Source organism: Bidens hawaiensis, unplaced genomic scaffold (genome assembly GCF_021521415.1).
Source record: "Bidens hawaiensis isolate Kalapana, Puna unplaced genomic scaffold, B.hawaiensis_p1.1 tig00040072_1, whole genome shotgun sequence".
NCBI classification, from domain to species: Eukaryota; Viridiplantae; Streptophyta; class Magnoliopsida; order Asterales; family Asteraceae; genus Bidens; species Bidens hawaiensis.
The window spans coordinates 42,834-114,922 of NW_027505643.1; the positions used below are offsets into that span (position 1 = coordinate 42,834).

General features: G+C 36.0%; 4 protein-coding genes, 1 non-coding gene and 2 pseudogenes across 5 annotated transcripts; 4 read left to right on the forward strand and 3 right to left on the reverse strand.

Moving 5' to 3' along the window:
* Window positions 1-12,701: 12,701 nt before the first annotated feature.
* On the reverse strand, window positions 12,702-13,912 carry LOC143614465 (uncharacterized). The gene has a single exon (XM_077087898.1). It carries the CDS (start codon window positions 13,910-13,912, stop codon window positions 12,746-12,748), a length of 1,167 nt encoding a protein of 388 aa, XP_076944013.1. The 3' UTR covers window positions 12,702-12,745.
* Window positions 13,913-20,786: 6,874 nt separating this feature from the next.
* On the reverse strand, window positions 20,787-21,548 carry LOC143614466 (uncharacterized). Its single transcript, XM_077087899.1, has 2 exons — window positions 21,246-21,548; window positions 20,787-21,137 (listed from the first exon to the last, which is right to left on the reverse strand). The coding sequence occupies exons 1-2, from the start codon at window positions 21,546-21,548 to the stop codon at window positions 20,787-20,789; spliced, it is 654 nt and encodes a 217-aa protein (XP_076944014.1).
* A 1,106-nt stretch (window positions 21,549-22,654) lies between these two features.
* On the reverse strand, window positions 22,655-30,139 carry LOC143614472 (ubiquitin-activating enzyme E1 1-like). The gene is made up of 5 exons (XM_077087903.1): window positions 29,800-30,139; window positions 28,217-28,434; window positions 23,987-25,650; window positions 23,469-23,901; window positions 22,655-23,388 (listed from the first exon to the last, which is right to left on the reverse strand). The coding sequence occupies exons 1-5, from the start codon at window positions 30,122-30,124 to the stop codon at window positions 22,792-22,794; spliced, it is 3,237 nt and encodes a 1,078-aa protein (XP_076944018.1). The 5' UTR covers window positions 30,125-30,139; the 3' UTR covers window positions 22,655-22,791.
* A 3,412-nt stretch (window positions 30,140-33,551) lies between these two features.
* On the forward strand, window positions 33,552-33,633 carry TRNAS-AGA (transfer RNA serine (anticodon AGA)). The gene has a single exon. It is a non-coding gene; the product is annotated as a tRNA-Ser (tRNA).
* A 418-nt stretch (window positions 33,634-34,051) lies between these two features.
* LOC143614464 (uncharacterized) lies at window positions 34,052-41,276 on the forward strand. The gene is made up of 22 exons (XM_077087897.1): window positions 34,052-34,134; window positions 34,295-34,338; window positions 34,430-34,493; window positions 34,581-34,695; window positions 34,802-34,869; window positions 34,958-35,055; window positions 35,147-35,318; window positions 35,389-35,611; window positions 35,684-35,810; window positions 35,890-35,999; window positions 36,072-36,164; window positions 37,305-37,430; window positions 37,514-37,647; window positions 37,727-37,822; window positions 37,926-37,999; window positions 38,140-38,248; window positions 38,333-38,404; window positions 38,568-38,607; window positions 38,693-38,940; window positions 39,027-39,204; window positions 39,279-39,490; window positions 40,868-41,276. Exons 1-22 carry the CDS (start codon window positions 34,075-34,077, stop codon window positions 41,165-41,167), a joined length of 2,763 nt encoding a protein of 920 aa, XP_076944012.1. The 5' UTR covers window positions 34,052-34,074; the 3' UTR covers window positions 41,168-41,276.
* Window positions 41,277-43,802: 2,526 nt separating this feature from the next.
* LOC143614467 (protein LIGHT-DEPENDENT SHORT HYPOCOTYLS 5 pseudogene) lies at window positions 43,803-44,487 on the forward strand (annotated as a pseudogene).
* A 9,678-nt stretch (window positions 44,488-54,165) lies between these two features.
* On the forward strand, window positions 54,166-56,517 carry LOC143614470 (prefoldin subunit 2 pseudogene; annotated as a pseudogene).
* Window positions 56,518-72,089: the final 15,572 nt, after the last annotated feature.

Genomic DNA, 72,089 nt, shown 5'->3' on the forward strand with positions numbered 1-72,089 from the left:
TTGTGTCAATATTGAATTGAGGATGAAAACAAATTATTTGTGCAAGTAGCATCTATGTGTTTGCTTTCATGCAAGAAGACAGGCATCAGGTTGCAAGGTGAGGTGAAGATGCTACAATGTGTAGTTCATGGATTGCTTTGTGGGAAATAGACATGTCAAAGGTTTGGACCGTCCGATTAGATAAAGACCAATGGTTGCGCACGTGTTCACCTATCAAGAGGGTGCAAAGTGGGGCCCACTCTAATATTTTCTGAATATTTTGAAATTGGATTTGATACTAGGAAACTTCCTCTGCGATTCACGTAGGGTCTACTGGGACTCGAACATGTATGAAATGTATGAAAGCTAGAGGTAGTGCGGTTCACATGTTGAGGCACGCCATCTCCACTTTGGTGGGATGGTAAAGGCTTAGGCCTTTGGGTGAGAGGTCCAGGGTTCGATCCCTGGCAATGACGGTTTATTGTAAATAGTAGGAGGCAAGCTTAAACATTCAAAAAAAAAAACATGTTGAGGCACGAATTCAGTCGCTATAGATTCGGTTTGTTACAAGTTCCAACGCATAAATAAACATTTCAAAATTATTAAAGACATTTGATGAAATCTTACTTAAATAGTACTGTAGACGTAAATTGTTGTTGCCACGTAAAATTAGTTAAAAGACATTCGGGTTCTAACACTACGCCTGTTGTATTTATTTTTTCTTCTCACGACCTCAAGATCTATCAAATAATATTTTGCTACGTAATTGTCACGTCACATCATCATAGACAAACGGAGTTAACGATATATTACACTGAAATTGTTATCGGCAATAATATTGAAAGTTGGGGTTACTGCTAGTGTTGATACTTAAAGATCGATTCACCGGATTGCAAGGTGATAATACATTAATGCTATATATGTGTAGTCCATATATGGATTCATGTGTGAGATTTATCATAAGTTGCAGTAGATAAAGTCAGAGAGAGTCAATATGTATGGAGTAAAGTATTATAAGGAAACATGTAATGTAACAAGTTTTTAATCATTAGTTAATATGATGTATCCAACTTTAAATGTGTACATATAATAATAACCAAATGAAATTTATGGCAAATACGATGATCATATAAAACTGGCTGTTAATAACTAAATATTAGTTGGGAAAACTGAAACATCCATGAACATAAAACCACCAGCAAGACAAGTAATAGATCTAACAATGTTGTCTATTGCAGTATTGCCTATTTACCTCATACAAGTATAGAGCATCTGAACATGAACTCGTGCCCGTGTGTTCTTCATAATTCAAGCTCCTACACATTACCTAGACTCCGAATCCCCGTTACTCTTTCTTAGCCTCATGAGGTGAGGAGCTAGAATGAGGAAGACAAGGAAGACCGAGAATACAAGAATAACGACAAACGCCATGATTTCACCGTCAGTAGCATAGCTCCGCCGATCGTGGACAACGTTACCGGAATAAACCGGAGTGATCACGGGTGCTGCTAGGACTTCATCAGCAGTACTAGTACCCATATTCTAAGTTATCATTCATAACTTCTTCACACCTCTATGCTCTTTTATTTTATTTCTTGATGTAGTGATTGTGAATAAATGTTATGGTCCTATATTTGTCTTTTTTGGGCCCCAAAAGACTCTTTTTTGCGTGTGAATACTGAATTGAGGATAGAAACAAATTGGCTAGTGCAAGTAGCATGCATGTGTTTGTTTTCATGCTAGAAGACAGACATAAGGTTGCAAATTGTAGTTCATTGATTGGTTTACAGAAAATAGACATGTCAAAGGTTTTAGACCGTCCGATTAGATTGTGGTGTGAGGTTTAGAGATAAAGGTCTCCCCCAAACGTTTGGATTAGATAAAGACCAGTGATTGCATATGCGTTCAACTACCAAGAGGGTGCAAACTGGGCCACATGCTCTAATGTTATTGAAAGACGAGCGGTTTTTAATTCAAAGATACCCCAACGAATTTACGTTCTTTAATGTTTGAGATATGTTAGTTGGTTTTTATGAAAAATTAAGATCATTTCTTGTCTTCCAAATGCAAGAACTAGCGGTAAAAATGATCCCATAAAGGACCTTGCTCTTTCGGTGGTCCAAAGTGCTCATTCATGGATTTTGAGCAAATCTATGATCGAGAGCGTAAATGGGGGTAAACGACACCAATTGCAAATACCTTGCCATATCAACGAAGTGAAAGGGCAAGACAAGATAAGGTGATAGCTCGATTTCTCGTAATATCCGCAAAGGTTACAAACAACCGAGTCCACTTAATATTTCATTTGGATAATGCCATAAGAGTCGATATTATATCCATTTCCGCCTTCCAAGCATGAATATTGATTTTTTTTAGGAACCCAACTATTCCACTTCAAAAAGAGCGAGACGGGAAAAACTAAAACATTAGATAACAATTTTTTCATGAGGCAAACGAAAAATCCGGAAGAGTCGTTGGACCAGACCCACGATCTGGTTATTTCTAATAGCTACCTATTGTAACAAAATAAGGCACTCTGCTAGCTCTCTAGATTCTCCTTATCTTTTCCATCTTCATTTCCAAACTTTTATAAGATTGCCCAAATTGATATACAAATAAGCGAATTGATTTCCCAATTTAGCCACGCTGTTTCATGTGCCCGACTGCTTTTAGAAACTGGGAAGAATTGGTCAAAATTGAAACGAGGAGTGTAAGGACAAATAACTTTTTCCAAAGTGCATCGGGTTCATTTTTATATCTCCACCACCACTTGGTTAGAAGAACTATGTTTGCGTCTTTAAGAGCCCAAACCGCATGGCAATGCCTCATTGGGAGTCGTGATCTTATCCTAACTTACCCAACACATCTTTTTATCTGCATCGCCACCCTTAAAGAAGTTGCTTCTCACTTCCAATTGATCAATGATGTTTGCAAGGAGCTTTAAAAAGAGAGAAAACAATATGTAGGTAGCGTCTCCATTACTGATTTCAAAAGAGTTAATCTTCCTGCCAAAAGGACCGAAGCCTTACAAACCGAGAGCCTCTTATCAAAGGCCTTGCGGATAGAGCTCCGGTTACCAATTTTGTTAATACCGGCTCCTACAATAAGACTATGATAAGAGCATTGAAGATGAATGGGTTACATCTAATCAAATCTACTAAATGGATAGATACTAGGAAATATATTCCACATCTTATGACGGATTTATGTAACCCTAAGGCTATAAATATAAATGGTAAAATTTCTTTAACTTTTTTCTTGTTATTTTTTTATCACTTTCATTTTGTAAATTTAACAAAAAAAAAAAATATTAATTAATTCATCAACTTATTTATTTTATTATTATTATTTTCTAATTTTCTACTGAAGATATGTATTTTTTCGTATTTGAATAAGTTAGTTTATTCTTGCAGCTCCTCTATATTTATGTGAGGGGAATCTCTAAATTTTTTAGAGGAGTTGTAAGTGGTTGTGAGTAGAGCATAGAGAAAATTTTTAAATATTAGTAAATTTTAAGAAACACTGTTCATCCTCTATTTATTATTTAATATATTGGAAGTGATTGTTAGTGGATGAGAGAAAAAATATAATTATAAAGATGTAAAAAAATAGAATTATTTAGTTATATATACAAAAAAGATGTAGTATTTTTTAGTATAATTATAAAGATAGAGATTATAAAGATAGAGATGTATCAGTTGTTGTGAGATTATGTAGTAGTTATTTAATTTATGAACTTAAATTCAAGATAAGAAAAGAGATATGTTAGTACCATATATAGTAGGCAATGAATTAATGCCATTAAATTTAGTCAATGATGATAATTTTTTTTAATTTACTTATTATTTTAATTAAAATATATTGATTAATGGGAAATGTTATAATACAAAGGGAGACAAAAATGAGAAGTGTGAATGATTTGTGGTCACACAAAAAACACTTAACAAAATTCAAAAAAATAATAAAAAAATCATAACTCAAAATATAAATAAAAACAAAAAAATTTAGAAAGCCAAAATGTTTTTCCCGGCATTCCTGTTCCAAAAAGAACGACGAAAAGACACAATATTGAGAAAAAAAAGACACAATGCCGAAAATGAACAAACAACACAGTGATAAATAAAAAAGACACAATAGGTCACAAATTTGTATAAAATGCCGAACAAAATATAACACAATGTTGAGTAATACAACACAATATCAAGAAAAAAGACACAATGTCAAGGAAAAAAAAACATAATCAATGACGAAAATAAACAAAAAACACAATGATAAATAAAAAATACAATGATGTTTTTTCCTCAATGTTGTGTCTTTTTCGAGGTTTTTTTTAGAGCGAGGAAGACGGTAGATCCTTTTTGCGTTTTACATTTTTCGTGTTTTTATTAAATTTTGAGTTGTGAATTTTTTATTAATTTTTCATTATTTTTATTTTATTTTTTGCTACAAATCATTCTAATCCTTCTCATTTTTGTCACATTTTATAAAATAGCTTGCCCATTGATTAATTATAGGCTTATGCAGTTGTATTACACATTTTCAAAAGTTAATTTTTTTAATCTTAAAAATAGTATCATGTACACCATATGCATTACGAGATCGTGGTTATTAAGTATTAAATGTTAATTGTTAGACAAAAAATAATGATAAATATATTGATTAATTATCAACTTATGTAAATTGTATTACACATTTTCAATAGTTAATCTTTTGAATCTTAAAAATAGTATCATCTACACCAAATGTATTACGAGATTATGATTATTAAGTATTAAATGCTAATTATTAGACAAAAAATAATTGAGTATAAAAACAATTACATTAATGCACGATTACCAATGAAAAAAAAGAAAAGAATTAGTAATTTTTTTATTGAAATATTAAGAAAATCATATATTTTCCTTTTTTGATTTTTTTAACAACCAACAAAATATTATTAAAATTCTAGCAAAGAGTTAGAAACCAACAAAAAAATACTTATGAGCGCGAGCAATTACAACCCACGCCCAACCACCCAAGTGCAGAAACAAAACCACCAAATACGAAAAAAGCACCAACCTCTGGACGCGAGCAATTACAATGCACAACCACCCAAATACGAAAACAAAACAATAAACTATTACAACCGAAAAGAGCACCAATATTCCTTTTTTGAGTTCAAATCAATAGTTTAAGTATATGTGCAGTGCATTTTATATATTCGTTTATTTTTTTTTCATATTGTTATTAGTTTGTTAAAATTCATACTTTATTAAAATGCTTAAGTGTCTTTTTAACGGCTAAAAATTCTTATAAATAATTAAATATTTGTGTAAACTTAGTCAAACACATTGATTCTTAACCTTATGCATTAATGGCATTTGCCCTTATAAATACGAAGCAACAAAACATACTCTTAGCATTAGAAAAAACGTAGTCAAAGAAATGTCAAGCTCAAACAAGTTTACTGGTGATGGTAACAAGAAAAGTCACATGGTTGGTGAACGATTGTTACCACTCACTCAAGTCAGCAATGCTCAAGCACCGCCTAGGGGCCCTAAAAGCATGAGCACTGCTGCACTTAATGCAACTATAGAACATGAAATAAGAATGGGTACGCTAGATCCGAATATGGATAAGAAACAAATGAGACGGTTAGAAAATCTAAACAAATGTTACTTTTACACGTTTAATGATGTTTTTACGTACGTAATTAAAATGTTTGTTGTGTTAGGATTATCTCAAACCGCTATGCTGCAAAGAAGTCTCATGACAAGAAGCTCAACAGAGTGGCCGGGTTAGAGAACAGTCACAAAGAGTTGGAGGTGCTTTCCTTGTTTATTTGTTAGTTTTATTACTTTATAAATTGTGTGCGCGTTAATTTAAAATTTTTATTTAAAGTTCTTTTTGCAAAACTAGTCGTTGTATTTGACACTCATATCTCTTTTAAGTTTTGCTTTTAACTTTTGTTGTAGGGTATCGTAGCTAACCTTCGGCCATGGATTGAACATGAACAAGATGTTCTATCGCATCTAGAGCTTGAGAAAGAAATGTTGGTTCAACAACTGCAAATTACTACTGACATAAGCAATCTGCGAGTATGTGTGTCATTTTAAAGCTACTTAATGTTTTTAGAAGATTTATTAAAACTATTAAGTTGTTTGTTTATTAATTTTTGTAGCTGAAATTTCTAGTAAGACATTGGAGAGAGATTGGTTGAAGGAACTACACATAATGCAAATGCAAGCAGCCGCTGCCAACCCCGCCCAGCCGCCGCCACCACCATCACCGTACAACTAAGATGTTGAACCTTCTAGACTTGGGCATACATGGTTTATGAATAAGATCTGATAATGATAATAAAGTATTTGTTGGTTTTAATGGATATTAATTAGTTTCAGGATTGGTGTCATGTGCGAATCTACGTATACCGTTAAAAAAGCTTATATAGTACATGATACTCTTTTATACACGAATATTCGTTAACTATTTAGGAAACATGACACGAGTTAAAATTTACGGACCCGTAACGTCACTTACTTGTATCGCTCCAAAATAGCCTAATCTCGTCATTAAATATTTGCGACCGTAAGAAAACTGAAGTGGCAAATCGTGCCCTGAATCATATAAATACACATATTTTCAAAGAGACACATTTCTTATCTATACTATATATGATATATAAGTTATGGGCAAATTAAAACATCTTTTTTTTTAAGTAATTTACAACTTATAATGCAGAATGCACATATTATATAGCATGTAAGAGAATGACAGACTTGTCCATTAAAAAATATGTCTATAAATAGTTACAATATTACCCCCTCAACTTTACTCAATTTTTGTAAATTTAAGAAATAGTTACAACTTTGGACCTTCATCTTTACCAATTTATTTTTTTTTTAAATTTAATTGTTAACCAACTTCCCACCAACGATTTTCCAGCGGCCGTAACTTTTTCATATGTTAATATTTTTTTAAGAAAATTACACCACAAAAAATGAGCATTTTATTGTCTTTAATTTGGGTATGGTATTGCTATAGTTTGTTCCGATTAAAATTAGGATGTTACGTATGGGTGTTTACAATTCGGTTTTAACAGTTTCTAAGTTAAGCAATAAGTCAAACTGTCGGTTCATATTTTTTCATTGAAAATTGAATCGTTACTAATGGTTTGGTTTCACACATTGAGCTTCAATAATAAGTTTACTGACCGGCCCCCGATTTTATATGACCAATCTTCAGTATAAAGCATAAGCCAAACCGTTTGCTATGGTTTGAACATTCTGAAACCAGCTGACCAAAAGTGATAATTGGTTTAAAAGTTTTTTAAGGTTTCAAACGAACCTTGAACATCCGTAATTTTTACATGATTACTAGAATTTTCGTTCCCCGCCGCATCGCACGACCATCCGTCTATACTATATATAATGTAGCTTTTATGTGCAAATTAAGACACTAGGTTTTTAAGTAATTTATAGTATTCAAAGCCTTATGTACACCCTATAAAGCTTGTAGCATAGGGGCAAAGTTGTCCACTACAAAATATGTTTTACGTAAATTCAATTTGTTAGAAAATAGTTACAAAATTTGCACTTAAACTTTACTAACCTTTTGTAAATTTAAGAAATTGTTACAACTTTAACCTCTCATCTTTACTCATGTATTTGCCAGGTTTATATATTTTCTTATTTTTCTTCTATATCTCTAAATATATTACTTTTAAGGAAAAAACAGAGCTTATCGATGCATCGTACTTTTTTGTCGACATTTTCATATAAAATTTATTCAATACCGAGGTACGGTTTATAATGTACAAGTCACTAAAGCATTAATGAACATGTCAAATATGTAATTATAAATCAATAAAATGTTTAAACACATAAATATGCAGTAATGTACAACCCATGTTCTGTTTTAGTTTATAAATCCTGAAATTACAAATTCAGTCCTCCATTTATACAACTCACATTACGAAAACAAAGCAATAAAATCAACTCAAATTAATGTTGTACGAATTTGTAACGGCTTCATAAAAAGTATAAAGGCCAAACTTCAACCGTGGGCATAACCGTTAGCAACGGGTTTTCGTCGAAAACCGAAAACGACCGGCCAAAAATTAATGAAAAAATCAACCGTGAAATCAAGCCATTGACCAACTTGAATGGTTTTGCGGTTTTAAATCAAACAACAAACACCCATAAACTTATTACATGATTACTAGGGTATGTGTTTCCCGCTGCATCGCGCGGACACCCGCCTAGTAGACTAGATAGCGTATATATGTTATTCTTTCATGACAGCCATGAAAATACAATATGCTTTAAGTTGAGCGTGATTCTTGATCATTAAGCGATTATTAAAAGAAATATAAAAAAATATATATAGTTGTAGTGGCCTAAAATACAAAAAAAGCCGTCCAAAAAAAGTTAGAAAGTAATTATATATTAGAACATGTAATTTGGTCAAAAAGTTTTAGATATCCTTTTGATACTTTTAAAAATTAATTAATATTTGCTTGTATTTTGTTAGTATTCAAGTAAATGATCAAAGGACGATTAACTCATTTAATTTTGTATCTATTCGTATCTTTTTTTTTTTGTATTTTTCTTTTCTAACATATTTTGAAACCACCTCAATATTCGTGTAAACTTTCCTGAACGGGATGTAAATCGTCTATACTGGAAAAAAAATGAGATTTTTACATATTTTCCTTTCTAAACTATGTAAATTACATATATTTCCAAAATACAAGTTTTTAATGTAAAATGTATAACGCTCTTTAATGATGGTTTGGAAAAATATGTAATTTCAAAGTTTAGAAAGAGAAAATATGTAAATGACTCCAAAAAATAACTAATTAATATTTTCTACTATGTTGGTGTTGATAATTAGGAATGGCAGGTTTGAACTAGAAAGCCCAACGTCCATATAAGCCCATATCCAAAATGAAAACAGGCCCAAGTGAGATAAAATAAAATGAACACAATTACACAATTAATCCATAACATTTTTCTATAAATAACAAAACTTGATACTAAAGTTTAAACATCACATGTATGGGTACTAACTACTAAGGCTTTAATTTCGTAATAATGTTATGTACTAACTTTAACTTTCGTTAAATGTTAACAAAAATGATAGGCATTGACAAAAAACTGAGGGCATTATTGTCGTTACACCTTCTCGCTCGTATTGCTATACTAAGCAGAACGTGAAGAAAAAAAACAAATGTGGCACTGGTTCCAAAAATACCAGCATCACCATTGTTCGGTTGGTATCGGTTCTATTTGTTTTGTTGATGGCGGAAATTAGTATAGTTTACGAGCCAAAAAGAATTGCATTATTCCGAACACAATTCGGTGGGTTACAGTACCCATACTTGCTATTATTATTACTATATATAGTTAACAAGCTTGGTGCCGCAAGTGGCATGTTTGGCCACTTGACGGCACCGTATTAATCGGTGATTTTTTAGTTCAGTTACAATAATAAACGTAATGGAAACTGACCAAAGGTCAAAAATTTTGTTGTTTTAGTTGCGGAACCATAAAAAATCTAAAAGGAACCGACCGAGTTCGCGCAGACTCGCGGCCTTATTTAAAGCCCATGACCGATGACCCCCCCCCCCCCCCCAATTGGTCATTGGTCCACCTCAAGTTTTATATTTTTTTTTCGTTTTTTAGTTCCGGTACCATAAGGTATGTAATCAAAACTGACCGAATTCGTGTTAAGGTACCGCCTCAATGCTCTGGACCGACAACGCTTTGGTTTTATCACCGTCCGGGTTTGCCAACCAAATAAACATCGTCTTAAATATTTTGTTTTCTTATATGTTAATGTTTTTATATGTTAATTTGAAGAATTATTTTTTTTGGGTTTTAACCATCAAATTTTATCAACAGTGTCTATATCGTAACGAACGCAGCTGGTACTAACCGAATTCTTATCAACTAATGGTCGTAACACTCAGGTTTCAACGCCGGGGGTTTGCCAGCTGCTCTGCCGCAACACGCCGAGTAGAAAGACTAGTTGCTTACAATAAAAAAAATCTTGAAATGGAGACATTTAGCATTATTCCTAACACTTTGTATTTAAATGTTTTCCACAATTTGAGTCAGACACATTTTTCTCTTAAAATCTTGAAACGGAGACAAAAGGATATACTTCCATCACCACACTAGACCATCAATCACCACTTACAAGTTACAAGTACATTCAATGGGGAGGAACATCACACGAAATTGCCCCACATTGGAAAGTTATGATAACAACATTAATTTATGGTATGGTATCAAGTCATTTGAGTACAAATTACGTTTTGTTTGTTCGTTCTTATTAGTATTTTTTTTAATTTAGTTAACCATAGTAGTTAACTAAAACAGCGTTCAGTATATAACTAATATTTTGATCGGTCTAATTTGGACTACAGCCCAGATATTTCAGTATTTGACAACTCACAACACTTTGTTTTATATAGGAAAGTAGAGGTGCACAAATCGGGTTCAAATGGAAAACCCGAACCGGTTCCAAACCGGTTTTTTTACACCGGGTTGTAAAATTGCACCGGTTCCAATCAAGAACCGGTTCGGTTCCCGACCCGAACCGATGCCCAGATATGCGAACTTTTAAGAACCGGGTAGGGTATGAACCGGAACCGGTTTTTACGTAAAAACCGGTTCCACCGGTTTTTTTTGAAAAAAAAAAATTAGAGCCGTTAGGAACCGGTTCCAACGGCTATATAGCCGTTTTTGACCGTTGGAACCGGTTTTTTAACTATAAATAGGTTATTTTCTTACTATGAATAGCAAGGTTTGTTTGTTTACTTGTTAAACCACTTCCAAAACTATAAAACACACTCCAAACCACAATTAACCTTAAACCGACAACAAATGGCAACCAATGATGACGTTGTTATGGTGATCGAAACAACAAGATGCCCCGATGTTTGGGTTCATTACGATTTGTGTCTCATGACCGACTCACATGAGTTGGCACGTTGCAAATATTGCTCGAAGTTTCTTAAAGCATGGTCCAACTCGACATTACGAAAACATACGAATAAGTATTGTCGAGAGAAAAGAAGATTGGAAGCTAAAAAAACAGAAGTGGGAGAGTCGTCCGGCTCTACAACCCAAAAATAAGTATTCCCGGATTAAAACGACGGACTTTGTTTTTATGTTTTAATTGTTATGTTTAGTATCGTTTATGTTTTAATAATGTTTGTAATAGTTAGTTTTTAAATTAAAACGGCTAGTTTGACTTTTGTTTGACCCTTCAAAAAAAACCCGTCGGAACCGGTTTTTCCGGGTACGAACCGAACCGGTTCCAATTAAGAACCGGGTAGGAACCGGGTTGGAAATGGTACTGACATACAAATAGGAGAACCGGGTACGATTTTCGGGTACAAAAATACCCAAACCGGGTATTGTTCCAACCGGGTTGGAACTGGAACCGGTTCCGGTTCGGTTCCACCGGTTAGGTTTCGGAACCGGTTTTTTTTGTGCACGTCTATAGGAAAGGGTGGGAAAAGTGGGATTCATTTTATAAAACAAGATATTTGACATTTATTTTATATGACAAATAGTCAAAACATTTGCGGTGTTTGGGATTCCTTATTTTTTACCTTCTTATGATTTATGAAAAAGTCATAAGTTACAACCTTGTGACTTATGAAACTTTTTCATTTACACATTAAGCAATCCCAGACACCTTTTTTAACTTAAGGAATACCAAAAACTATAAGTTGGTATATTTGAAAAATGAGAAATGAAATTATGTTCAAAGGCTTACAGGTATTGATCAATACATTCAAAGAAAATATAAGACGTCTCTCATTCTTATGGGTAAAGAATATGGGCAATAAGTGTTTACATTTTAAAGATTTTTGTTGCAATCAGTGTTTTTATTGTATTGGCAAATTGGATTTTAATAATCCCAATTAACTGTTATTGGCCGATAATAATCTCAACTTCGTTTATTGCCACTGATGGTCACAAATTAAAAAAAATGTCTCTCAATGATCCCCCGTTAAAAAAAAAACTTAACGGCGTTAAGTTTTTTTTAACAGTGGACCATTGAGAGCCAATATTTAAATTTGAGACCACCAGTGGCAATAAATGTAGTTACGATTATTGTCAACTAATAGCATTTAAATGTGATTATTAAAATCCAATTTACCTATTGTATTTGGGCGTAAACTTGGTGTATTCAATCGATGACTATTGGCTTACTAACCTTTTTGTTATTAAAATCAGCTGTTCAAAAAGGGAAACTCCCAATATATTTGTTCAACTTTAGGCTTTTTACACGACGTTCTCATAACCAAACCAAGCCAAACCAGAAACGCGATACATATCCAGTCTGATTAGTTGAACCCTCCACTTAAACTAGTTGACCCGACAAATCAAACCAAACAACCAACTTTGATTAAATGTTTTCTTCAGAATTTAATTTACTGTTCATTATCTACATCTCACATTATACAACTGTCTGATATCATTTTCTTTAAAAGACTATCAGTTTGATAACCAGTGCAGCTATAAAAATATCGGTCTTTTTCAGCCTAGTTCTTTCCTTAAAATCAATCAACCACAATCATAAACTACATATTTAAAAATCTTTTTAAAAAATAAACAAAAATAGAGAATATAATACTTAACTCTGTGATTGTGATCAGAAAAATAACCCCTCTCACTAACAAAGATTATATCATTATATCTATAATAATAAAAATAATATCCTGTCCCAATAACCCCACCAACTGATCAATCATGATCCAACGGCCCTAACACAAAGGACACCTAATCAACCCATTCTCATTGCACAACGTACAACTCCTAAAGCCACCTTTCTCACTGTAACACTTATGGCTTCCCCTGCACTCGTCACACACAATAAACCTAAAGTCACCGCAAACCTCACAAACTCCGGCAGCCGCCGCCGGTAACCGCTCAACAAACTTCTTCAACTCGCCGGTCTCGTGCAGTTGCTTCACTTCCTCTGCTCCGCCTATATACCTGCCACCGATAAAAACCCTAGGCAAGTCCAATTTTGACTGGTCAACGTCCACGTCACCAGTTTCCGCCATGATGTGTTGTAACTCGCTTAGGAATCTGGAGTCCATTGATAGATCTCGTTCGTCGATTGACACGCGGAAGCCGCGTAAGATCGATTTAACGCTGCGGCAAGCTTCGAATGTCGGCCGGACGATGCGTAGGCTCGTTGTGTATAACACTACACGCTTTTCGGCTCCTGGAATTGAAATCACACGGTCGGATTTCGTTAGTTTCTCGGCCGGTGACGGATTGGTTGAATCCGGTGAAGATTTGACCGAATTAGGGTTTAGTTTTGTGGCAAACTGAGCCGGAATTGAAATTACACGGTCGGATTTCGTTAATTTCTCATGCGCCACAGCGTAGGTTGAATCCGGTACAGATTTGGCCGAATTAGGGTTTAGTTTGGTGGCAAACTGAGCCGGAATCGAAATCTGACGGTCGGATTTCGTTAATTTCTCGGCCGCAGATGCATTGGTTGAATCCGGTATAGATTTGGCCGAATTAGGGTTTAGTTTGGGGGAAAACTGAACCGGAATCGAAATCAGACGGTCTGATTGGTTCAATTCCTCAGCCGGTTGGGCATTATTTGTAGATTTGGGGGAACTAGGGTTTTTATTGGTGGCAAACGCACGTGCGAATTTGTTAGCAAGGTGAACTCGGTGGAAGATGGATAACCGTCTAGGTGTGGTGGCGGCGGCGGCGGTTGAGCAAGGCGACAGTTGAGGATCTAGGGTTTGGTTGAATCCATTATTATTATTAATATCTTCTTCGGCGAATAGATTCTCGACGTCTTTTAATGATGTGCGATTGAAATTGAGACTTAGAGAGTGTCTACGACGGGTCGGAACATCAATAGGATCAATTTCACGGCTGGATCTCCGTGGTGATCTCCACATCTCAGGTCAGATCACAGAAAGCCTAGTTTTTCGACGGCGTATTGATTTGATTTGAATTGATTGGATTGGATCTGAATTGAATTTGAAGGTTTGGTTGGTGAAATGAAGGAGTGATTTTATTAAGGGTTTTGAATTGAAGATTTAAAAATGGTGGATATGAAGGTATGGTGTGATGAATAGAATAGTATTTATATTTATACAAATGTGAATGTAAAAGAAGAAGAAGAGATGAAATTTCAATTTGGACACTAGTTGCTCTTTTGTGACCATTCCTTTTAATTATGACTATATAATTAATATTGGTGAGCAACTGAAAGAAATTTACCATTTTTATGTGTGTGATTTATATGTTATTATAGAATTAATTTTTTGCTGAGTCAAAGTTATAAGGGTTGTTATCAAGTGTGTCTATTGAGGTTTTTTTTTTTTTTTTTTTTTTTTTTTTGAATGTTCAAGCTTTCCTCCTACTATTTACATTATACCGCCAATACCAGGAATCGAACCCTGGACCTCTCACCCAAAGGCCAAAGCCTTTACCATCCCACCAAAGTGGTGATGGCGTCTATGGAGTTTGCTTTTAACGAAACTCACGACGTGACGTGAAAGACGTGCACGTGTTTTTGTCTTTCAGTGAAGGGATAAATTACTTCATGTGGACGATGTGATGATTTTGTTAGAAACAATCGATTGCTGGTTTTAGAAACTAAATGTGTTACGTTTCGTTTAATAGGATATGTTTTTACTGATTGCAAGGTTTTGATTCATGTATTATTATAGATTGCGATATCAAGGATAAAGTCACATTTTATGAAAAGGAATTTGATTTATATATGGCTTTTGCAATCAATGAATCAGTGAATGCATTATTGGGCCATTTTCAATTCATCTTTATAAATGGATAAAAAGAATTAGGTAGTGTTATTTTTTAGGTGAAATCCTTTTGATTTTAAATTTATAAGCTACAAATTGATAAAGATTATGACAATATCAACCATTTTATAAAACTAGTCGGGTCAAGGCATCCATCACATGAAACAAAAAGGAAAGATATGCCCGTTAAGGAAGCATATATTTCCTATAAGAAGATTCGACTCTAAGTAGAGTTGCCTATTTTAATTAAAGAATTTTCCAAACTTAAAATTGGAAATGATATATTTGTACACATAAAAAGAATGCTGTTAATGCTGTTTACTTGTATGTAATAACTTAATTGCAAATTAAAGATAAAATATGTTGTTGATATCAACATAATATACGCTGATAAAGGTCTAAAGTTCGAATCCGATTTCAACTGGGTTTTATCGTAGTGGTCTTCCAGCTGCGGGTTTTTCTGAGAACATGAGATGGTGGCTTGGACTACCTAGCACCAGCGCCGGCTATGAAGCAGGGCATGGTGGTCGACCGACCCTAGCCCGATCACCTTGATAGCCTAGAATTTTTTTCAAATTATATATAATTTTTTGGAAAAAATATGTATGTGTTTAAACACAATTATCAAGTCATTTAAGCCAATGTTATAATATAATTTTTTTCGCACAATCCAAATCGTGACTAAGTAAGCTCGTTTAAAAATTAAATTGTTTAAACTCAATAAAAAAAATCTTTTACTTAAGACCCGATTTTTTTGCCTTCAGCCCAAAAATTTTTAACAATTCTCGGAGACGGCCCTGCCTAACGCTGTCTACGATCGGGGACGTATGAGGTCTCCTTTTACCATTGGATTACCCCGAGCAGCCGGGTTTTATTCGTTCGTCGTTAAAAAAATATGGAATAATAACTAGAAATATGTTTTTTCTTTCTATATTCTAGACTATATAAGATTTGTATAAATAGATCTTTCGTTTTAGTTCGAAACTATTATATCGGTATAAAATAACATGCTTTCTTATAAATGTGTAATTTGATAATTTATCGTCTATTCTCACATGATTCAATCCGGTGTGTTTACTAGTACTCATTTTTGATCGAACATGTGGGACAGATAAATATTGACGGTATATTTTTCATGTGCAACAATTTATGAATTCATGATTATGTAATTATTAGTGCTTTGATTTAGCTAGCAAAAAGCATTTTAATTGTCTTAAAAGTAAGACATGAAAATTTATGGAGGGAAATAACTAAAACTTAATCCTATTTTGTTCAATAAATCGTCCAAACTTTTAGCTGGAAATTGTTCAACAAATGTGCTTAAGTTTAATAATGGAGAGTAATTTTCTAAAACGTTCAAGGGACATGCAACGAATCCAATAACATTGATTTTCTATCTTAACCTCTTGAAAGCCACTTGCCCTACACAACTTGCAATGTATCTTATACCAATGGTTAGTAGTGCATCGACAAGGTCCTTTATCCGAATGATCTCCCGTTAGTGAAAGTCTCTCGTTTTCGCAATGGGTCTCTCATTGTATCTTCGTTCTCCTTGGCTATCATGAGTGGCTCTTGCTCTTTATTTGAAAGCGTATCGATCTACAAACACCACCACAATCTCCATAATCAAAGAACTCCTAAAACATGACGTGTGAATTTGTGGAAGCTTTACCATATCTTCTTTACAACCCAACCCATTAATCACATCCTCTATGTCACACCCCGACCAAAGGCGGCAGAACATGCCGAGGTGTAACGATTGTCCATAAGCACATGACATTAATTAAAGTGACAGTATTTAATAAACTCATTTCATTTCACAACATCGAAAATGTCATATAACAATTATCCATAAAATAACCATAAACAAGATATCACAAAATATGGCAAATTTGATATTGTTCATTTTTACTAATATCCTAAGGTCTTTGATGTCGTTTTCTTCACAATCATAAATCAACCAAGATACAAACCTGCAACATTTCATAAAATAAAGTTTGTCAACACAAAGGTTGGTGAGCAATTCATAAGTTTATCATATTAGTATATAATAAAGATAGCAACAAAACTTGCATACGAAACGATAAATAAAAGTGGTAATTTGGATAAATAGATATCGCTAAACACATTAGCGACACCTAGCTATAAGGGGATGTCAAATAGTCTAGGATTTTATAGTTATCGTTAATTGCATTACGTTAACGACCCCTTGCTATAAGGGGATGCCAAATAGTCTAGAATTTTATAGTTCCGCCAACCAAAAGCGATAAACACATAGGCATATAAGCATAGAACACCAAATCGAGCAATTATTTAGGTAAAGTATACAGTTAGGTTTGTGGTTTAAGATTCAAATATAAAGCATTTTGTTGAATAAGTATGAAATGTCACCCTCAAAATAAAAGATGGAAAATGGGGTATGAAGTATACATTTAGGTTTGTGGTTTAAGCATAGAACACATAGGCATATAAGCATAGAACACCAAATCGAGCAATTATTTAGGTAAAGTATACAGTTAGGTTTGTGGTTTAAGATTCAAATATAAAGCATTTTGTTGAATAAGTATGAAATGTCACCCTCAAAATAAAAGATGGAAAATGGGGTATGAAGTACTCACCTTCAAGTAGTAAACTTGAAAGATGATAATTTGGAGATTTGTCGGAACGACGAGTTTAACGCACAATGCCTAAAAAGAAAAGAAGTCTTGAATTTAGAAAGGTTGTCTTGAAGGTCTTTAAACAAACTAAATGTTAAGAAATGTAAATAATTGAAGTTCAAGGTTTTAAAATGTAACTATTTAAGAATTTATAATAATAACCCTTTAAAAATGTAAGTTTGCTCGAAACCGGGTTAAAGTATCTAACCTTAATTTTTACTCAACCTATGTTAAGTAATAAGGTGGGTAAAATGCAAGAATGCAAATCCCTTTGGAATAAAGATACTAAAACGGTTTTTTTTATCGAGTGTTCGGGTTGTCGGTTCGGGTCTTGATAATTGGTCAAACCCAAAGTCAACTTTCCAAAATATTGAATGTTATGAGATAACTCAATAAAATTTAATAAGACTTAACCAAGTATGTAGTTCCATTATTTTAGAACTAACAACGCACGTTAAGCGAGTGTTCGGTTTTGTCGGTCCAAACTTTGTTATGAGATCAAGTTGGATCCAACATTTCCAAGTACTTAAGAAAATATTTAAAAATCAATTTGTAACAATTTTTAAAGAAATATACAAGTCTTGATGGCAAAAAAAAAAACACACTTGTGTGTCTTAAACGAGTAAGAATCGGTTTGGTTCGGTTTCCATCTCACAACAAGTTCATAGATGGTTTCCACATGTCCAAACACTAAAGAACTTGTATAATAATGTACAAATAAAAATACTTTAAGTTTTACAACAAAAAGTTAACAATAAAGTCTTTAAACAAAAGTTCGGTTTTCGATTCAGATCGTGTTTCGGGTTAAGACCGAGGTAAGATTCTACAAACCCATAAGCATAGAATTTGTAAAAATGATTTTAGAAACTTAGATCTAACAATAAGTATGTTTAAACAATTATTTTACAAAACTAGTAACAAAGTTCGGTTTACGGTTTAGAGCTATTTACGGTTAAACCGAAGCATAGACTCTTAAAAACCCATAACCATGGAACTTGTAAACATGACCAACAAACTAAAATAAGCAAGATTAATATGTATGAACAAGTTATATAGATGTATATATATCAAGGACACGAAGTCCTCCATGAAACCTTGTCTTATGAGGTCCGAAACCTCACCGACCGGAATCGGAGAAATAACTACCAAAGGTAAACAAGGGGTGTATATTATATATATGTTGCACAACCATAAATAAGTATTAATAAGGCTACATAAACTAATTAGGATAAAAGACTAAAAACCTTCAAAAACACTTAAGAAGATAACCTTGAATCTTTGATGTTTGAGAGAGTTTTTTTTTTTTTTTAGTTGTAGCAAGGGAAAATGAAGAGGAAAGATGGTGTATATATAGGGTAATGTTGGTGGTCAAATATGGGTGTAAGACAGGAGTTTTCATGCAAAATGGATCAAGACAAAAACACAAAACAACAAAAAATAAATAAATAAATAATAAATAAAAATAAAAATAGGATGTTTTCAAGACCCAACAAGTGTGAAACAATATTGTAACATAAATCCATCATTTTGATTATAACATAAGCTTCGGTTTACAAATCGGGTCGGTCTACATAATAAACAAATACAAAAATGAATACAAACAAGACCCGAAATTAACGAATGTCACACTCTATAATGCTATTCACCACATATTCTATGCGGATCACATAGTCTATATTGGCTTCCATATGATACCAAGAAAATATCATTAAAAAGTTCAACTTGATCTTCTTCTTAAGCACACCTTTGACAACATTAAAATTAATCATGCATTAACCAAAATATTCATGTCAATTTAACCAACACTTAAACCAAGATGTTAAAATATGACATCTATGATTAAAAAAGAATAGTATAACTAATAAAGTGAAACAAATATCAATGGACTTTTGGTCTACTGATATCAAGAAGTTAGATAAACTCCTTGATGTTAGTTACAATGAAGAGGTTTTCCTCATGTGAGTGATATAAAAAAATCGTTTTTAAAAAATACTAGCAAAAATAAATATTTAAAACACTTAATTTCAATTGTTTAGTTACCACTTAAGTAAAACAAGATGTTAGTTACAATGAAGAGGTTTAGAGCTCGCTCGGGCTAGAGTTTGTTTAAGCTTGGCTTGATTTGAGTTTTCAACAAACCAATCTCGAGTAGCTCACGAGAGGCTTGGCTCGTTTACACCTCTATACGTCTGTGATTCGTGTTCTTAACATATATTGTTTTTTACCGATGCATCATGTATAGCCAAATTGCAAGAAATGGAGAAGAAGATTTACTTTCCAAGATTATTGCGTAAAGATGCCACTAAGATGATGTTTTATTCTCTTGAAACATGCAGGTATTACACGAATAATGAGAAAAGTATCCGAGAGAGTTTTGATGGCGATTTACTGAAAACTATTAAGTATTGTTTCCCTCACACATGGATTGAACCAAGTTGGTCCTAGAGAGAGCACACACGATGTGGCATAGACGTACTACAATTTATGTGTTATTTATTCTTGCTTTATGTATCTTTCATCTACTAAAGGTGCAATAAACTAGACTTCTATTCATTTTTTTTAAATCTACCTATCTACCTATACTAATAAAAGAAAATAATAATGATGACGTGTCAGCTCCATATTCTTTCTTGGCTAAATTTTCCCGCTCAAATTTCTAATATCTATTTATAGACATTCTAAAAACTTCTCATATTATAAATAAAGATTATATATTTTAAAATTGATCACTTCTTTATAAAACAAATAACTTGGACAATTCCTTACAAAACAAATAGCATTTAATGCAATTTACATGTGAAAATATAAACTAAAATTGGAATTGAAATATTTAACCAATTCCAATTTAAATTTATAATATATAATAATGTCATGCATAACAATATAATAAAATATACTGATAATAATGATATACGATTTCTTAGATTACGTGTATATTTAAAAAATAAATAATTTTCCTTAATATCTTAACTTTTTTAAATATCTATATTTTGTAACATACCAACAAAAACATGTATACAAATATTATCTAATTTAAAAAATCTCTTCATATGTAAAAAACAGATTTACATAAAAAACAAAATTTTAGGGATTTGTGACATTAATAACTGATCAACCCAATATTTATTCAATATAAGGTTAAGGGTAGTGGGGCTTGATCCAAGCCCAAGTGATCCAATATATTTACGACACGTAGGCGGTGACGTGGCACAGGATCAAGCCCCAGAGGGTGTAGTTGTCCAGGTGATCCGGGGCTTGATTGAATTTTTTTTATTTTTTTTAAATAATTTAAAACATTACATTAATAATAATATAAAACATTACATTAATAATAATTTAAAATATTACTAGTCTAATACAAGATTATCGGGTCTTCTATCCCACAAATGCTCAACCAACTCATGCCGAAGGTTGTTGTGTATCTCACGACTCTTGATGATATTTAAGTTGTCGAGTCGTTGTTCATTGATGATCGTCGATTCTTGTCTTGGAATATCACCTTGGTAGTTTTCACAAATAGCGTGACCATCGTCTTCTAGTATCATGTTATGTAGGATTACACACGAGTAGACGACTTCTGTCATCTTCTCCCTTGTCCAAAATTTTATTGGATTCGCCAATATTGCCCATTTTTTCTTTAAGACTCCAAACGCCCTTTCAATATCTTTTCTGGCCGATTCTTGTCTCTTCGTGAAATACTTTCGTTTGTCAGAAAGTGGAGACGCATAAGCTTAAACTAGTGTCCCCCATTCGGTGTAAATACCATCAACGAGGTAGTACCCGTACTTGAAGTGTTATCCATTTACAAAAAAAGCCTGAGGGGGTTCAACCCCGTCGATAAGGTCATCGAATATCGGTGATTGATCGATAACATTGAGGTCATTATTTGACCCGGCAACCCCAAAGAACGCATGCCAAAACCAAAGATCCTGTGACGCCACCGCCTCAAGTACAATAGTAGGGCCAGGGTGATCACCTCGGTGGAATTGACCTCGCCAAGCAGTAGGACACATAGCCCAACCAACATGCATACAATCGAGGCTACCGAGCATCCCGGGGAAACCATGCCTTTCACCGTGCACCTCGTATATGCGTTGGATATCATACATTGTTGGTTTACGTAAGTATCTCCGCTTGTATTGCGATATGACCCCTAAATATAATTATTTAAAATTATATAAATAAATGTAAATAATAAAATTTTAAATAAAATTATATACCTTTACAAAAGTGGTTAAGCGAATCGCGTCCGGTCTTTTTAGCCATTTGTAGATACTCGTCCAACATGTCTGAGCCAACACCATACGCTAGTTGCCGAAGAGCGGCGGTAATTTTTTGAGTAGGCGTGAACCCGGGATGACCTCTAGCGTCATCCCTTTGTTGAAAATACTCAAAGTGCTCCGGCAAGTCATTTGCTAGACGCATGAATAATTGTCTAGTCATTCGAATAACGAGTTTTAAAACTTTCCTCATCATATGCGGGACCGGGGCTAAAATAGTGACGTATCAAAGTTTCATTAGCAGTCTTTCGATCACGAAGACGTGGTTGCCCGAATAATGGGGCTCGAGGGCGTCTTTGATCGATCAAAAAATTTATCATCGTTTGAACCGCTTGACAAATGAGTTCGTCTTCTTCGGAAGACGAAGACGATGCCATTTATAAAAATGGAGAGAAATATAGTTTTTGTAGAGGGAAAGTATGGTTTTTAAGAGAATAAGAGAGAATGAGGTTAGTTTTAATTAAAATGGAGTGTGTGGATTGGTATTTATATATATGTTAAACAAAAAAAAAATTCCCAACGGCTATATTTCCCACGCGGACTGCCCGCGCCTCCCATCCGCGCCCCACTACCCTTAGCCTAACAAAATTTGTATTGTTTCTAAAAATTCTATTTAGTCTTTCTTGTTTGTTTCAAATAATTTATTGTATTAATTTGCATATTGACAAATTTCATGTAATACATGAGTTCTAAAGCTAGTATTATAATAACGTAGAATGTGATGATTCAGAATTATTTGGTTGAAAATAGAAGCTCGTAAAATTTTATTTTGTACGATGCCATTATGTTGTCGTCATGGTCACATCTCCTTGTCACATGCCAAGGCCAACAACAATTCGGACAATTTTCATGAGGGTTTGAGGATACAAATACAATCAATTTTCAAAGGGTATATAATCTCTTATGAAGCTGGGTCAAGTTTGATCATCCAACAATATTGCTTAGACAAGTCACAACTGTCATTCAGAATGCATATGAAACAACAAGAAACAATAACCACACAAAGGTATTACAAAACCGTCTTTACCTGAAAACATCTCCAATTATTCCCACGCAATCGTGGACAAACCGATCAACGAAAGTACACAGATACCTGAGGGATGTCAATATCATTCTCATCCTCATCTTCACAAGCCACCATTAAATCCAAGTGGCGGCGATACGGCGGCAGTTCCATCTTAGCCACATCCCGAGTCAAATCCACCACCTTCTTATCCATCCTGTCCTTATGCCTAGGATTCATACTGTTATACAACAAACAACTTCCACACGAGATACTATAAGCATCAAGTCCTTTATCTGAAAGCCATTGGAGGAGCTCCCGTAGAGTAGGGTTGCCCTTAATGGTCCACCGGTCCCATACAGTCCAGCTAAGGTCCTGGTGTTTGATGACCTTGGCTGGGACTGGCTCAGCCATCGAGAAAAGGGGGAGCGCCAAGTTGGCGAATGTGTTACGATAGTCTTCTACTTTGTGGGCCCCGTCTATAACTTTATAAAGCTCCAGACAGACCAGACCCGTAGCCATTGCTGTTGATGTGGCGATTGCTGGTATGATTCTTCCAGCTATGAATTTGGCTCTCAGTTTGTCAACTTCTGGGATGCTGTAATTCCTTGCCCTCATGTTTGCCAGTCCAGCTATGAAATCCATGTGGTAATTTGTATCATCATCCTGCAAAAGAATAATTTGCGGTTTTACTTTTTACAAATTTGCAGGCTCAAACAAATATAAAATTAAGTAAAAACGCAAACCTTTTCAAATTGAATAGGTTTCATGGCATAACCAGAAGGAAGAGTCTGTCTGCGTTGTTCAAGCCTCTTGATTAATTCAGCAATAACTGCATCGTCATCAATAGAAGCTGAAGATAAACTGGTGGCATTTTCATCAGTTTCAATTTTGACACCTTGTTTTGGTTGAAAGTCGGGGACGATAACCCGATCAATAGCGTCAGCGAGTTTCTTATGGTTTTTAACCCAATCAGGAATCGGGATGCCAAATGTTTCGGCCCGAAGAATGGAGCCCGCCAACACAAAGTTAAGATGGGTCAGGTCACCAACAGAGAAGTTCAATGGGCGGGGGAACCTCTTTGGGGCCGACCAAAATGGAGCTCCGGTACTTGTTATCGCATCTTCCGGGAACGTAAATATCAGTTGCTTCATACGGTTAGCGAAGTAATCTTCAAACCTAGTAATAAATTTATATAAATGAAATAAACAAGAAGAAAACATGATTAAAACTAAAAAAATCAAAAGTGAAAAAAAGCTATTACTTTAGACGAGCCCAGGTGATGCAATCTTGAAACGTTTCACATCTTTCTCGGTCGAGACATTCAAGAACCCGTTCTAAATTATCGCGGGCCTGGGCATCACCAGCGTTCTTCATCGCAGATGCATATTCGCTAGGATTAGAGAGATACGCGTTGACTTCTGAAGGGGTTTTCTCGAGTAACCCTTCGAATTCAGACCGAGCCCAGGTCAAACAATGGTCAATGTTATGTGGGAACGAGTGGACAGTACACATAGGCGCTTGTTTCTCTGGCGGGTCCCGAGAGGCACCATAGTTTTCAGTCAAATGAGGAATAACCATCTGAGTGTTGCACTTAGCACCAAGCGTACCCGACTCGAGAAGTGGCTTCTGGAAGTACACACATCTTTGGTCAACATAAAGTCTTGCATTGACATTATCCAAAGCATTAATAACAACGTTTAAATTCTCCCAAAACGTATCGTCGAATACACTCTCAGTCTCGGACCCCACGCGGTTCTGCAACGCTTCAATCTGAAGACGAGAGTTGATTAAAGTAGCTGCAGAAGCAGCTACGGTTGATTTAGCTTGCCCAATATTCCAGTCACGAAACAGGAACTGTCGGCTAAGGTTGCTTTTTTCGATGACATCATCGTCAGTGACAGTTAATTTCCCTTGAGGGCCACATGAAGCACCCATTAAAGCTAAGTTTTTCAAAAACTCACACCCGAGCGCACCTGATCCTACAACGAAAGACCGAGTGTTTTCCAATTTCTTTTGGAATTTAGCTCCAAATACCGAAATCTGAGCATCATAGCGAGTGTTTAACGGTTTGTAGTCGCTCGGTTCCGATGGTTCAGTAGGAAGTGACTCAACTGAATCAAAGTAAAAGAATTGCAGAAGTGGATGGAACTTTCCAGAACATGCCTTGACAACTTCTTGACCAACTATGCCACCAAACATTGCAGCCATGGGATTAAGCACGGCTCGAGCCCCGTAAGCAAAATCCCGCAAAAGCTTGGGATTAATATCATCTAACTTTCCATCTCCCAAGCTTTCATTTATAACAGTAGCAATAGAAGTCAGCTTTTGGGCATCATCTTCTGAACCAGCAACCGGGAACCGGCCGAATTCACATCTGAACTTATCAAGTGCTTGAAAAGCAAGATGCAAAAGAGGCGGTCGGTCAAATTTGGAAAAATCACTCAACAGAAACTCGCCTGGGGATCCAAGTGCTTCTTCTAATGGCTTGAAGTTCAAAACCTTTGGCTGTTTGACTTGAGTCACTATACCACCTTTCACATACGTGCCAAATTTGGTGGTGTCTTCTTCTAGAAAAAAAGAATATGGTCTGCAACTTTTGACTTTTCTTGGTTTTCCATCGTTAAGTTCTGGCATCCCGTGAATTTCAGAAAATGTGACAAGATCACCATCTTGGAACTCCAGGCGTTCATCATCAACACATGTAACAAGTGCAGGGTTATCGTTACTGATGGATGCTATGATGCCTGTGTGTGGTTCTTCACCATCAACATCGATTACAGTGAACTCAGGCCCGAAATCACAGAAAATGTTGCCGAAAAGTCCTCTGACTTCAGTCTTGATAAAAGCAATAGGAGGCTGATGGTGGTGGCAGTAATCATCAAATTCGATGGCACTTTTCAAGTCGATATCGGTAAATACCACAGCCTGAAATATAATATGACGTGCAATTATTAATATGATTATAAAAGAAATTACTAGAAATTCGAGATGAGCGATTGTTATTGCAACAGATATGTTAGGCATCATCCCTTGAGAATCAAAAAATAATACAGCATCCAAGTTATCAACTCAAAAATAAAAGCACACGCGTAAGCCAGAAATCTACAAATGGAAATATTTATCTCGACCAGCACCAATACTCAGGTCTTCTGCAACTGCCAGTCAAATGGAGCATATTTACACCCCAAATTCCATATTGTTGACTACTTGTATTTTATAATGCAAAAAAGTAGTGGTGGTGATAGATTATCTGACATGGTGGATGCATTTAAAAATCAAAAAGTATTGTGTAGCAGAAAAGCGCTATTGTACATTTGTATCAAATAAGCAAGTTAAAGGGCTGCATGTGCCAAGTGAAGAAAACAGCAATAAAAATTAGAGATTATAGGGTATCCCTCATTTGCAAATGGTATATTTATTGTAGGCAAAGAAAGAGAGTTCTAAAATGAGGACGCTGAAGTTGTGATTCAAGCTTAAATGGTAAGAAAATTTTAAAGCTTGAAGAGTAGAGCAACATTTGTCAAGGAAAATTTTGAAAGTATGTGTTCTCAATAAGTAGAAAATCGAAAGTTAGATCAAAGTGAACAATTGTGAAGGTATGTGTTCTAAACTTCTACTGGAAAAAAGGTAAGAAATGAGGGTCTTAACCATTAGCTAGCAATTAGATCTTGTTAATGCTAAATTGCTACACCATTATGTCGCTTTAGCCCCAAGTATGCTCTATATTATTCTATTGAAGATTATTTGAAGAGATCAGAAAACTGAATAAATAGGGCTAAATCAGACAGAAAATGAATTTGTGTAAACAGTGTCGGTGATCCACCTTTTTGTTGAAGGAAAATATGTATTTTGAAACTGTGGTTACCACTATCGTGTGTGTGATATGTGACTCCAAGTGAGATGAACATATGGTAGCAGGCCTGAGAGTGTTAAGGACAAGAATTAGAGAATGGATGGGATTGTAGATAGCTGAAAATTTCAGAAGATTATTTTTTTTTACAAATGACGCTAACTTTAAAGTATGTTGTTATTTATATGCAAGTATAAACACCGTCAGCTATTGTTAGAAATAACAGCAGATGTTAGTAACTCTATGAATTTACTTTAATTTAATAATTTGTGTACAAAATGATACATGAGCCACTTTGTTTTAATATCCCCCACAAAACAAAATCAAGAACATGTGTTTCAAAGCCTTTCCTGATAGAGATAGAAGCAGTTCCTACACACCCACAAATCTCATAAATTGTTTCCCCTCAAGGTTCTTGGATTTTAAGTCCAACAGAAATACTTCCAATATTTTACCACACTCAAAACACAATAAACGACCTTGTCCCTAGGACTTTCCGGTGTGTGTTTTTTTACCATGTTAGTATTCAACACAAGAAAGAAAACCGGGGTCCTTGGTGTTAACACCAACATCAAAAAAAATTCACATGTAGAGGAATGTTATGTAAACCTGTCAGTTGAAAAGAAATCCTGGTTCACTAATCCTTTTGCAAAGATTCTTTATTGAAGGTGAACTCAGCTAATGAAGATTAAGTAACTAAGGCACTTAAAAGTCAAAACCAGAGGATCTAACTTCCATGCTTTTGTCATATTATTCATTTGCATAAACAGATTTTTTGTAATTTACTAATGGTTCAAACTATGAGCTTATCATTCAATTTTTTCTATTTACTGACTGAAATTTTAGTATCAGAAGTTTAAAGCTTGCCAAGGGAAAGCAAGACTTTCTTACCCCTCTAGTAGACGCTGCGATAAGGAAATCCTTAAAAGCCAAAATTACTACAACTTAAATATTTAAATTGTTTACTATATTAGGTTGGCAGTTCATTATTTCGTTGGTAATCAATGTGTCATCTAAGCCATCTAACCAGTAACACATAAGTGGATTGTTTTAAGAAATGCCAAATGTCAAAACCTTTCATCCCTATCAATATTCAATAGCTACTTTTGACTTTTCTTGTAATAAGATGTGCATATATGATATATCAAGTTCTCACAAATTACCGTCCTTCCTAATACCTTTTATGCTTATCTACATATCAACTTTTCTTGTAATAAGATGTGCATATATGATATATCAAGTTCTCACAAATTACCGTCCTTCCTAATACCTTTTATGCTTATCTACATATCATGATGACACCTACTCAACTATTATTTCCATTTCAGGTATAACAGTGCATTATCAATCATCACGGAAATGGCATTTTCAAGAGGAATTATTAAAAGCCTATGGCAAGCATCAAGCAATAAATGGATATGAAGAACTCATAAAGCACCGCATTTTGTTAAAAGCCTATCATTACATAAATTTAACAATAAATATCAAATTTAATCCCAAAGAAAGCCTTTTACAGTACCAACACAAACGATACACCTAGCATGTGCAGAATTCACGTTAGTTCTTTCTTTATGTTTTGTTCCATTAGACACATGCGATATAGAGGTATTACATTACATGTGCAGTGAAGAATATGGGTACCTGAAAGTTAGAAAGTTGTTCTTTAGTCAACTTTGTAGGCAAAGTAGACACTAGCACAGCATTGTTGAGCTCCTGCAGCTTCTGGACAGATGCTAAGGCTCTATTCTTGCCAACATCGTTCTCTGAAAATATAAAATTGCTAGACAAATCCCACAGTTCCACAACTCCTTCGTCATGCAATGTCACAGACTTCACGCCAGCAAGTATAAGATTTTTTGCTGAAAGGAACGTTAAAAAGAAAATTGAAAACATGTAAGCCAGAAAATCAAGTATTTAACATGATATCCAGACATGTGAACAATACTAGACAGACGACAGCTAAAAGAAAAGTTATAACAGCATAATATGCAGCATCTCCAAATGACCAATATTGTACAGTACTACAGTTTAAAGGATAAAATGAAACCACTAATAGCAGCACTACCAGATAAGATGAATAGGTAACCTCTACGATATCATATCATATTCAGATAATAAATATTGCACCCTGTTCATTCTTTTTACAGGCGTTTGTAGATGCGTTTAAGCTGAATAGCTGATTAGTGCACACTTCAAGTGTGCAATAATCAGCTTTAAGTGTTTAGGTAAAAGTGAGCGCAGTTGTGACTTCAGGAATATTTGAGGTCAATACTATTATATCTGGAGAAACATGCAAGAAAGGTTGTATAGAAACTGATTATTCTGCCACATGTACAATTACAAAATCTGTTCCACGTGTATAGAAATTGAATCGGTTCCAATTTACAAAATCATGTTACAATATTTAATGTAAGATTCTATTATATGAATAGTAGTAATAATAATAATAGAAAGACAACAGGTACAAATAAGGTTTCAATAATAGCAGCACGTTGCAACAACTCCAAACAAATAATGTGATACAGTATAAAGCATTAACTGAAACCAGTATTAGCCTAACTACCTGCTACACTAGTGATTAGTCAACAGATAGCTTCTATAATATCATGCCTAAATTACAGATATGATGTCACTTTTGTGTACTTTCTAGGTGGTGTTTGGATTTGTAAACTGCAGGTTGAAGTTGCAATAATCAGGTTTTGAGTGTTCGAATAAACTAAGCATGGTTCTGATATTCTGATCATCTATAGGTCAAAATAATTAGATTTGGAGAGCTATGCAAGATAGGTTATATGATAGCTGATAAAATAGCCTAATGTAAAGGTACCTACCCATCCCTAGCTTTAATTAACAAATCATCCAATTTTAGATTTTCAGTTACGTGTTGCAACTTTCATTATGCACAAACATAAACTGATCCCTAGCGCACAGCAGCTATACTGCATTCAGATTAGTAACTGAAAGATAGGAGGCTACAAAAACAACTCGCATAACAAGAGAAAGTAGCTGCATAACAGTAAATATAAACAGAAGCACTTCAACCAATTGCAATCAAAGGATCAACCTAATTAGTCAAATAATCAAATATATTGATGCAATAGACTTTATCACTCATATCAGACATACAAAAAACCAATTACTAGCACAACCGCGTATTCCTAACACGAAGTACCAACTACTTATTAAAAATAAGATGACTAGTAGTTTCATGGAGTCATAGTTACCTATCTCCGCACCAAGTCCTTGCAATCCAGAAATCAGCACATTAGACGCAAACAGCCGCCTCATCGTCTCACGACCATACACAGCAAGCTGTCTGCTATGAAGATCCTCATCAATATCCTGCATATTCACATCTTCTAGTCCCATCCTCTTCCCGTCACCACCTGCGGTCGTTCTAGACATCATCAATGAAAAAAACCAGGTCAAACAACCGATTCGTCGCTCTTTACGCAAACTATCACTAGTATTATCACTACTGCTATCAACAGGCCTTTTCCTAAGTAGCGTGTGAAGTAAAAAACCGTTAAAACCGCCACAAAACCCCATGGAATTGATCAGATTCGAGATCGGTACACAGACGATAACAAACGCATAAAACGAAACCCTAACCCTAGGTAGCTGAATTGCGTAATGAGAAACGGCGTGAATTAACAAGGTATGATTCGATCTGGTGTACGGAAGTTGAATTGCAAGCAAAGTAAGAGATATCATAGAGGAAACTTACCGATTGGAGCAGTAGATTCTTCAGAAACGAATGTGTTGCTTGTTCGTTGGAGTATTGGAAGACTGTTGTTGTAGTTGTAGAGAATACTGAACAGTTAGAAATGGATTGATTGATTGATTCGGTTAATTTTGTAGGGTTTTGGTTTTGGTTGTGAAGGCGGTGGTGGAGAGTTGACCGGCTGGCTATAACTAAATTTGGCTTTGTCGTTGTTGGTGGCTGGGTGAGTGAGTGAGTGGGTGGGCTAATCTTGTTCCACAAGTAACTTTACTTTATTACTTTACTACATGATAGATAGATTGATAGATAATTTGGTATTTTGGCGGTAAAAATACAACAAAGATATGTTAATCAGTAACTTTTTCTTTTTTTCTTTTTGTATTTATAATTTAATAATTTATGCAATTCACCTTCTCGTTCGTTGATATTGGGTGATGGTTGATACTTTGTATCTTAATGGTTTTAGGTTCGAACCCTAACTCAATGATATTTTCCTACAGTAATCGGTTTCTTTTTTTTATGGTGTTACTGGATGCATCAGGCCTGGAATGCTGAAACCAGTATGAACGGTTGACTCGTCTTAGGGAGACTCAATCGAGAATTGAGAGCAGTTAAACCTTGTTAAAAAAAGTTCTTTTGATTTATGTGGTAGTTTCTTACTAGTTTTTTTTAAAATGATCATTCTTTTTGACGTTGAAAAAACAAAAGTGTCACGTAATATTAATTTTATAAATAAATATTATACACAAAATGGTGATAATTAACTAGAAGAAAACTTCAAATATGAGACCGTTTCGATCATATTGGCGCTTGGTCCAATGTGAAGAAAGAGTGATGGGCTGGGAGGACGTGAGGGAGAGAGTCATAATTAATCCTTTTGCAAGGGCAGGCTTGTACGAAGGATGTGCCTCGTTGCGGATAGTCTGGATGATCAATGTGAAATAGTTGATATTCATGCAAATATTTACTCGTTGTATAAAATATCATCATTAGTTTATATTTGTTGTTATGATACGAAAGTTGGATGAGCAAGACAAATAAAGTGGAGTATTGCAGTTGATGTTGAAAATATAATGTTGAAAATATAAGATCAAGAAATCTTACTCGTGCAATTTCACAATATCAAACTATGGTTGTTTAAAAGGTCACAAGCCAAAGTCTACCAAACTAACCTCGCTCATTGGCTAGTGTGTTTTGGTTTGTTTAAATTAAATTGCCAGCTTTACTATATATATGAGTTTTTTTTTACGATAAATATTGGTTATCCAGGAGACTTGAACCCAAGACCTCTCACCACTTGATGTTTAAAGGTTTTATCTTTATCAATTGGTCAACAATCCTGGTGGCTACTATATATGTTAGCTATAACCCACATTTTAGTTATTGCCTGTATAAATTTGTTATACTAAAAACATTAATATTTTGTTTATATAAATAAGTAAAATGGTATAAAACTAAAATATAAATTAAAATTGTAAAAATAAACGAGCAAACCAGAGCTTTTAACAAGTTGAGCTCAAGCTCAAACTCAACTTTTAATTGCCATTGAAATAAACAAGTTGAGTCCAAACCCATCCTATATCAACTCGTTTATACCCGTAAATCAAACTAAAGGGATTATGTGAGTAATAAACCAAACACTGTGTTATATTAATAAAAATGTAATCAAACCTATACTTATAAGGAATCTAGAGTAATAAACCAAACAGCATGTCGTATTAATAAAACCAGCTCCGTCCTTGAATAACTAGTATTAAATACATTCAAAGTCGTCGTCTTCACCGTTGAAAAATTATAAATTTCTCATTAAACAAATTTGGTATTCTAGATGATTTCCATGGTAATTAGACCAATCAAAATTGGTCATGAACATGTTCATTTTTTATGGACAAAACCTAGTTTATAATAATATATCATGGCATAGTTATTTATAATAAAAAAATTATTTATGAGGTCAATATTATATTAATATTATTACTAATTATTAGATGCATGTTACCCGTCTCTTCCGACACATTCATTCTACCGATCCCCGAGGAAAATGAATGCTTGTTCACTTGTTGTACCAAAATTTTCTTTTTCTGTTTTTTTTTCCAAAGAATGCAAAATATATAAACAAGAAAAAGGGAAATTGATATTTATAATCAAAATCAAAAGTATACTCATTGGCAAGTAACAATTCATATTAATAATACAACTAATGACTCTTAAAAATTTTTAGTTGTGTTGTCAAAAACAATCTCACTCTACCGAATAAGTAACTTTGTCACCTGTGACTTTCATTTGCGTTGTTTCAAAACAATTTACAATATTTGATTGGGATAAAAATCAGTCAATTGTTCATTGGGAAGCATTGTGTACACGTGTTAGTTTTTTTGTTTAAGTGTGATTTCACTTGAAAACGAAAATGAAAGTTAGAAAAGTCATTGTTTACATTGTCAGTATGAAATATTATCGCTTAATATATTATTGAAATCCAGTTTGCCTAATAAAAGAGAGACATATGAAATTCTTCTTTGAGGTATACCTTTCAATGTTTTTCACGAAGTTTTAGTTAACCGACGGATAAGTAACATAACCGATTGATCGTTTACTGGAAATACATCCAAAAAAAATAACGATGAAAAAATGGCATATAGCATCAATAGGTATTAATAATAAAAATTAACGAAAAAACAAATAAGTGAAAGAAAATATATCACAGAGACACGAAAACATGAAGAAGATAACATGCAAAGTCCACCGTAAGTAAAGACAAAACTAAACACTTAGAAGCATCCATAGTTAAGCTTCACCCCATTGCCAAAAAGGCTTGGGAACTCCTCACACTAATACAAAAATAGTGTAAAAGCGGCGTTGCCCATATTACCCACGTCTTTCACTTTCTTAAGTATTATATTTAATTAGAGAGCCAATCACACTTCTCCCTTATTTTTAATCTTGATGATCCCTTAAAATATTTTTAAAGTTATTTAATCATTACAAGGTGCAACAAATTTATACCATCGTATAATAACCTAAATTGAAATAAACATTTTACTATATTAATACATATCATTTGAAGAAGGAGCATTTACATATTTTCTCTTTCTAAACTTTGAAATTACATATTTCTCCAAACCATGCTTAAAGAGTATTGTACATTATGCATTAAAAATTTGTACTTTGAGAAAATATGTAATTTCAATGGTTTAGAAAGAAGAAATATATAAAAATCCTTTTAATGAAGGTCAACAAAAGTGAGTAATCAAGGTGGGCGTGCCGGAGAGGTTATCGGGCATGACTAGAAATCATGTGGGCTTTGCCCGCGCAGGTTCGAATCCTGCCGCTCACGCTTTTATTTTTTCATCATTTTTCACGTCAACCGTTTCAAAACCCAAAACATTAACATTTTTTATTTTTTTAATCAAACAAACAGATCTCGGCTTTCCGATCGTCTTCACCCACAGCGTTAATTCCTAATTCTCCTGGACTCTTAATCCACCGATCACACTCACTACTGCAATCATCAATTAGGTCAAATTCTATTCAATACTTATGCAGTTATGCTAATTTCTTTTTATTCTTTTGTTTATAAGCTATACGTGCTCGACAATTAATCTCTACTAATTCCGTTCAGTACTGCCACGTGTTCATGAATTACAGAACTAGGTCAATCAATTTAGTGAACATTTATCAGAAGTACATGATTTACGATTTTTTTTTTATTTTAATTTAGTTTTAGAAGAGTTGTGTTATTAGTTATTACAACAGGACTTTGATTTCAGGCTTTGTAATGGCATCATCCAGCAAAACGGAGCATGTGGTGGTAGACGATTTCGAGGAAGAAGAACAGGTACAGTTAGTTACTATCACTACCTTCTCTTGTATAATTGCTACCTAATATATGTTTAATTAAGCTGGAAAATCAAGTAATTGTGCTTTTTTAAAGAAGAATATTGTCCGGTGTCGATACAGGTGTTAACTGTTACTTGATCGTTTATGTTACCGTGCAGTTTGAACATTTTGATGACTATACCCTAGCTTCTTCATGGGAAAGGTGTTAACCGTATTATAAGATCTGTCAAACTATAATGTGTGTTTCTGTGTTGGATCGTTTAAACTAATTTTGCTACGATTGTTATTCGTAGGTTTATTTCTGAAATCGAGGCTGTTTGTCGACAATGGTTAGCAAGCGGTCCCAAAAATTTATTGGTATGCTTCATGTAACGAGAATACCACATACATTATGCTTCTTATATACAATAGAAAGTTTAACTGTTTGTAAATTTTCTTGTGTAGGAAAAGGGGGCTGTTCCGTTAGGGGAGCCGAAGAACTTGTATAAGGTCAAAGCTGAGCTGAAATATGCTATGAAAAACTATTGCATGGAGTACTACTTTGAAATTAGTAATGCTGGTATATATGAAACTCGTCTTCAGGTTTTGGTTTCGGTTTCATTATGCATCTTTTATGTTGCTATTGTTATTAATTGTTGTATTTACTGTTGCGTTATCTTGATCAGGAAAGACTATAGATTGGAATTCCAGTTTACATGATCTGCAATTGTCTTTTGGTGTGAATGAATTCATGGTAATGACAATAGTTCATAATCTTAACATTCATATGTTACTGTTAGGTTAATAAAATATCAAGGTATTAATGTTTCAACTGTAAACAGGTAATTGCACCAATAAGTGCCAATGGTGTTATTCTTGACTCACCAGAGGCTAGCAAACTTCTAAGTGCAGTTGCTATAGCCTTTTCAAATTGTTCAAGGTGGACTGTTACTTATAATAAGTGATTCAATTTCAGAACCAAAAATTTAAGAAATTTTTATCTTAGAATTCTGATTCTATGTACACTTTAGTTTGTGGCCAGCATTTGTTCCAGTGCACGATCCGTCTAGAAAAGCTTACATTGGTATCCAAAATATGGGGACGGTTTTTACTCGAAGATTTGAGGCAGATCTTATTGCTAGTCAGGTTCCAGTAAAACTCATGCATTTAGAGGGATTATATGAGCTCTTTGTTTCTAAGTTTGTAAGTTACATTATCTCCTCATAATATCTTTACAATAAAATACATTATAACTGGATTATTAATGATGCAGGCCTTCTCATCATCCGACCTTTCAACACATTTCATCCAAGTTCGTTTTACTATGAAACTTACATACAAAACTCTTCCTTATGATGATGATAGCGAAGTGGTAAAATCCGAGGTTGAGATTGATGAATCTGGAAATGATAACGGTGTTGATAAACGTAACAAGTTACAATGGGATGATGACTGTCCTTGGAGTGAGTGGTACACTGCTGAAGACCCTTTAAAAGGTACAATGTTGTATAAACATTTGAAAGTAATGTTTGTTAATCCATGTATAGTTAGAAATTGCAATTTTGCAGCTTTTGAACTTATTGTCATGTGGGAAGAGAAAACAGTTGAAAGCTCCATGGAGATGGCTGAGCTGGAAAATGTTTCTATTCATGAAGCTCATAAGTGGTTCATTGTTCCTGAATTCTCTTCTTATCTGTAAGCAATCCTTTTGTTAATTATTTTTCCATCATATTTTGTCCCTATTCTTTAATAAAGTGACAGTTTTTGTGTATAGTATGGGTGATTATGAGGGAAATATGGTTGGATTTGCTTCACAACTTGGACTTTTGATTGATTCATTAGCTATGTCATTAGATGTTCCTTTCATGGAAGATTTTGTGTCGGGTATAATTGTTATCTTTCAAATAGTTTTTGAGTCTTCTATATAGCTGATATTTTTACTGTTATTCTTTACAGTTGAAACATCAGGATCTGATAAATTGAAGTCATCTGCAGTAGTTCCACCACCTACTGTTCTTGATCGTGTGCTCAAAGATTTATGCCATGAAGGTACATTTTCCCCTTTTATTTGACGATGTAAACTTATTACCCACTGCTATTTCTAGGCCTGTAAATGAACCGTATCGTCGGTGAACGGTTTGTTAACTGTTCAGCAGGAACATGAATAAAAAAGTTTCTTTCATCTAGTTAAACGAGCGAACATGAACACATGCATCGTTCATTCATTTATGTTCATGAGCATTTGTTTATTTGAATTTGTTAATGTTCGTTCGCTTAAGTTCGTTAATATATTTGTTTGATTTTTTTTGGCCCATTACAAATTTACAACTTAGTTTAGTTCATTATTATCAAATGCGCTAGGCGCACTCAAGGCATAGGCCTCTCCTGGGCCAGGCGCAAAAAGCGAGGGCCTAAGGAAAAAAAAGCGCGCGTAAATGAAAAATAAAAATATATTATGTATATGAAAAATAATACTATTCTTCGAATTAAATAACCAAAAGCTATTACATAACATTTAATATCATCTAATTAGTACCAAAAGTTCCAAAATAGTCATGATTCAAATGTAATTCCAAAACTTGAATAACAAAATGTATCAATATAATGCCTTTGACCTCTCCTAGACTCTTAAGTTTCAATAGCACTCCTTGCGTTTCTTTTGCTTGGCCTTTATCTTCTCATCTGTTTTGGCATAGACAATGTCGAAGCGCTTGCGAGGGCTTTTAATAACTATGGCTTAGTTTTAGTAACTTTTTAGGCCCAACACATTGTTCTTCACGTCACTTTTAACTGGTTTTAGCTCAATTATGTTCGTTCATCTATGTTCAGTTATGTCTGTTCGCTACGTTCGTGAACAGTTTGTCTACACTGTTAACGAAAGAGCATAGACAAACACAGACATGTTTATTTTCTTAACGAACAAATATGGACAAGAAAACCTTGTTCGTTTAATTTTTTGTGTTCGATCTTCATGAGCATGCTCTGTTCGGTTCGGTTCATTTACAAGCCTAGTTATTTCTTCATGGAATGCACATGTGCTCAAAGTATGCTCCCTTTTTGTATTTCCGTGTGCCACAAGTGATTCCATGTCCCTGATGTTTCCTTTTTTTTTAATTATGAAGTAGGTGGATAGTATTACACATCATCAATTCTTATAAACTGTAAAATAATACTCAATTTTTATAACAGGACCTGAAGTCATTTCTCCTGAAAGCAGACACAAAAGTTCTAAATTTATAAAGGGTGCTCCTTTAGAAACTTTGTTTGCTCAATTTTGCTTACACTCGCTGTGGTTGGGAGACTGCAACATACGCGGTAAAGATGGTCAAATTAAAACTAATTAATCAAAAACAAAATTTATATATATATATTACTAAAATATATTGTTATATGTTTAGCGATTGCGGTACTATGGATAGAATTTATTAGAGAAGTTCGTTGGTGTTGGGAAGAATCACAACCGTTGCCACGAATGCCAGTCAATGGCACAATTGACTTGTCAACTTGTTTGGTTAATCAAAAGTTGCAAATGGTAATACATTAAAAAGTTTCTAAGATAATAAATAGTACATAGTTTTTTTGTTATATGTATCTATATTGCTGTTTCTCAGCTTGCAATTTGTATCGAGAAAAGACGTCAGCAGCTTGACAACTTTCAAGATGCTGTTGATGACAGCTTTAGTGATTCTGGTAGTGTTGAGGCTGAGGTAGGTTGACATTTGTTCTTTTTGTTCATAAGCTAAGATATTAATATTATCATATGCAATATATATTTATATACTAATAATGTTTTATTTAATGAAACTGCAGGCAAGTGATGTGGCTAATGAGGATTCATCTCATACATCAAGGGTCAAGGCAGGTTTAATTAAGGATAGTGACAGGTGAAGTAAGCAAGTGAGAACTTATTGGTTATTAGTTATTGAACACTAACCGGCATGCAAGATGCTAACATAATATTTACTTTTCTTAAAATGAAAAAAATGCCAGATGTTTTTAAATTGTCTTAATTATTATTTTGCAGCACCTCAACTTCCAATAATAATAGTAATACGAGGAGGGGATCAGCAGGTGTGGTGGAATCCATGATGCTTTTGAAATCTCCTGAATATATGCATGCACCATTCACTCAGGTTAATCTGTTTTTACACGTTGACTTTCTCCTTCAAAGTCAATAACATGACATTTTCTTTGTTTTTTTTTCTTTTATTTTGCAGGATCCACCAATTATGACGGAAGATATGCACGAAGAAAGGCTCCATGCAGTTGAAGTCTTGGGTGATTCATTTGTAAGTTTTAACACATCGGGATATAATTATGAAAATATTATCAGTTTCACACCTAAACACCCAGAAAACAACATTTTGTATTCTTTATTTATGAAATAATCATTGGTGAGATGGTTTCTTTTTTGTACACTGAGAATTATTATTTTCTTGTATAAATTGTCAGAATTTCTCTGGCCAATTGGAGAAGGACATCCTATCTTCAGGTAACACACCCAGAGAGATACATATACACACATATATATTATCACTGTCTTACTTTTTGGTATTACTATATGCAATTGAAACCAGATATGTCGGCCTTTAAAGCTGCAAATCCAGACGCTGTATTTGAAGACTTTATCCGATGGCATTCTCCAAAAGACTGGGAGGATGACGCGTCAACGTTGTCTTCTAGAAACAAATGGCCACCTGGTGGACGCCTTTCAGAGAGAATGTCGGAACCAAGTAATTCATGGCGCAAAATATGGAACGATGCGCCTCCTTTACCAGCTTCAGAACAAAAACCACTAATGGATCCAAATAGAGAAGGCGAAAAGGTACATGCATAGTTATATTTAATATTACAATTTGGATTTTTAATATTATAACAATAATCTTACTTTCAAAACCTTTTTCTTCAAAGATACTTCACTATCTGGAAACCGTTCGACCGCATCAACTTCTTGAGCAAATGGTGTGCACTGCTTTTCAAGCATCAGCCGACACGCTTAACCAGACAAACATTGGTGGGTTAAAAAACATGACTACAAAAATTGATCAGTTATATCCAACTATGGCTTCTGCATTGAGGCCGTTGCAAGGTAGGTGTTAGTTTAGTTTATTTTATTTTTTTTCTTTTTATGAACCTTATAAGGATTTCATCTTTGAATTGTAGCAAACAAGTTACCTCGTGATATTGAGATAATCGAGGACTTGAAACGGCTTCGTATTGTATTTGAGCATGTGGAGAAACTAATAACATTAGCAGCTTCTCTACATCGCAAATTCTTGCATGCACCGCGCCTTTCGCAAACTATTTTTAACAATTTTTATAACTTTTATTTACCCAAAATGGGAAAAGGTTCAGTTGGAGGAGATGCAAATAAGGTATGTCAATATTTTTTATTTATTTTTATTTTTTTATTATTATTTTTTTAATGTTAGATTCGAGGGTTTTGCTTTTGTCTAAAAGAAAATTGTATTTTCATTTTCATCCCAAAAGTGAGTTTGTGGCTTTGTGCATGGGTCGGCTTTGAGCTAAAACCAATAATTCGGTTTTTGGGTATTTAAAAACCGTATGGTTTCGGGTTTTTTGGTTTACAAATAGTTCTATTTGGTTTTGGCTTTTTTCGATTTTATGATTTGGGCTTGAAATTTTTGGCCGAAGATGGGTCCAAGAATGAGTATGAACATGAAACTTTGACATTAATTTTTTTTAATTAATGGTTAACTAGGATAGGGCCCGTGTGATACACAGGTGATAAAACAAAATAGAAGGTTGTGAAACTTTACCAATTAAGAAAAAGAGAAGGCTAACATCAATTTATCCTAGTTGAGTTGGTAATTCACAAACATTTTAAAAGCAAGGTAGTGAGTTCGATTCCCACCAGCAACATATTTTTCATTTTATTATTAGTGAAGGGGAAATTGTAAAAATGGAAACGTGTACATTTGGCATCCTATGTGGAGTGTCTAATTGAATGACATGTGGAAAGTTGTGTTGCTTTAATATATAGGTAGAAGGTTGATTGATAATTTATAAATTCATTAACAAAAGTCGGTTTATTAAATTCTTAATAAGTTACTTAAAGTTCAAAAATAACAAAACTTATATTTCATAAATTCAATAACAAAAGTCTTCCTTTTTTTTTTGAGTTTTTACGAGTTCGGTTTTTTATGAGTTCAATTCGTTTTTTTGCAGTATTTAGTACATGCAAAACCGAAACTGAACCAGAAATTCGCTTTTTGGAAACCATAAAACCAAAACGTCGGTTTACGGTTGGGTTTGGTTCAATTTTTACGGTTTTTGGTTTGGCTTTTTTGGTTTTCAATACATGCAAAACTGAAGCCAAACTCCAAATTCCGTTTCTGAGAAAACATAAAATCAAACCATCGCTTTTAGGTTGGGTTCATTTAGTTCGGTTTGGTTTTTACGAATTCGGTTTGGTCTTTCGGTTTTGGTACATGCAAAACCGAAACCAAACTGGAAATTCAGTTTTTGAGAAAACATAAAACCAAAGCGTCAGTTTTGTGTTGGGCTCAGTTAGTTCGGTTTTGTTATGTCGGTTGCAGGTCGGTTATTTCGGTTTCATGCACACCAGCTTTAACTGGACCCAAAAGTTAACACAGGGTATTTGTGGGGCTCACTATCGACTATGAGTCGGGTTTCCGGTTTCATGCACATTGGCTTTATTTGGTCCCACTTGTTAGCAGGGCATTTGTGGGGCCCACTAGTTTTCTCTAAACAAAAGTTTTTTTTTTTAGGAATTAGTGAAGGAGAAGGCAGAAATAAGGGTGAATGAACGAGACGTGGTTACAAGTATGTTTGTTCAACCATCGGCTAACCAGTCGTGGAGGAAGGTGTTAAGCATGGGGAACTTATTAAACGGGCATGAACCGATTCTAAGGGAAATTGTGTTCTCGTTGCGTGATCGGGTGGACAGCAGTTACCATGCTCCTAGGAGTCAGTGGAGTCATGAGCAGGAAATAGAAACTCACAGGATGTACATTTGTGGCACTTCAAATGATTTAAGGGTAGCTTTATCTGTTACCTCTTGTGATTGATAAATATGTATTAGTTTTATCTTGTTTTGAAAAATTATCTAATCTTGGTGCTGATTTGAGTTTAAATTAGTATGATACTTTTTATAGTCTTATTTAACAGGTAATATGTGATACCTAACCTGATTACTCGAAACTTACAAACTTGTATATCCGAACCATACCCGTAAACACAACTTTATTTTTATTTCCTTTTGTTTTTGGGTAATGGTGCGATCTATTATTGACTTTTTTAGTTTTTTTATTTCTAAATCCATAGGTAATAGAGTAATATAAACATTAAAAATACTAAGAAATATATATTATAATCTTAATGGATACTTTTTAACAAACTAAGTATACATAATGGGTATGTGATCAGGTACGAGACTGTTTTACAATAGTCGTTCAAACATAAGCCTGGTAAAGCATGTTGCTTTTTAAGTTTGTATAATATTAATATGGATTAATCATTAATGCTATAAAACTGCTTTTTAATATAAAAGTAAAAGTATTATAATTTATGAACAAATCAGTAAAATCTGATTCTAGATTAATATTGTCGAAACCGATTTAATATCTTTTTTTATTCTTCTAACTTGGTATTCTAAAACATCTATGACAATAAAATAAACATTTATTTGACGTCAACAAAAGGGTGTAGAAATTGGAGTTTGTTGAAAGGTTTCGTTTTCAAGACGCCATGATATCTAAAATAGTTGCCCATCCTTTTCCATTACTACTACTTCATAACTCATCTTGTGCCTAAAAGCCAAAATCGCATTTGAAAACGATCATTAAAAGGTCGACGATAACTTTTACCAGGATGTATGACATCTGAAAATGAGTCGCAATAAAGTGTACATGAGTTAAAAAGGGCCGTAAATGTTTTCGTGCATTGACCATACTTTATTTTATTTTTGTGATTCTAATTTAAGAAATGGGTTAAACAAGTCACTGTAAACACCTAAAACTTGATTAGAAGTTATACTAATATTATATGGTTCCTTAGCATCCTTAATCTAACCATTCAATAATTACCCATTGTCAGTATAAACTAATATGAAGGGTAGATGTTTATCCAGAAAGTCGCAAGCTTTCATAATGTCACAATCAGTAGGAAAGAGACCCGACATCCATTGGCGGATCCAGCATACAAACGGGTGGTTCCCCGGAACCACCCGAGTTTCGAAATAATAGTGTACGGATATATAGAAGACGCGTAGGAACCACCTTATAAATTAAGAGGGAACCACCTAAAAAAAATTCCTGGATCCGCCACTGCCGACATCTATTTGAGTGGTGGGTGGGGGGAAATAATCCACTCCAATAAAACTTCTTCATTTTTTACATTTTTTAAATTCCAATTATTGAGATTTTGTCCCAAATAATAAACAATATCACACACACTTAACATATATTTCATGTCATATATGTATATACATGATATATTATGCAAAAGAATGGTTGATTGTGTTCACATTTATATTTTAGTGTAGTCTTTTGGAAATTGGTCTAGATCGATCAGTCTGGTTAAAACAAAATTTGCCTTGTTGTAGGCTCGGTTATGATATGATGGTCCAAACAGAAACAAATCGTATGGTTTAAGATGTCCATATCGAATTAAAAAGATCGTCAATGATTGCCTCCTCTCTTTGTTGGCCATTAGCTATTGGAATTTGGCCAACCTGTAAACCGTTGAAGCTTCTGATTTAACTGTATGCATGCCTGATTTTCAAAATGTTATATAAGTTATCAAATAGGAAATTATAATTTAAATATAATTATTATTGTGGGGGCGAAATAACTTATTTATAAATATATCTTAATTTAACTTATTTATAAATATATCTTAATTTTAAACATTATCATTTACAAGCTTTATAAAAAGCAACAACAAGAAATGCTAGCATAAGAACTAAAGTTTAAAAGAGTGTTTATTATTAATGACTTTCAATCCTATTTTTGTAATATAATATATTCAAAATATAACAAATATTACTAGTTGATACTTGATACCACAATTTTAAATATGATAATTTAAAAAATATACAAAGCATCCAATAGACATTGGTGAAGTAGTTGGTTTCATTTCCAAGATGGGAATTGATTACCAACCCATAAATTAAAAAATTAAAATGGAAAAAATTCTGAAAAAGAAAAGAAAATCATTGTAGAAAATCATTGCAGCAGAAACAATTCATTCTTTTAGTTACCCCAAAGGAATCTAAATCAAAATGCAACATGAACAAAACACAACCTTTAGTTTCACATGTAGCCCACCTTTTTGTCTAACCGTTACACATCATACATGTATACTAGTATTATTATTACTATGTAATACAATACAATCATATATACATATCACATATGATTGTAGACATGTTTTTTTTATTTCTATAAATTGTTTGATATATGACAAAACTTAATAGTCACCAAGTCTTTTTGTTGGCCAAGAAAATTCATCCAGTCGTACATTCATTGATTCATTCATATTTCTTTTCTATTTACGTCCCATCATCACCATCTCTCTCCACAAAACCACCATTTTCATTCTCACAAATCAATCAAACCCTAAAAGAATTACACATCACCCTATCACCAAAGTACATTCACTATTCATACCCTTTCAATCAATTACAATATTTAAAATTACCATATGGATCCAGCAGCACCATCTGGATCCATGTCAGCAGAACCTCCCGGCGGTGGTGACAGCAGTTCACATGCCTCTGCCTCCACCGTCGGGAGGTTAGCAGCTGTGGTTGTTGCTGCTGTACCACCAGCACAACAGCAGCAGCAACAACCACAACCACCCAGTAGATACGAGTCCCAGAAACGAAGGGACTGGAACACGTTTCTACAATACCTAAGCAACCACAAGCCGCCGCTAACTTTATCTAGGTGTAGCGGCGCGCATGTGATTGAGTTCTTAAAGTACTTAGACCAGTTTGGAAAAACTAAGGTCCATGTGACTGGTTGTGAGTACTTTGGTCAACCTAATCCACCGGCTCCATGTGCTTGTCAACTCAAGCAGGCTTGGGGGAGCCTAGACGCGCTTATCGGGCGGCTTCGAGCCGCCTACCAGGAGAACGGGGGTAAGCCGGAGCTTAATCCGTTTGGAGCAAGAGCTGTGAGGATGTATTTAAGGGAAGTAAGAGAGAGTCAAGCTAAAGCTAGAGGTATTCCGTATGAGAAGAAGAGAAAACGGCGTTAAAGTGTCGGTGGTGGAGCCGGCCGGAAGAGGTACCGTGAGCGGCGTTAAAGTGTCGGTGGATGACGGTGACGGTGGTGGAGCCGGTGAAGCACCGGCAACTTCTACACCTTTAGAAAATGCTGATTAGACCTTAATTATTATTAGTGTTTAATTACAATTAAAATTAAGAGTAATTTTTTATTGTTTTAATATTTTTTAAATTATCTTGTAATTGTAATGAACTTGAAGTGTCATAATTTCACTCCTTACAAAAGTAATTGATTTATTATGTCCCTAGCTAGTTTTTTAAAGATCGAATGTATAAAAAGTGAACGGTATAAATGTTAGCAGGATTATAAATTTACTAAAATTTTGAAAGATTTTTGTATAAAGTAAATAGTTTCATTAGTCATATAATGTTAGTATATAGCGTTTTTGTTGAAAAAATGAATTAACTCAATAAGGAAATTCTTTTGCTGATTTTAAAAGTATTAGTTTATATAAATTTTTTTAACCAAATTATTATTTACAACCATTCTAACAAGGATCGAGCTCCCAACCTTCATTTTGTTTAAAAGTTTATCACTCTTACCATCACGGCACCGCATCAAATAATGGGGGGGGGGGGGGGGGGGTTATCAAGGTGATACATACATTATTTTTTAATGTAGTTGTATTAATGTTATATGTTTATTATTCCTTTTTTAATTTTTTTAATTTGTTATATAACAGATAGATTACCTTTGCTCATTTGTCTCATATATTAGGATATTACTTGTCCTTGTCCGTGAAGATCTTTTTACCTTTTTACAAACATTTTTTGTTTATTGCCACTTATTTTTTTTTATCTAAATTATATTTACAAAAATATACTCTCAACTAAATAAAAAACTTTATAGAAACCTGTTCTTATATGTTTCCTAATTGTTATATTGCATTTCTATAGTTTTGGAACTTATTTTTAATCTATCACAAAAACTTCACAATTATAGTGATAGTCTCACTGGGAAAACATTAATGTTTTCAAGCGACATCACGAAGATACATTAATAAAGGATGCATTCTATAAGTCACATCACAAAAACTCCTATCTTTTCGCGATTTACTCTTTTAATATTTTCATGAATCTTAGACTTATAAGTTGTACAAACAGCTTGTGGAATGGCCACATTTTAGATTTGATCTCAACTTCTATAAATTATGAATTTACTCCAACATTTTAAATCTTTGTGACTCGATTGGTCTTTAATGCTAGCAGACATTGAAAACAAACGTTAAAATGATATAAATTGATTATTTTGTCATTTTTCAATAAAGTAACCCGAAACCTTAAAGAAACTATGGTCCTGAAAACAAGAATACACATTTTCAAAAATTCATTTGGACAATAGGCAATCTTCAATGACAGCCATGATTTGAAGAAGGTGTTGATATTTAAAGAGAGCTCTTTAGATTCATCAAGTAAACTACTAGACTGTAACGAAAATCCAAGAATATTAATGGATGCTATAAGTGTTTTGCGATTGTCAGGGTTAGCTCTTTTTAGTGTTTTTTTTAAGTTATAAGGTAAAATTGTCATTTAAAACTGTTAAAGTTAGTTAATATTATGGACTTATTCGTTACACATTACAAACAACTGACACAAAATTCTAATTTTTCGAAAGAGACAACATTAAGGGACACCTATGATCCTATACCACATGTACCGTCCATTAAAATTTATTACCACTTTTAAATCTTAAACTTCTTATGACTATATTATGTATGAAGAACTTACTCGGTGAAAATAATATGGGACATCGTTTAAAGTGGACGAAATACCAACACATGAACACAAAAGTTTTTTTAGTGGTTCATAACTTCATATGTTATTTAACTAATTCACCTTACATCAAGTCTTCGGCATCTATAATATTTTGCAATATCTTTAAAAAGATAAAACCAACTTTACAACTTTCACTAATTTTGTTAGTGATCTCTATTAACTTTTTCCTAATTAATCATTTCTCATGTCTCTAGTAAGGATCACTGATTCGACTTATGATTGATATCTTCAAGTTGAAAACTTCTTTTGAAAACATTTTCAAACATATTAAGCATTGTTTTAAACCAAAACATGTGACAATTACAATAAAACTATATTAATGTTATAAGACTTGCTTTAGTGATCATTTTTAACTTCATATATTTAACTCATTCTCATTTTGACCCTTTTTATAAACCTTGAACGATTTTACAAAACTTTGTAAATATGTTGGTAATTTTAAGAAATTCAAAGCTCAATTTTAACACATTTTATTGATACTTAATGTGTCTTATATATTGTATGATGTTTAGGCTTTTTGATGATTCGAGATTCCAACTCAGCACATTTTATAGTACTAATTTGCACGCACTTTTCACGGTCAATCTATGATTCTTCTATTACTTAACTTTTGCAAATTCATTCATCTCTTGGCACATTTTTGGCATATACTTTGAACGGTCAATACATGACTCAACCGTAGCATCGACGATGAAGTTTTTGCCCATTTATCGATTGATCTGCTTAAATTAATTTTTCTTCTAGCCATCATTACACATGATTCAAACAAACAGTTATATATTGAGAGACCTTACAAGCCACATTTTGATGTGTTTAACTAGAGACATAATACACTTGACTCTACGGTTATGGTTTCTCCGAAGCAATAGTACAACGATGAATCTTAATCAAAGTACCAACATCATGTTAGATGATCACCATCGATATTTATGAATACCGACAACAATCAAATGTCCGTCGAACAATCCACCCCTAGAATTGATTGCTCCGACTATAAAGTCTCAAAATTAGTTGAGATCTTTATAGGGAATAATATTAGATGTTGTATCTACTTTCACTGTCACGTAGGAGCTAGGGCTATATGTAATAGAATGATCAGTTATAACATCCTCATTTTGGGATTTATGTAAATAAATAATACAAGTTATTTTAGACGGTGTCGTGTTATGTTATTGAATTTGATTAATTAAACAAGAGGAAAAGATTAGGATGGTTATTGGGCTTAAAACAATTATGGGCCTAAAGCCCTTGAGCTTAGCCTATATAAATAATCTAAACCCTAATTAATACATCATTCCATCATTTCTTCACCATTATCTCTCATCAGACACACATATTCACCCTCTGTACACATTTCATCATTTTCATTCATTCAAAGATCTTAGAGATTCATTAAGGTTTCAAGATAATCAAGATCCAAACTAACAAGTCCATAAGGTATGTATGTATTAGATTCATCAATATTCATTTCATCTTCATCTTGTTTCCATTCTTGTTAAGATCTAATAATAAAATGAACGAATCTTGAAAGCTTGGAAACGAAATGAATCAAGTTGAACCGACCATAACGAACTCTAAACGAACCTAGTAAGGAAATGGATCTAGGTTTGAATGGGTTAGCATAACATAATGATATATATATATATTAACGAAATGAATCGAGTCGAATAAGAAAAGAAGGATACAGATCGAGTCCTTATTCAAAAAAATGGATCTGACTGGAATTTGACTCTAGTTGGAGTGGATTGGAATTCGACTCTAGTCGAATGGATTTGACTTCTGCGTGACTCAATTCGAATCCAACGACTCCTATGTGACTCGAATGGATTTGACTTCTGTGTGATTCAATTCGAATCCAACGACTCCTATAAGACTCGAATGGATTTGACTTCTGTGTGACTCAATTCGAATCCAACGGCTCTTATGTGACTCGAATGGATTTAACTTCTGTGTGACTCAATTGCAATCAAACGACTCCTATGTGACTCGAATGGATTTGACTTCTATGTGACTCAATTGGAATCAAATGACTCCTATGTGACTCGAGTGGAACCTAAACGACTCCTATGTAACTCGAGTGGAACCTAAACGACTCCTATGTGACCCGAATGTACCTAAATAAAACTTGAAACTCGATTCAAATATGAGAACTTAACCTGAACCCGAGAACCGACTCGTTTAAGGATCATAACCTACAAACTCGTTAAGAACCCTCTACCTTATAAGCATGTTAAAAAAATCGTTAACTTAAAAAGACCGGTTTGTTAAACTAATAAAGTTCGGTTCGTTAAAGTAATAAAGTTAGGATTCGTTAAGATATAAGTTTGCTAAGAACCGTTAACCCGGAGCGTTAGGGAATCATCAACTTGAAAGTTTGGGTTCGTAACTTATAGAGATCTTAACGAATAAAGATTAATTTCGTAACCGACAAGCTCGGTGTCGGTTTCGTAAATAATAGGTTCGGATTAGTTAACTTAAAAGTTAACTCCGTTAACTCAAGAATATAAAATATCAAAATAGAAAGTTAATACTTGTACGTTAATAAACAGTTAGCCGTGCTCAATTGAAGAAGGGTAATACGCTTAACTCAGAGAGGAACCGACTACAGGTGAGTTCTAGCCCCTTTCTCTGTGACGTTTTTTGGGGCTGTGTGCATACTCCTGTGTGATAGTTTAAATACTTATCCTATGTGATAAGTATAATATACGTGTATGGTTGTGCATCATTGTGTATTATTATATGATGGTTTTGTGAATGAATATGTGTATATAAATATTATATACATGAGACAGGTAAAGTATGCACATATGATAATGAAGTATGAAATGAACGTATGGATAGCTGACAGGACATGTATGGTTGTATGGTTATGCGAAATAAAGGGACCCGACCCTAATAATATCAGAGATAGTAGGGACCCGACCCTAATAATATCGGAGATAGTAGGGACCCGACCCTAATAATATCGGAGATAGTAGGGACTCGACCCTATTAATATCGGAGATAGTAGGGACCCGACCTTAATAATATCGGAGATAGAAGGGACCAGACCCTAATAATATCTGAGATAGAAGAAGCAGGATAGTATACGGTATACCACAGGAAGAGTATGAAAGAAAGTATGTAAATATGTATGCATGTATGAATGAGTAATAGTAAGTAATATACGGAATACGTATCTTCGGACACGTATAAGTATGAATATAAATGTATGTATGTTAATTGATTAACTAGAACTCACTCAGCGTAGCTGACTTTTAGTATGCACGCAGGTGAGTAGGATGAGACAGGTTGCATGAGAGAGACACGTGGCAAATAAAAGAAGACTGGCATCGAAGAAAAGAAGAGTCACGTGTTATTTATATTTAATATTAAGACTTATGAAATTTCAGTTTGAGACAAAGTATTAAAGTTTTGTAAGAATGGTTGACTTTTATTCCGCGAAATGTGTTAATTAACTCTGATTTTCCGAATTATGTGAATGAGTAAATCCAACCGAGCAAAAGTAGGGCACCCGGGATCGGGGCCTTACATCAGTTGGAAGTCTCTTAGTGAAAGTGTCTTCCTTTCGATGATACTCCATCAGAATACATAGCGCAAGTAATAGTTTTACCAGAGGGTTGCTAGCGAATCACCAACGCAGGTTATCTCCTATGTAACTTAGCGGGTGTGGGTAACAGTTTTACCAATGGTCATAGACGGATTGTTGACGAAAATCAATTTTTCTTTAATCTCAGTGAAAAATTTTCCATCATAAAATTGTTGCTAAAGCCTAAAAAGACTGAAAAAACTCCTTAACTAATTCTTTTAATGCTCTTGACTACATATGTTTTTTTTTTCAGGTTTTATATTTTTTTAACATTATAAATTCACACCAAAAGATATATTAGCTTAATATTTTATTTTAGTTTAAACAAATATGTTAAATTTATAATTTATTTGTGATGTAATCAGGGTCTCGCCTAAAGTAATTTGATCTAGGTCAAGCAAGAGGTTTTTCTAGTTGAAGTTTCCTGCTATGTGGGTGTGTCAGACACCCAATTATGATCTCCGAATGAAAGGATGATCAATTTGTGTTAGTGATATTGAGTGTCTGGGCATTTCCTGTTAAAAGAAAAAAAGAAAACAAGGTATACCGGAAATATCGTGTAAGATGTATATTTATAAAAAAAAAAAAAAACATATATTTTTTTTGTTGATACTTATTTTTGTTCATTTATTATATCTAAATAACTTAATTATACAAATCACCTCCTAAAGAATATATGCGTTCATATCTATGATGGTCCCTAAAACTTTGGATGCACCAACTAAACTCAGATTGCATACACACGTGGGGCCACCTTCAAAGCTGTAGTCTCGGTCTCAGTCTCAGGTGTTGCTTTTTTACCTTGGTTGCCAAATCACTATTTATTTAGTTTTTTTTTATAAAAGCATAGATTCAATATCATTTGTTTTTAAATTCTTATTATTGCCTCTAAAACATCTAATTATTTCGTAGATATTTTATTTCGGTCTTTGTGTTTATCAGTCGGCGTGTAAGCTTCTTCGTGATCAATATATCTCTTACTTATTTGGAAATTAATACGCTGTAAACCGGGGTTATACACACCTATATACTTAGGGCTATTCGGAATTGTATGGTTGGATACAAGGGCTATACACCCATGTACTAGGGCTATATGGCCGTATACTAGATCTATATGCCCATATAATAGATGAAATGAATGGTATGGCAAGAAGAAAAGAGTACATAACGTAAATCATCCCTAAAAAGTGGTATTGGTATTATACAACCCATTTATAACACTTTACAATAATTCTAGAATTATACAAATGCTTAATACATGTACATCAGTACATGGATCGACCTAAGTCAAGTAAAAGTAAGGATTTGAAATTCAGATCGGTTGAACTGACATCATCATTGATCGATTGAACTTTTGGAGTGGAACTTGTCGGTTGTAACTTGTAATTGAGGTGGATAGAGGCTTAAAACTTTAAATAATATAGAGCTCAATGGAGGAGTCATATGGAAAGATCGCATTCACAATTTCGAATTACTCTCTTTTCAATTACAGTTTTAAATTCACGTTTCCAAATTAACATCCTATTTTTATTTTATTATAAATTATTATTTTAAATTAACTGTGCGATAATGCTCATATATTATTGGTTATACACCTAAATAACAAAATTCCATGATTTGTAGTGATCTGTTTATTAGAAAACTATTTTGATAAGTCATATCTGATTAAGGAAATAAGGGGCTGTTTGTTTCAATCAGAAATGATCAATTTAGATCTAATTCGTTCTCTTTACCATTCAGCATCAATCAGGAGCTGACTGATTCATAACCAATTTGTCCCACTCAGATGTTTTTCTTTTTAGAACCAATCGGTTTGAGTTGTGACCGCATCAGACTTCCCCATCTTAATGATTCTATTCATATATAAACAAATAATCATCCCTAAGTGTAGATAATATGAAAAAAGACATCTTTGAAGGTGTATTTTTAGTGTATCCTTTACTTCTTGTATTACATTTTGAAATTTGAATATGTTTAATGCATCTTACTTTTTCATTAACACAAGTATTAAAAAAATATATCAAATACGCTTTCTTTTATTGTTGGATCATGACATATTAGCAGTCCTCAATCATGGAAAATCCCCTAGCCTGGCCCCACAATATCTTGGGCCCAATCAGAAAGTCACACATTACAAGAACAACCCATTCAAATTTAAACAAAACATCACCTATTATTTAACACGCCCACGACTTACTTGAAGATTCAAGGTGAACTCCACAAAACAGTAAGCGAAATACTTACAGTTAACTTACTTGAAGATTTGATGGTACATATGTAACAATTGAAACAATAAACGTAACTTTATGAACGGACATGTGCTGTTTCGAGATGAAAACACGTTTAAAGAGAGCGTGCACACAAATTATAAATGAGCGGTTGCCACCTTTTCTTCTGGTTTTATATACAGTAAACTTTCGAGTAATTAGTATTAAAAGATCCCTTTAACTGTTGAGTCTGCTAAACGAAGTACCTTGAGAATACGACAAAGGTACACAACTAATAACATATAAATTAGGCCCATGTAACTTTCTATATGTGTTTCACTAACAACATATAAATTTAGGTACCTTTAACTTTCTATATACGTCTCTTTAAAAAGTGATATATTTGTTGTGGTTTGCTACTGTTCGTATACTCGGGGTTCCTATTGATGTTGCACATTGCTACTGACTAGTTGCTATCGGGTCTGGATTGATGATGGGATATTCATGACGATGGTTCATGTTTTTGCTACCGGTAGGAAATTCTCATTGCTCGGTTCGAACTAATGGGCAAAAACATGAGTTGTTGTTGCTTGGTTTCTCGCTGTTACTACTAATGGATATCAGTGAAAATAGAGAAGTTTGAGCAATTTCCATAAATTTTTAAACTGATTAAATTACTATTAAAGCCATTAAATACAATTTTACTCGCATGTTTAATTCAGTTAAACTTTTGATAAGTTGTGTTAACTCGAGTATAGAACCAATCTTTCTACTTTATTTGAAGATTGCTAAAAAATCTTGAACTTTTGGAGACTTTGTATGCCCTCAAAAGACTCAAAAGCTATGCCCTCCCTCTCTATCTATCTAAGGGATGGAAGGACAAAGTCCTTTCAAAAGTAAGTAAATAGATCTGACACATATAAAATACGGTTAATCCCGCCGTGGACCAAGCTATTATTGCAAAAATAGGTAAATACAACCAACTATCATTGAATGCTCAACTCTTAGCAATATAAACTGCTTCTTGTTGTTATACTATACACTAGGAAGACTTGGAATCCGTTTTAAAAAATCACATCAAGTGACCTTAGCTATTTTGAATCTACCTCTTCTTCATATTTGGTTTATTTCGATTGTAATCTCTTTCGTAATTTACCTTCAAACTATGTTTGTTTTTTCATTTGTTTAAAAAATTGTGACAGATATCTCATAATAAGTTCAAGCCAACCTTTAAGGTTCATTCAAAGCATGTTTGTAATATGCTCGACCTAGCTTGTTGGCCAACAAAATGATCACTCCTCTAATTTAATTGTTGGTATGCTCATGTCATCAATTCATGTGATTCATTTTGTTTACAAACTGGATTTGACGTGAGCTTTGAGATCGGATATTCAAAACTTTAAATTGATCTAGCCTTAAACGTAACATTGCATATATTGGAACTTTTTTACGAGACAAACTCAATATCAAGATTTACTTATCGAGTTTGACTACGTGTTCATGCTTAAACAAGCCTACGTGAGCATATTATTTTTTTAATAATTTGTTATACTAAATATATAAATATTATATATGAAATTATGATTATCATTTTACAACTCATGTACTACATTAGTCATAAATAGGACTGTAAATAAACTGAACATAATTAGATAAAGCCTTATCCATGTTCGTTCGTAAAGCTCTTATCGGGTAAGAGGAAAGTTAACGAACACCTAACCGAATGAAATTTGTTGTTCGAGTTCCTTCACTAAGGGAATGAACTTATTTGTGAACAAATCACGAACACAAATGAACACAAAAAAAAAATGTTTATTTGATTTGACTAACCAAGAATGATCTGTTTTAACATTCATATTCGTACGTTGATTTACATATAAATTAATCACAACATATTCATATATATTTTTGTTTTATAGCTAAATGATTTTGTGACTGGATTAAAATAGTGATTAAAGAATATAAAAAACCTTTAATAAACAAACAAATATAAATAAACGTAAACGAATACATTATCAGAACACGATTAAACAAACCTGACTCTTGTTCGTGTCCGTTCAATTAGTTAATCGAACGAAATTTCTCGTTTATATTCTTTTTTTTCAAACGAACTAATATAAACGAATATAAAGCTCTAGTCATAAACCACTTTAGACTTTGGGGATATTTTAGGGTTTCGGAATCCGACATCGTCTGTCGCTCGTGTATCACCGGACGCTATTCTCTCCGTCGATCAAACCGTCCAAATCTCAGTAAGATTCCATGGCGATCTGTGTTATTTTTTTGCAATAGTTAGCTATTAACGATATCATAACTAAACTGCTGCTTATTATTCAAACAATCACTCTATGCCGCCCAACTGTTCGACGAAATGCCTCGAACAAGTTGAACCTTTTGCTATTGGTTTTAAATTTGACACATACACACACATCCCTAAACTGATGGCCTCTAAGTGTATTTCAACTTATGAACATGAAATCCATGGCTTTTATTTCTTGAAAACAGAAGTTTTTACTAGGGTTTGAAACATGATGATTCTAATCTGGACATGTAAGTTGTGGTAGACATAGTTTGATGGCATGTGTTTATACTAGTAACTTAATATTGGATGTCAAAACCTCAATTGTAACTGTCTTATATCTTCATATTAAGTTATACTGTAACAGATTTGGATGGAGTGTCATCAAAGGCATTATTTGCTTCTGACGATATCGTGTTTTGCTGGTAGAATGATAAGGATAAATGGAAAATATAAGTGAACAACTCAATATATGATATTCTCCTTATATTGCCCGATTGTAGATAATTCAACCAACTACAAGCCCAGTTTAATTTTGCCTCTTTCTGGTAGTATTAGAATCCGTAATCTGAATCATATTGTTAGATGTCATTTCATAGGCAGTTCTGCACTGTATTTTTTTCATTTACATCATTTGGTTTTATGTTTTTCCAATTCTTTTCTGAATTGTTTAAGCATCGGTTGACCTGAACATTACTAGGCCTGTAAATGAGCTAAACGTTCGATGAATCATACATGAACCGTTCTGTGGGAAGTTCATTTATGTTCATTTACTTAATAAATGAGCGAACATGGACAAGTTTTCTTTTTGTTTGTTTAGTTAAATGAACAACATGAGCACAAGCCTCATTCGTTCGTCTATGTTTGTGAACCTTCGTTTATGTTTATATATTTACTTAATTTTTTATGCCCATTATAATTTTGTTGAGTTTATGAAATATATCACTCTTTACAATTAGTCAAATTTTATTAATTTTTAGGCTCAATAGATTGATTTTCACTTTACCTTTAATTGGTGTTTACTCTGTTATTTCCGTTCATCTATGTCTGCAGTCATGTTTGTTTACATACGTGAACTGTTCGTTTTTACGACTAATGAACAAACATGTACAAGAAAACCCCGTGCGTTTAAGTGTTCATGTTCGATTGATAGTTCTGTTAAAGTTAATGAACGAACACGATCAGGCCCTGTCTGTGTACGTTAGGTTTGTTTATAAGCGTAAACATTACATCTAGACCCACTACCATTTTTTCATCCTTCAACTTCTAGTTTTTCAAAATGGTTAAGGTAATATAACTTTTGAAATAAAACAATTTAGAAAAGACTGTTAACATGTCACTTGACCTGTTTGACTTGTTACATTGCTAGCCTGTTTTGAATTTTACCATATAACCCCTTTTTAAAGTCGATCCATTAAACCTGTTTTATAGTTTTACACATTTACCCATTTGACTCGTTTTAAACTTTACCCATTCGACCTGCTTTTGGTAAACAATAAATTAAATATGTTTGACATTTAATATATATTTTTAACTTCAGTATCATGGCTGGTGTTTCTGGAAGTGAACACAAGGACCCGATAAATGAGCAAGAAGTTGCAGCCAAGTATGGCAGCATAAGAACCGAAATGAATCAAATTTACTCCAAAATTACCGAACTGGAGATGGAAGTAAGCGAACACTCATTGGTCATTAACGCCATACAGCCACTCGATCCCACAAGGCGCTGTTACAGAATGATTGGTCGCGTGCTTGTTGAAAGAACAATCAAGGAAGTTTTGCCCGCTGTCCAACAAAATAAGGAGGGAATTGAAGTGGTGATTGCTAGACTTAATGAAGCTTTGGAAAGGAAGAAGAAAGAGTTGGCTGATTTTGAAACTAAGTACAAGATTCGGATTAGGAAAAATGACGGCGAGTCTGTGGATGATAATAGCAAGAAAGAAGGGTCTGCACAGGGTGTTCTTGTTGGTCCCGCTAATGCGTAATGTTTTGTGATTGTTATTTTGATTTTGTGATGGTTATCGTGCATTTTCATAAACGCTGAACAAGATTATGATTTGTAAGATTATTAGTTGGGAGGTTTTCTAGTTGTTGCTGCTTTTGATGTTTTGATTTTGAACTCTTGAGCTAGTTTTGTGATGGTAAGATTTTGTGGCTTATGAACAAAGGGTTGCATTTGATGAAATTTGTGATCTGACCATTAAATATGTTTTTTGAAAACTGGCAAACCAAATCAGCTGGGTTGGATGGTCAACCGGGCAGTGTATTTTTAGCGGGTTGGTGGTTTTGTCAACTGGCTAATGATATTCGGCAGTGTAAAGAAAACGGACAGATAAACATAAACGAACACACATTCACCACTATTCACACATTCATTCACTATTGTTCGTTTATGCCTGTTCATTAAGAGTCTAAACAAGCACAAACATAACAGACAAATTCAAAAGTAGTAAACAATGATACTCAAACTGAAGTCCGAATATCATTAGCCATGAGGTGATTGTCAATATCCATCATCTTTGAAAGTGATCTTTTGAACTCAGGGGTTGTTTGGTAGCTAAATGATTATATTAAAATGCTATCTTTAAATCTTTTATAGATAGAGTGTGTCTGGTTTACTAAAAATGACACATGTTAATGGTTCCATAGTTCATGGAACCGCTTAATGATTAAGTTTTAGTGACATGCTAAATGATTCAAAGGTCATGGAATCGCTTAATGATTAAGTTTTAGGTCATAGGATATACTCTAACCCCTCTTAACTCCATATAAGCACCACATCACTTATGTTTCCCTCTATCTCACCCATGAAAATGGTTTAATCCATAATTAATATCAAATCAATTAGTAATTAATGCGTATGGTTCCTTTTAACCGGTTAAAAAGCGTAATTCGTGAGCTCTTTTAACAAACTTAACACTAGTGGGGATTGTTTAATGCAATATTTAAAATGCCATGTCATGTTAACTTATATTAGACGTTAGAGTATACCGCATGGCCTTAATGACATGTTTAATGATTTAAAGGTTATTTGTTAATCAACCAAACCTCTCAATGATCCAACACAAGATTACCAAACAACACGCGTTTGTTTCACAAAATGAAATGGAATTGGAATTTACATAGGATTTGGAAAAGAACGCGTCCTCAAATGATAAATAAATAGGATAACATTTTAAAATGGGCTAAACTCAACTTCATGAATACAAAATTTAACACAACCAAAAATTAACAAACCAACATTCACGAGCACAAGTCAACGATCATAACGTGTTCATATTCATTAACTTGATTAAAACAAATCGTGTTTCTTAAAACTCTGTAGACCACAGTAACCACACACACCTTCCCGCACTCGATTCCACCCCTTATCATCATCCCTAACCAAAAAAATCTTGAACCCCACGACCGGCAAACACCCGGTCCGAAAGCTCGGCCAAAACCGTAAGCAAAACGACACTGGAACCCGCAATAACACCCAACACAACCCCCGTGGTCCCAAGCACCTTACTAAACGCCGGCCACTCAATCTGCCCAATCTCCTCAGCAACTCCGGTCCATAAATTCTCATCCTTCTTACTCACCTCTCTATCCATCATCGCCTTCTTGATCTCTGAACCCAGTTCCGATAGTTGTTCGTCTGATGGGGGTTGTTGTTGTGTGGTTTCGGATGGTTCTGATGTGGTGGGTTTCTGTTGTTGTTCTTCTGCGGCGTTGCAAAGGATGGTGCATCGGTGGTTTTTGTTGGAATTGGAGATTGGGGCTAGGGTTGATTTGAATGGTGTTGGGAGTTTGGGGTGATTGATGGGTTTTGTTGCGGGAGGGAGTGAGAATCGTGTGAGAGGCAATGCCATGTTTAGGTTTTATGATGCTTGTGCAGTTGGATTTTGGGTGTTTGGCTGCTCTTGAACCCCAATAAATATTCAAAGTGTGTTTATATGGTTTTATTATAAACTCTTCAATTATCTTTTAGTTTAGAATAAATTGCTTGTTTCCTTTTTTAACTCAAAATGGAACTTTTGAACTAAGCGAGTGGGTGTTTGGGATTCCTTATTTTAGCTCTTTTAACTTATAACTTATGAGTTATAAGTCGTATATACGTTGTTTGGAAAAGTTAGGTTTTGTGAGTAGGGCCGTCTCTGAGGATTTAAATACTTCGGTGAGCCGAAATAAAAAGGTTCATAACCTTAACGAGTAACAAAAAATACAAGCTAATTTTTTTAAGCGAGGCTTTATGTTATAACAATAAACATAGAAAAATATATTATTAAAATCAAATAATGTAATAACTAACGATTAACCAATGATTCGTGAAACTCTCCTAGCCCTGGAAAAAAAAATAGTTTGGTCCTTGGTGGCTAGTTTGGTCAACCGTGGAGGAGCCTGGTGGTTAACAGCGAACCAACAGTGGTGGTCGGCTGGGTTGGTCGTTCCTCAACATTAGCAAAGAAGGAAGGAGCCAAAGAAAAATTTCAATCGACCGCTATTTCTTTTATTTTGCATCGGGTTTTTATTTTTATTTTTTTAGTTTTTAGTTCTAGTTTGGGTCCAATAATTTAAACTTGATTAAATGGATCATGGATAAAAAATAATCTTGGGCTCAATAATTATAAGATGGTAAAGAGCAATTCATATTTTATAAGTTTTATATTTTTAAATGTATATAAAAAATATAGATACAAAAAATTTTGGCCCCTAAAAATTGCGTGCCCTGGCCGACGGTTCGACCGGCGCTACCCTCCAGCCGGCCATGTTTGTGAGTGTATAAAGTATAAGTTACAACTTTGTAACGTATTACTTATATGCCTTAATAAGTTATAAGGAGGCAAAATAAGGAATCTCAAACACCCCCGAACGTTAACATTTCTATTTGTTTGCGATTTAGTTAGGTTAATTCCCTCCATTTTGTTGATGGTAATATTGGTGGTGAATTGAAGCAACGGATTCGATGAAGCAGGGATTGGGATGCTGAACTTCGGTGAAACAGTAACGGGAAGATCGGGATTATGGAATTTCAAATGAATTGAATTTTAAACCAATGAGTAATTAGATTTAAATTAAAAAAAAAGGAAAATTCTCAAAATAAGCATTTATGAATACTAAATTCTAGTTTTAGGTATCATTTGTAAAAAATTCTAGAAATAGGTATTATAAACTAGTCGTGACGAATAGTTTGCATAAATCAATTAGAACTTGTCATGTGTCCTTAAACTAACCGTAACGAGCACGTTCACTAATCATTTACTCGTCACGACTAAATACGTTTCATGTCTCGTAATCAACGCCCACGAGTAATTCATAAGTCATTTAGTCGCGACGAGTAGATTATAAGGTTAAACTAGTCGCGACGAGTTAACTACTAATAAACTACGCGTGTAGGAAATGTAAACCGGGTAAACTAGTTGTCGCGACTAAATGACTTATGAATTACTCGTGGGCGTTGATTACGAGGCATTAAACTTATTTAGTCATGACGAGTAAATGATTAGTGAATGTGCTCGTTACGGTTAGTTTAAGGACACATGACAAGTTCTAATTGGTTTATGCAAACTACTTGTCATGACTAGTTTATAATACCTATTTCTAAAATTTTTTGCAAATGATACATAAAACTATAAATTTGTTTTCATAAATACTTATTTTGGAAATTTTCTCTAAAAATAAGACGATTTTGTCCCTCATTTGAGGGGCACATGCAGATCTGAATGAGAGACGATAGATGGAGTTAGTTTAAGAGACATGTCACAACATTTTAGTTGAAACAATGTATTTCTCGAAAAAGGGTATCATTTATTATCAATTGTTATTTCATTACCAAATGAGTAAAACCCTTATAGTATGATTGCATTATTGGTAACTTTGTTACTATTGATGATTTGCTAGTAGCAACTGACGATAACTCAATTACCATTGATCTCCTGAATCATGATTGGCCAAGTTACAATTGGTTACCAAGTTGTCACCGACCCTAGTTGCCACCGACGGCCAAGTTATTGATGACCAATAGTAACTAAATACTAGCGACGCCACTCACTGAATGGGCATCACGACCGCAATGATGGATCAGCCTCTTAAAACCTGTCTAGGGTGACGCCTTCAGGCCATAGACTAGGGTGTTGCACCTAGACTTTTTGAAGCCCGTTCAAGGCATAGTGTTAAAATGTTAATCCAAAAGTAGTATATTTTAACTTTGACTTCAAATAAATCTAATTATACTAAACAGATATTCGATCACAATAAAATCATTAACAATAATCTATTCCAAATTTACTTTTCAATCGTCTATTATCATTTGGATTATTAATATTACAATTATCATAGTGACCAAATAAGGTCTGCTATGAGGTAAGGCCGGGTGATTGACCAATCCCGGCTTGAAATCCCAATAAACATGATTTTTTTTATAAATTATATATATATTTTGAAAAAATAATATGTGTTCTTAATGTTTAAACCTAATTAATGTATTACCCTAAATTTTTTTCGTCTTCGACCCAAAAATCATACATGATTCTTGTAGACGCCCTCCGTTTGAAAATGTATAATATTATAAGAGAGGAAGGGGCACTAGTGTGGGTAAGGTTTATGGGTTGTTTTCCATATGGCAAACCCACCCCTAACTATGTGGGTAGTTTGCCAAATTACAGTTTGTGGCAAAGGTTTACCATGAAACATATGACCGTTGAAGATTTTTGAAGAAATTAAAACACCCATTAATACCAATTTATTACATATAAATACCATTAACTCTTCACAATTTTTATTCACTCAATCATTTCATCATTTTTATTCACTCAACCTTCAACATTTCTATTCACTCAAACCCCAATGGCAAATTTCTCAAATGATGATCTCGGGTGACAAACTAGATGCGTATACGCTAAGAAAGGAAGCAACACTTCAAGATTTGGTGAATGCTAAAAAGCAATAAGTGGAGGATTCTAGAGCGTTGATTACGGAACAACGCGAGAGTGTAGCCAAAGGATGTATGACATAGACTTTAAGACATACTCAGCCACATGATCATCTAGAGGACGAGGTGAAGAAAAACGCTATAAATTGCAAACGAGAAATTGCGGAAAAATATAACTGACCGAAGAATCATCTTGTTTAGATGTTCGTGTTTTAATTTTTTTTTCTAGCTTTGATCGTCATATATTGTTTTTCCGGTTTTCAATAATGTAATAATTTTAATTTTAATTTTATTTAAATTTAACTGTTTTATTTATTTTTAAATTTTAACAAAAAATAAAAAAAAAGTTTTAGGGTACCCGTGGGTAGGTGTTTCCGGTTATAGGATAGAAATGAAATAACTGTGTATAATTGGCTGGTAAATCGATTGCGAAAATGTCCAACAGCGAAGGCAGCAGCATCTCCGAGCAAATCTCTCTGTTTCGCTCCCTCATACAAGCCAAAAGGTAACCAACCTAACCACTCTACATTCATTCCTATATTATCATAAATTAATTCATATTTCCGATGGAAACACCTCAGATTCGACGACGGAACCTTACGCGTTCTGGAATCCCTTCTAATAACCAGAGACGTCAAATCACTACTCGACGTGCAACGCAGCCTTCATGAGACACCAATTCGTATCCGTTCTTCGTCAATGAAGAAACGTGGATCAGCTCACTGGTAGACGATCAACTTTCCTCGGGTATGAGTATGCTATTTCACCGATGGTTCTCCGGAGTATGAGTTCTTCCACCTACAAAACGAGTAGCACCGTGAACTTACCCCTCAGAAAGGGACAGAGGGGTCCTCTTTGGGGTAACCCTCCGGTGTGAGATAAGAGATTGTAGGAGAAGATAATAATAATCTGAGAGTGAGTAAGGAATTGGAATGTATTTTCTTGCTTACCCCCCCCCCCCTTGTAGAGGTGGTGTGGTATTTATAGTGTTAGGGTTTCCAATGATTGGGCTCAGATCCCATTAGGGCCTTTTTGGCCTCCTTCTATTGCTTTGCGCCACGCGTCCTTAGGACACCTGGTGCTTTTTCATTGATTATTCTCTGACCCAGGCATTTTACCTGACCCATGTGCAATCACGTGGTAGCACATGGGTTTTGCTGAGTTGTCCACCTTTCATTGGCAGCTGTCAACATCAGCATATTCTTATTCCTTAAAGGATACCTTCTGGAAGGTTTGCTGACGAGCACAATCAAGGTTGTCCTTATCCTGATTTGGATAAGGACGAGGTTGATTATGTGCACGTGTGATATGCGCCTATCCTGAGGATGCGCGAAGTCTTCTCTTTATTCTCACGCGCAGATGTTTCATGCGCAGATGTGATATGCGCAAGCATATGTAATATGCGCCACGCGCAGATGTGATATGCGTGAGCATATATGATGCGTGAGCATGCGATATGCGCCACGCGCAGATGCGCCACGCTCAGATGTGATATGCGTGAGCATATATGGTGCGCGAGCATGTGATATGCGCCGTGCGCATAGGTTTTGGCTTTGTGCCTTCATGATATCTTGATTTCAAGCCTCTTGTCTATATCTTGTGGGTTGACCCGCCCCGCTCGATGTTAAGGCGGGTACATACCTCTTCAAGCCCCCCAGTCTAATGTGTGTCTTGTCTCGCGCGAGCGAGGTAAGATAGATATTAGACTTAATAGTTCTCTTTTAATAGGGTTTTGTCTTTTCCTTTTTTATTTCTCATCGTTGCGCGAAATTCTATCCTTTTGGTTAAAATGAATCGTCCATGTACGTGGTTGGTTGGTGCTGACATGCGTCAGAGATGCAGACGTGTCAGACTTTTCGTGTGCTCGAGGTGCTACAGTTGCCTTTCATGTCCCCTCACACAGTGTCAGGAACACGCGTCGCGCTCGCGTTGGCCTGCACCTGCGAGTGGGAGCGCGTGAACTCTGATCAGTACCTGTTTCGTTCCCTTTTATGTCCCCTCACACAGTGTCAGGAACACGTGTCGCGCTCGCGTTGGCCTGCACCTGCGAGTGGGGGCGCGTGAACTCTGATCAGTATTTGTTTCTCTCTCTCCTGGGCCTATAAAAGCAAGCCTTTTGAGTTGTTATTCTTCATCTTCATTGTTATTTCAGAGCTTTTTTTTCCTTCCATTTTTCCATTCTTGAAGTAACCTCTGTTTGATTCACAGTTGTATGTCTGATAACCCCGACGCCACAATCTCCCCCAGCAGACGCCGTGTAAAATCATTAGTCATGTCCACTTTGAAGACGACCGGCAAGGGAAAACGGGCTGCTGAGGCCTCGTCGGAGGAGGTGGGAAGGGCAAGACAGTGAAGAGGTGGGATGAGATTCCCTGCAAGTTGAGACAGTCTGATTTCGACAGTCTCATCGCCTCTCAGGGTTTTCTCCCTGAGTACGGCTGTATGCTCCCGGCGGCCGGCAAACGGCGGCAGATCCGCCCACCGGCTATATCTCCTTATACTGCCATTTTTTCACCCACTGCAACCTTCGTCTCCCGATGACAAGGTTTATGGGTGCGCTGCTTAAATTTTATGGGATTCACATATCCCAAGTCCATCCTTTTGGACTTGTGCGCATGACTCATTTTGAGTTCATGTGCAAAGCTCAGCGCGAGGAGCCAACCCCTCGGCGCTTTCAATTTTTTTATAAGCCAAAAATCCAAGATTCTTGGTTCTCATTCGTTCCTCGCAGTCAGAAGGTCAAGTGCTGCACTGTTTCCTTCAAGAGCCTTCATGACTGGTCTGAGAAATTTTTCTATATTAAGGCTGGTGTGATTCTCATCCGCATGACCATGCGCGCGATCACTTCTTCGCCCGCGGATGTGAATGTTTTTAAGAACCCAACTGGCGCATGGGTTAATAAGTTGACTGCTGAACCATCCCCCGCCAAGAATATTTGCGAGGAAGCGCTGGTGGGGGTTGGCATGAGCAGGAGGTGGGCCGACAGCGCGACTGAGCCTGTTATCCAAGTTGATGGATTATGTGAGTTATTAGCTCATTGCATTATTTCTGCGTGAATATAATTCGTTTTGCTGATATCATTTGTCTTGTTTTATGCAGTAAGCAAGGAGTACGTCCACGCCGCCTATGATGAGCATATGGAGGGTGGCTCTGTCGCGCTGGGCGCTGGGGAAGTTGGCTTCCCCGATCGCTTCGCTGATATGTTCATCCCTGTTGATTTGGGATTTTGCTTTGACATCGATGCGCCTGGTAGGCCTTTGTACTTATGCTTATGCCTTTAGAATACCAAATTTGGTTAACATCTTTGTTGCACGTATTGTAGATGCGCTCGAGAACTATGAGCTGGAGCTCGCGGAAGAAGAGGTGGAGGAGGAAGCTGAGGTGCCACAGCTCAAGCGTAAAGCTAAAGGGAAAACTGGCGCAGGGGCCAGTAAAAAACAGAAGAAAAATGATGCCCCTGTTGCTCAGGATCCTCCTACTCAGGCGAAGGGACTTAAGAAAACCAAGGGGTTTACCTCCAAGGTTTCCTTGTCTTCTTTGCCTCAAGGTGTGGGCAGTCCTCCTGTCCACACGAGGTATGGTGCCGCCACCTCCTCTCTTCGCGCGGCGGAAAAGGGAAGCGGCGCTGCGCCTGCTGTTTCCTCTTCAACAGGTATACTTTGTTTATACTTTATGGTTTTATGAGCGTGATTCCGATAGAGTTATTAATGAATCTTTGCTCACTCAAATGTTTGTAGAGCCGGCGACCTTGGTGGATCAACCTCAGGCGCAACAAGGTACCGAGGCTGCGCCGAATGTTGCGTTGAAGTCCCCTGTTTTGCCCTCAAAAAGGGGGAAAATGGACTTCATGGCGATGTTTAACTCGCGAACGGCGGTGCGCCAAGGTATATATTGCGCTTTTATTTTCTGACTTTTTCCTTTTTAGATGAAGTCTTGAATCATTTCTCTTTGTTGGTTTTTTCATAGGCATTATAGCTGGCACACAAGCTGCTGGCGGCACTGCTGGCGCCGGCGCCAGCGCCGTTGGTTCTGCTCCTGCTTCTGCAAGCACTGAATCTCCCCTCATTGGGATTACTAAGGAGCAGGAGGCTGTTTTACTCGCTGATCTCGCGGCGTCGAGACCTCCCTCACCTCCTCCTGCACGCAGCCCTCCTCGCGAGACTGGTTTTGATTTTTCCAAGTCGCAGGAGAAAAGGCCTGTTACAGAGGAAGATGAGGAGGTCCATTTTGAAGACTCCGATGGCGGCCGCGCAAGCCCTGTAGCGCCACGAGATTTCGTGGCGCAGTCTTCTCGTGGGGCTGGCGCTGACTTTTCTGCTTGCTCCCCGCAGGTATAAGTTCGTTTTGCTCCGCTGCGCGGACTTCCATATTAGTGTTTAGATGACTAGAACGTTGCTTTGTGTTTGCAGGAAGCCGATCACATCTACTGCCCGAGATGGAATATTACTGAGGATAGCTCATTTCAGTCCATGGGGGTGTGAGAAGACTTCTGGGCTCACTCCGTGCCTCCAGCTGAAAGGAGGTTTCAGGAGGAGCGCGCCCGCGTGGACTTGCTCAACGACCATCTTTTCGCTGGGTCAGCGTTCTTTGCTGCCTCCCAAGAGCTTCGCTATGATTATGTAAAGGTGCGTGATGCTCTTGCGGAGGCCAAGCAAGAGGCTAAGGTATCTGCTTGGAATCTTTCTGACGCTCGAGAGAGAGCTGAGAAAATCCAAGCAGAACTCAGCGAGAACCGAGCAAGTGCCAACGCTGCCTTCGTGAAGCGCGGGCATGAGCTGCAGGCTGCGCGGGAGAAGCTGCAGGCAGCAGAGGCGGACGCGGCCAAGTATGCGCGGCGAGTGCGCGACTTGGAGCTGGATGCAGAGGCGCGTGACCAAGCACTTGTCCAGTCTGTCACTGACAAATCTTCATTAGAGAGTGAGGTTGCGCGCCTGAAGAAGGAGCTTGAGGCCGCGCGGGCAGAGAAGGATGAAGCCCTGGCGACGGCAACGTCTAGCCAAGAAGCGCTCGATGCTGCGCGAGCGGAAAGGAAAGAGGCCTTGGCGGCAGCAGCGTCCGACAGAGAGGAGCTGAAACAGACCAAGGAAACTGTTGAGTTGTTAAACTCTCAGATTCCTGCTCTTGAGACGTCTGTTTCTTCCCTCACGCAGGATCACCAATGGCTAGTCTCATAGGGTATGACTCGTTGCGCTTATGCGATGAAATACTCAGACGAGTTTCAGACCCTTGTGATGGATTGCAACGCTGCTTCGCGCTTGGTGGGTCGAGCTGAAGGGTTTAAGGATGGCTGTGAATATAGCATGCTGAAGAAGAACCCATCCGACTACCCTTATCAGCTCGACATTGTCTGCGCGGACATGGCCGAGGTGGGGGAGAAGTATTTGAATACTCCCATTCCCATCCTTGAGCAGGTATTTTAACCTTAATGAGTTTACCTTGACTTATTTTCCTAGTCTTTTTGTACTCACACTTTTCCTTATGCTTTGCAGATAGCCTTGCTTGCTGATCAGCCCGATCTCGGCGCTCTAAAGAATTTACTTGACGAGTGTGAAGGGGCTGGTGGCGGCGATGATGGCGCGGGCAATGCTGCCTCTGCTAGCGGCTCTGGCGTGGCCAAAGGACCCGCTCCTGACACTATTGTGATAGAAGACGACTCCATTCAAGATGAACAGCTTGACTATGGCAAGTTTGGAGATGACGAGGAGCGGGCTGCGCCAGATGCTGAGGGAGGTAATGATGAGGGCGATGAAGAGGCTGACGTCGACATAGAGACTTGAGAAGCCCTTCATGTTTTTTTTTTATTTTTTTATTTGCAGTTTGTATCTCATCATTTTGTAAATTTGTAACCTTCTATGTTTTGGAATGAAATTTTGTTTTTCCCTTATTCGCATCTTTCGCATTCCCCATTCATCTCTTTATATTGCATGTTTGCTTGTTGAAAACAAGATATGCTTGCACGTTGAAATAAGAACAAGGTTGTAAGGAAATTATTTTACTTAATCCTTGTCATATTTTAAGTGATTTTGCAATATCCTGACTATGTTGACACGTGCCTTGGCGTTTCATTATTCCTCTTTTGCGCGACGTTATCGCGCATTTATTATAGGGAGTTATGAGTTTTTTAGCCTTTATGTGTCAGTATGTGTTACTCTGATATCCATTACAATTCCATGCGCGACCTCGACCTGAGACCTTAACAACTATGTTTTGGCATGTGCTTTGCCTTAGTTGTGCTTAGGTATTTTTATGGTCTAGCTGCACAGCATGTAGGATGGATCTTGTGAGTGATTTGAGCTAAGGCTCGTATTATTGGGCTAAGGCCCTGAGCTAAGGCTCATATTATTGGGCTAAGGCCCTGACGTTTTAGAGTTAAAACTCGTTAACGCGTTTGAGCTTGAAGCTCGCGCATGTATGTTTTACTTCGTTTTATTTTTGTTTTGATGTCAATACAATGTTGTCATATTGCTCAAAATTCATAAAGGGAAGTGTGAAACATGTATGCAAAAGGTAATAGAACACACATTAAGAGAAGATAGCGCGTATCATTATTCATAATGGCTTAAAAAGCCTTGATTACAAACTTGACAATTTTTACATGAAACATTTTCTAAGCTGTGCTGCGTTCCATGCGCGCGGGATCTTCTTTCCATTCAAATCTTTTAAAGCGTATGCGCCTTTTCCCAATTCTTCCGAGACTTGATAAGGTCCCTCCCAATTGGGGGACATCTTTCCCGGGGGTATCGCGCGGCTAGCTTCATTGTTTCGAAGGACAAAATCATTCTTCTTGAAGTGGCATTCTTTCACGCGCTGATTGTAATACTTTTCTAGTTTTTTCTTGTATTTGGCTTCACTGATGATAGCCGCTTCTCTGCGCCCTTCAAGTAAGTTGAGATCCAACCTTCTTTCGCGCTCGTTATCAATCTTACTCATCATGAGCACTCTATGGGATGGGCATCCAATTTCTGCTGGAATCATAGCCTCCGTTCCATAGGTTAGGCTGAACGGGGATTCGCTATTGCTGGTTTTGCTTAATGTCCTGTGCGCCCACAGGACATTAGGTAGCTCCTCGACCCATGAATGGGATTCTCCCTCCAACCTTTTCTTCAGCCCATTTAGCAAGCTTTGGTTCGCGCGCTCCACTTGGGCATTCCCCTGAGGGTGGTATACTGAAGTGAAGATTTGATTGATGCGCAATTCCTTGAGCCAGCTGGATATCTTCCTGTCGGTGAATTGTTTGCCATTGTCGCTCACAATTTCCATGGGCAGGCAAAAACGGCATATGATGTGGCTCCAGATAAATTGCTTCATCGCCTCGGCTGTGATTTTTGCTAGTGGCTTAGCTTCAACCCATTTTGTGAAATAGTCTACTGCCACTACCAAAAATTTTACTCACCCTTGCGCTTGCGGTAGGGGACCCACAATATCGATTGCCTATTTGTGGAAAGGCCATGCGGAGGTCACCGGAATCAAGTTGTTCTTTGGCCGCATGGTGTTTGGCGCATAGCTCTGACACGCTTTGCAATTTTGGATCTCTTTTAACGCGTCCAAGTACATGCCTGGCCAATAGTAACCTGCGCTCATTGCCTTGGCAACCACCATGCGCGGGCCAGCATGTATTCCACAGATTCCTTCGTGTATCTCTCTGATCACATAGCTTGCTTCCTCAGCATCTAGGCATTTCATGAGCGGTCCAAGATAAGAGCGTCGATATAATGTACCATCAAGCAGTTCATAGTTCTGCGACTTGTGTCTTATCTTCCTCGCCTGTGCGCGATCGTCCGGTGCATTTCCCTCCTTCAAGAATTCCATTATTGGAGTTATCCATGATGAAGGGGTTGTATGAATTACAAGGACAGACTTCGCTCCCACCGACGGGTTGCTCATTACTTCTACCCTGACATCTTTGCCAAAGTGATCGAAGCTGGTTGATGCCATCTTACTCAGCGCGTCAGCAGACTTGTTTTCACTGCGCGAAATATGTATGATTCTGAAGAAGTCAAATTGCTCGATGAGCTTTTTCGCCTGCTCTAGATACAGAGGCATGGTGTTCTCCTTGGCATCATAAAGGCCATTGACCTGTGCTGCTACCAAGTATGAATCAACATGGGCCTCTAGCTTTTTAACTCCGAACTTGTGCGCGATGCGCAGACCAGCCAGCAGGGCTTCATACTCAGCTTCATTGTTGGTGCTCTTGAAATCCAATCTGATTGCGTAAGTATACTCATGACTTTCTGGATCCACCACCTTGAGGCCTGCGCCGGACCCTTCATTGTTTGAAGCTCCATCAGTGAATAATCTCCAAACATTTTCTTCATTATTGGCTCGCGGAGGGTCTACCTCGCGCTGAGCCTCTTCAATTTTTCCTTCAGGGATTTCTGCGATGAAATCAGCTAAGACTTGTCCCTTTATTGCTGGACGAGGCTTATAGGCGATCGTGTGCTCTCCTAATTCCAGCGCCCATTTTGTCAGCCTTCCTGAGAGCGCGGGACGCCGCAAGACTTGCTGGATGTTGTAACCAGTCAGAACTTCAATAGGATGACCATTGAAATATCTATGAAGCTTGCGCGACGCGTGTGTTAGTGACAAAACTAACTTTTCCATGATGGAGTAGCGCGTCTCAGGATCTGTCAGCACCCGACTCACATAATAGATTGGTGTTTGGATTCCCTTGCGATCCACCAACAACACTGCGCCGATGGCGCTCTCTCCTGCTGACAGGTACAATGTTAAAGTTTCGCCAGGAAGTGGAGCTGTGAGCGCAGGCAGATTTATCAGACATTCTTTTATCTCACTGAAAGCTTGCTCGGCCTCAGGCGTCCACTTGAATTGGCTTTTCTTTAGGCAATTTCTCAATGTGTTAACGAATGGGGTAGATTTGCTTGCATGGTTCGCTAGGAACCTGTTGATTGATACCAATCTACCATTCAACTTTTGAACTTCTTTTATGGTGGATGGTGAGGGCATGTCAAGGATAGCCTCCACCTTCTCTGGGTTCACCTTGAAACCATCCTTGGTGACCATTACATCGAGAAATTTCCCTTCTTCTACGCCAAATGTGCATTTGCTCGGGTTGAGCTTCATGTTTACTTCCCTTAGGTGCCAAAGGGTTTCTTCGATGTCTTTGAGCATTTGTTTTTCCTCCCTGCTTTTGAACACCAAATCATCCACGTAGACTTCTAGGTTTCTTCCAATTTGCTCGTTGAAAACCGCGTCCATGAGTCTTTGGTAGGTGGCTCCCGCATTCTTCAAACCAAAGGGCATTTTTGTGTAACAAAAAACACCCTTGTCGGTTCTGAAGGCAGTCTTGTCCTCGTTTTGTGGTGCCATTTGAATTTGGTGATAGCCCTTATAGGCATCCAGAAAACATTTGAGCTTAAATGGCGCCACGGAGTCCACCTTCGCGTCAATGTTTGGGAGGGGGTAACAATCTTTTGGACATGCTTTGTTGAGGTCTTTGAAGTCAATGCACATCCTCCATGACCCGTTGCTCTTCTTTACCATCACAGGATTGGCTACCCATGTCTGGTATCGTATTGGGCGGATGATGTTTGCGCGCAGTAGATCCTCTACTTGCTCATTCATGGCCTTTGCCTTCTCATCCCCCATGATTCTCTTCTTTTGAGCAATTGGCTCTACGGACTTAAACGTGTTGAGAGAATGTTGCGCCAGGTCTCGCGGAACCCCAGTCATATCAGAATGCTGCCACGCGAAGACCGACATATACGTTGTGAGCAATCTTTTCATTCTCAACCTTGTGTCGTCTGATATCGTAGCTCCAATTGTGATTGTTTGCTCTGGGAATTTTGGGTTGAGAATCCATTCCTCTGGCGCGTTGTTTGCCATTGGAAGTTTCATTCTCCCTTCCCGCGGAATACTTGTCACTGCGCACAAATGATCTCGGTATACAAATGTTACACCTGTTGGTGTTGGGAACCCCAACGCGCCGTGCGCTGGCGACGGTATGGCGTTGAATTGGGCAATCGTTCCTCTACCCAAGATCATATTGTGGCATGAAGTGGTGGGCAAGACCAAGAAGTTGACAATTTCAGCTCGCTTGTGTTTCTCATCCCCCATAGTTAGTTCAAATTGTATCTGACCTAAGGGGTGAATGATTTCATTTGAAACACCCGAGATTGGTGCATTCACAATTTCGAGCCTTGCTTGGTCTGCTGGATCCAACTTCCTGAAACATTGCTCATACATGATGTCTGATTCACTGCCAGTGTCCACCAGGACTTTTGACACTTCATAATGAGCAATGTGTGTAGTGATGACTAGAGGACTGCTGATAGAAAAGCCTCCCCTGATTCTTGGGAAGATTACTTGTTGCTCGCGCCAATCTCCTTGGACTTGCGCGCTTCTCTTTCTCGATCTTTGCCCTTGCCTTCCTCCCTCGGCTACACAGATTCTTTTGAACTTTTTGCTGGCTGAGGCTCCATCTGGTTGTTCATTCTCTGGTCTTGGGTTTTTCACCAGGTGAGCCAACTTGCCTGATTTCACATCTCTTTCAATCGCATCCTTCAAATGGTGGCATGCATCGGTGTTGTGCCCTGTGGACTTGTGAAACTCACAATACTTGCCACTGTTTGGTGGTCCCTTATAGTGTAGTGGCTTGGGGCTTTTAAACTGGACATTCTCTGTGCTTAACACTTGTGAAGGCGTTTTAGTGAGAGGAGTCCATATTCTTGGTAGAGGTCTGTTAGGCTCTCTGCCCCCCTCCCTCTTGTCACCCTCTCCGCGATTACGACTGTCTTTTTGGGGCTGGGGTGAGCTTGGTTGCGCCTGCTTTTCTGCGGGAGAAAAACTGGTTTGTTGCAACCTGGACCATACAGAGTTTTGTTTGCCCCTCCTTTCGTTGTTGCGCGGTGCTTCTGCTTGGTGCCCTCTTTCTCTTGCTCTATCTTGGGCAATTTGTTT

Excerpts from the sequence above, each read along its gene's own strand:
- LOC143614472 (XM_077087903.1), bottom strand. The coding sequence starts at position 30,124 with ATGGGGTTTTGTGGCGGTTTTAACGGTTTTTTACTTCACACGCTACTT. Across the intron at positions 28,435-29,799 it reads AGGACTTGGTGCGGAGATAG|CAAAAAATCTTATACTTGCT; the intron begins GTAACTATGACT and ends CGTTCCTTTCAG. Across the intron at positions 23,902-23,986 it reads ATCACCTGGGCTCGTCTAAA|GTTTGAAGATTACTTCGCTA; the intron begins GTAATAGCTTTT and ends ATTTATTACTAG.
- LOC143614466 (XM_077087899.1), bottom strand. The coding sequence starts at position 21,548 with ATGTATGATATCCAACGCATATACGAGGTGCACGGTGAAAGGCATGGT. Across the intron at positions 21,138-21,245 it reads AACCCCCTCAGGCTTTTTTT|TATTTCACGAAGAGACAAGA; the intron begins GTAAATGGATAA and ends GACAAACGAAAG.
- LOC143614465 (XM_077087898.1), bottom strand. The coding sequence starts at position 13,912 with ATGTGGAGATCACCACGGAGATCCAGCCGTGAAATTGATCCTATTGAT.
- LOC143614464 (XM_077087897.1), top strand. The coding sequence starts at position 34,075 with ATGGCATCATCCAGCAAAACGGAGCATGTGGTGGTAGACGATTTCGAG. Across the intron at positions 34,494-34,580 it reads GCGGTCCCAAAAATTTATTG|GAAAAGGGGGCTGTTCCGTT; the intron begins GTATGCTTCATG and ends TTTCTTGTGTAG. Across the intron at positions 38,000-38,139 it reads TTAATTAAGGATAGTGACAG|CACCTCAACTTCCAATAATA; the intron begins GTGAAGTAAGCA and ends ATTATTTTGCAG.